This window comes from Panthera tigris, chromosome C2 (assembly GCF_018350195.1).
Source record: "Panthera tigris isolate Pti1 chromosome C2, P.tigris_Pti1_mat1.1, whole genome shotgun sequence".
In the NCBI taxonomy this organism is placed as follows: Eukaryota; Metazoa; Chordata; class Mammalia; order Carnivora; family Felidae; genus Panthera; species Panthera tigris.
The window spans coordinates 71058390-71117906 of NC_056668.1; the positions used below are offsets into that span (position 1 = coordinate 71058390).

General features: G+C 49.8%; 1 protein-coding gene across 12 annotated transcripts; it reads right to left on the reverse strand.

Moving 5' to 3' along the window:
- Nucleotides 1–648: 648 nt before the first annotated feature.
- On the reverse strand, nucleotides 649–46212 carry TNK2 (tyrosine kinase non receptor 2). 12 transcript variants are annotated; one of them, XM_007090936.3, is made up of 16 exons: nucleotides 45858–46212; nucleotides 19946–20126; nucleotides 18847–18917; nucleotides 16691–16912; nucleotides 15557–15709; nucleotides 14771–15048; nucleotides 13203–13329; nucleotides 12644–12790; nucleotides 12465–12559; nucleotides 7328–7522; nucleotides 5854–5945; nucleotides 5234–5278; nucleotides 3151–4505; nucleotides 2953–3048; nucleotides 2653–2780; nucleotides 649–1461 (listed from the first exon to the last, which is right to left on the reverse strand). In XM_007090936.3, the coding sequence occupies exons 2-16, from the start codon at nucleotides 20106–20108 to the stop codon at nucleotides 1455–1457; spliced, it is 3174 nt and encodes a 1057-aa protein (XP_007090998.2). In that variant the 5' UTR covers nucleotides 20109–20126; nucleotides 45858–46212; the 3' UTR covers nucleotides 649–1454. The 12 variants fall into 12 exon arrangements, with proteins under 12 accessions (XP_007090998.2, XP_042854363.1, XP_042854365.1 ...); XM_042998429.1 differs by lacking the exon at nucleotides 5234–5278 and having other exon boundaries at nucleotides 45858–45935; XM_042998431.1 differs by lacking the exon at nucleotides 2953–3048 and having other exon boundaries at nucleotides 45858–45935.
- Nucleotides 46213–59517: the final 13305 nt, after the last annotated feature.

The following is a 59517-nucleotide window of genomic DNA, read 5'->3' on the forward strand; positions in this document are numbered from 1 at the left end:
CTCCTGGGAACTCATCCTTCAGACTGACCTGCAGGTGCAAAATAATCCATATACGCCATTTATTGCATCAACGGTTATAATTGCAAAGGACTGGAAGCAGCCCAAGGGGCCTGGTTAAGCAGACTATGGTACATCCACACACCCAGGCACCCCTGAACAAGAATGGGGACACTCTTTCAGTATGGCCATGGAACCCTTCAGAATGTACTGTGAAAAAAACCAGACAAGAAGGCAGCCTCTGGGGAGGGGAGGTGGCGGCTGGGGCAGTAGACTTCACTGAGGACTCTTCAACACCTTTTGAATTTTGAACCATATGAAATATTCAGAAAAACAAAATACATATTGAAGCTTTCCTCCATTACTAAAGGTTCTGGCTTAGCTCTAACTAGGTGAGTTATCGTACATGCTCTCTCCTGCAGTATATATGGCCTTATAGAACTCTCGAGCAAAACCATGGAGACAGAGTCAGTGACTACATCAGCAGGGGCTCTGCCCCTCTGCCAGGGTCACCCGGGGCCCGCACTTCCTCCCTCTGTCCACAGGTGGCACCAGGAGGACTGCCACCCTGGACAGATGGTGGTGGCCTGGGAAGCCCCGGGGCCTCAGGCTGCTGACCAAGAGTCAAAGAAACAGACAGTCACAAGTAAGTAACATAAAATAGAAACTAACTTTATTTCTCTGGAAGAAGCAGGTATCCATAGCTGGGGCAGCAACTTTGGCGACACAGGCTGGTAGGAAAACACAGAACAGCACAGGGGAGGAGCTGGGTCAAAGAGGAAGCACTGGTATCCCTCCAGGGCAGCTGCCCCCTTGGTCTCCTTCCAACCCTGGGGCCTTGGGCCCTGGTCCCTGCCAGAGAACAATCTGGCACCCTCGCTCTGCTTCCTGAGCCACTCAGGGCTATTTCCAGGCACAAGATCCTAAGACCAGCCTAGTCCCATAACATATCCATGGTGAGGCCACAAGTCACATTCTCTCCGACACCCTAACTGCCCTCCAGGGGATCCCTGGAGAAGGGCCCTACCCTGGGGAGGGCTTGCTGGGTGCTGGTCCACCTTTCTGTGTGGCCAACACATCCTCCCTGCACGAGTCAAGCCCGGCTTCCCCACCGGCAGAGCATGGAAACACACTCCGGCCACAGGCCCAACCAGGGGCTGGAGCCAGAAGCAGGTCAGCTGCAGGGCCTGCTGAGGCGGCCACCAGGCCTGCCTTCATGGGGTTCCTTCCCACCCCTTGGCTAAGGGCACCAAGAGCTGATCCAAAGTTGCAGGGACAGCACTGGGTGAGGGAGGGACAGCAAGGCGGGGCTCCCAGTCTCCTGCTGCCTTGGCTTTGCTCTGCCACGGCAAGTGGCAGCAGGTCCTCCAGGCCTGGGCAGGTCTTCTCCCCACCCTTGTCAGATGGACAGGCTCAAGTGATTCCTTCAGGGCAGACCCTCTGGCTCTTCAGACATCTCAGCGCCTAAAGGACAGGAAACAACGAGAAAGCCCCTCTATCAATACAGGGGCTGATTCAACAGAGTGTCTAGAGTGCGTGGGCACAAGAGGGCCTCTTGATGGTGGGCTAATCGGTTGAAAAGTCAGCAATGATTTTGGAACTTATCATCCTGGGATGCCTTTTTCTCTTTAATTAAAAAAAAAGAGAGAACAGCACTACTGAGTATTAGACTATCAGAGGGCAACAGGCACGGTAAAGCCTAAGTTTCTTTGGATGCAAATTAGTAAGAATCACCACAAGTTAACAGCTGACACTAGGTGATGGTGTCCCATGTGCCAGACGCTTGCTGTGTGATTTGACAGATGCATCCCTCGTTTCTTCTAGTCATTTCTATGAGGTAGATACTGTCATTTGTACAGATTTTTTTTTCCCCCTAAGTTATCTCTACTCCCAATGTGGAGCTAAAACTCACGACCCCGAGATCGTACTCTCTACTGACTGAACCAGCCAGGCCCTCATTAGTACACGTTTTACAGATAAGGCTGAAGAGGTCGGGAAACATGCCCAAGCTGACTCCATCCCTGAGCGGAAGGCTGGGCTCTAATTCCAGCTATCTGCTGCCAGGGCCCACCAGCTCCAAAACCCCCCACCCACCAGCGTCCCTCCGAGGACAATGCTGGGATCTACCCATATCTCCACCTCTGACTTGATACAATTCTCATTTATGATGTATATATTTACATTTATACTACAGATCATTTGTATCATTTGTTACATGTCCACATATACATTTTTAACAGGAAAGTAATGGGATTATTTTTGGTTAAGCGTTCCATTAAAATGGCATTAAAACTTTAAACTGAAATATGAAATGGAGAGGTGAGAAGTATGTTGAAATCACTGAGCCCTAAACTGCTGCTCCCTGACGCAGGCTCAAGGGTGCTGTGTGGGGTTAGGAAGCAAGCCCCCACAAGGGGAGAGGCTCCAGTGCTCTCTCTTTACTTATTAGTTCTTTTGCACCAAGTGACTACAAAGTCTAAATGCACTGAGGAGAAACTGTTTTCACCCAGAAACTGCCTGCATCCCAGGGTGGGGGCTGCCTTCCCTCCTCCCAGCTGGGCAGCCCTGTGTCTCCTGGCCCTGCGAGGCCCTGCGAGGCCCTCGAGGCGTGGGGCTCTCTTCTAGGGGGGTATGCTCCCCGAGGGGCTCACTCACTTGTGGTGGGCGGGGCCGCAGGAGCCCAGGAGGTGGCAGCCTGCCTGCTCCAGGTTCCAGTCACACATCTCCAGCACCTTGTGGCACTCGCTTCGCGGCCGCAGACCCAACCCAAAGAGCTGCTCCACCTGAGGAGCAGAGGGTGGTGCCATGGGACACACTGGGGCTGAAGGGCACCGGCCAGGGTAGGGGCAGAGGAGAGCCAGAGGCAGGATGGTAGGGAGGGGCAAAAGGAGGTGAGAGCAGCAGAACCAGTCTTCAGGGTCCCTGAAAGCCAGAGTGGGCAGCAGGTGGTGGTACCTTCAGATACTGGGCAGCCCTCTGCACGCTCCAGCTGTGACTCTGCAGGGCCGCCTGGCACTCCTCTGTGGTCACCCCATGCACCATGGCCTGCAGCTGGGCACACCCACCCACCTACCCATCAGCACCACTTGGGCCCATTCCTCCCGGGCCCTTGGGCCCCCGCCCCTCCAACCAGCAGCCAGGCCCGGTACTCACCATCTGGATCTTGTCTGTTGGTCGTCCAGCCTCTGGCCCGTCCCCAGGGCAGCCCCTCTGTGGCAGCCGTGCAGTGGCCCTCAGGGCTGGTGGCCGGACCCCTGGGTTACTGTTGTTGGTGGAGAAGTTGGCCTTGGGGTCTGGGGCAGCCTGGGGCATTGGTCGAACAGTGGCAGTGGGGGCGGCAGGGGCTGGGGTGCTGGGTGGGGGCAGCAGCAGGGGCACAGGCAAGGGGGCCGGCTCTTCAGGGCTTTGGGCCTCACGCAGGAAGCGCTGGTAGCGTTCCAGGTAGGGTGGGCGCTCAGGCAGCAGGTAATAGTGGGTGTTGCTGACCTTCTTGCCATCACGGACGATGGGTAGGATGCAGGGACCAGCCCGTGGGCCGGGTGCCTGGATCACTTGTGGTGTAGCATATTTGGGGTCTGAGGCAAAGCTCTGGGTGGTGGGCATGGTCTTCCCAGGTGAGCTTGAGAGCCGGGGTGGCAGCGGGGAGCTTCCAGGTGGTACCAGGGGGCTAGGGGTCCTCGAGCCTTGAGGGGACAGGGGCTCCCGGGGAGGCACCCGGGGAGGGGAGGCAGGTCCAGGCCACCGCCCTATCTCCTCCTCACCTGAGGGGGCTGGTGACAGCTCACCGCGTGGGCGAGTGGGCCTCGGAGGGATGGGCACCCGGGGGGGCACCTGGGGCTTGTCCTCACCCGCTGGGGCTGGGCCAGGTGAAGGGACCAGGGAGCCAGCCGGGACCCGCAGCTGCCGCATGCACTCCTGCTGCAGCGCCTGGAAGATCTGTGCGGTCTGGGCCGAGCTGGGCGGCTTGCTCCCACCCTGGGGTGGGAGGAACAGATTGTCCTCCAGGGGAGGGAGGAGCTGCGCCTGCTCAGGCACAAAGGCATAATTGGTTTCACCCTGGCTGGGCCCAGCACAGACCCCTGCAGCCACCAGGGTGCTGTTGATGGAGCAGACTTCAAAGTCGTCCTCATCCTGGGCCACATCGTCATAGGCAGGAGGCGGGGGCAGCGGGCGGGCATCCCAGTCCACCACAGGTGTGGGATGCAGGGGCCGGGGCAGTGCCCGAGTGGGGCTCTGTGGTGGAGTCTTGTCCAGCAAGGAGCAGGCATCCATGGCCAGCTGTGCCAGTGAGGGTGCACAGGGCCGGGGGGCGGGGATGACGGGCTCCTCGCCGAAGTCAATGAGTGTGACCTCGCTCCCGCCGCCACGCCCTGCCTTGGTGCCTGGCACCCGAGCTGAGGGCTTCGCCAGCCACAGCCCACGGGTCAGGCCTGGTTTCCGGAGGCCCAGCCTCTTGAAGTCGCTGGACAGAGGGTCCTGGTCCTCACTCACTGGGTCGTAGGTTGGCTCTAGGATAGAGAGGGAGATCCTAACGAGAAGGCAGTGTCAGGGGGACGGGAAGAAAGACAGGTGTCTTCCACCAACTCCCCACTCCTAATGCCCCCAGAGGTTAGCCCTCAGCTGCCAAAATTCTCAAGGCACACCAACCCTATTCACACGGGAGGACAGGACCTGCTCTGGACGCCATGAGCTCTCCACACAGGCTAATGAGCCCCTGCCTCCATCTCAGCTAGAGCAAGCAACACCCCACACCTGCCTAATACCCCAACACACGAGACCCCAGGTATCCCGGGCTCCTGGGCCTGGTTGGTAATCCCTTGTCCCCACTCCGTTATGGCACACAGCACACCACTAGTGCAGGCAGCGGGCTATGGGCAATCCTCCACCATTAAGGGCAACAGGAGCTGTCCTTGGAAGAGCACAGAGCTCCTGACTAGCCACCACGAAAGCCCAGACACAGCCTCTGCAGGCCCCAAAGGGAGTGAAGCAGGGCCAGGTGACGGTGGAGAGGGGGGACCAGGACCACACAATTGCTCCAGGAGCCCAGGTGTTTGCAAGGCGGGGGAGAGGCAGGCATGCTGGGCCAGGTCAGCGGCACGAGCTCACAGCACACATCCCACCTCCCCTCCCGCCCGGCCAGCCCACCAGGGCTCTGTACCTTTCAGAAGGAGAGGAGGAATGAGAGGAGAGAGGGGGCAGGGGCAGGGGCCAAGGCATCGAGAGCAGCCCCACTTACTCTGAGCGAAGATGGCAGGCTGAGGTGGGCGAGGTGGAGGCTCCCCTGCAAGAAAGGCCATGCGGAGAGTAGAGGGGACAGAGCGGGAGAGACAGAGGACGGGGGGAAGGGAAGACAGCCAGACAAGAGGGCAGAGTGTGGAGAGAGACAGAGAGAGGGCAGTGAATAGGAGTGAGTGGACATATACACCCAAGAGCAATGGGAAGCAATGGGGTGGCAGGATGGGGAAAAACGGGTTCCGGAACAACAGGCACAGGATCCGGGAGATGGATGAGGCTCCTGGCCAACATGAAGCCTGTGGGGTGGTTTTGGCTTGGGAGAGGACAGCAGGATTAGGGGGGGGTGAGGAAAGCCAGGATCTGAGCACGGCGGGAAGGAGGGAGGAGGGAAGCTGAGGTGGGCAGGCCAACACAGGACGGCCGAGGATGCCCACCTCGGCGGATACAGCTGCTTCTCCTCTTCCACCCCACACCCAGCCGGAGCCGGGTCACAGCTGTCCCCCGGCAGCCCTGGCCCAACTGTCCCAGAGCCAGAACAGCCAGCTCAGAGTGCCTGCACAAGACAGTGCCTTTTCCTGGGCAGCTGATGAACTAGGGGGCACTGGGGAGCCAGGCTCTTACTTTTCACCCTTCCTAGATGTTGGGTGGGTCGGGAGGTGCTCAGTTCCACGCTCAGCAGGTCAGGAGGGTCCATGGGGTTTCCCAGGTACAGTCTGTGGGGAGAGAACCGGGTCAGAGGGTGGGGGCTGGGGGAAGGGTGTGGAGTGGTGACGGTCGTGGGGAACCTCAGGAGGAGATGCCCGGGGTCAGGCAGAGAACAAAACCCTGAGTGCATGTAGGGGACCATCTTGTCCAAGCCCCGCACAGACTTGGGTCTGGAGCACAGGACGTGCAATTCCCCGAAGACGGTACTCAGGGAGGGTGTCATGGAGAGAGGGCAGAGACAGAACTGACTGCAGGGTGAAAGGCTTGGACTGAAGGGGCTCCAACAATACCCTACAAAGGCAGAGCTGGCCCTCCATGACCGCCATGGCACCCCAATGTCTAGCAGCCACCTGCTGGCACACTCTCCTGTCCTGCCGGGCCCGCTCCCCTGTCGGGGTGCGTAGGAGGCACCCTTCTGCCCCGCTGCCAGGTGGGAGAGGGGCTGGGCCACTTGCCCTGCTCCCGATTCACCCTCTCAAACCCTGTGCTGACTGTCAGGCCTTGGGACTTAGTCACTGAGCTGATGAAAGCCTGGAGGAATGGGGCTGGGCTGGCCGCAGCACGCCAGGAGCAGGGCAGAGGGTGCCGGGCCACCTTCTGGAGGGCGTCTACACACCTCGCCCCAATTCCCACAGGCCCGTGCTGGCTCACGCCAGCTGCTCTCCCAGGGCTTCGGGTTCTGGTGTGTGGGGGCAAGAGGGCAGGCCTGCTTCACTGTGCCTCTCAGGGCAGAACCGAATGTCAGGAGAAGTCAGGAGAAAGGGCTGCCTCGAAGCCTCCTGGGGCCAGCAGAGAGGCATGAAGCCTGGGCTGAGGAGCTGCCAGGTGGCTCGCTGGGGTAGGGCACCCAGGAAGTGACTAATTCTTCTCCTCTGTGTCCTCCGCAGAGGACAGGTCCCCAGTGACCTCATCCTTTCACTTAAAGGAGACTGAACCCCCTGCCAGGTAGAGAGTGAGCACGCAGGGGCGGGGGGTGTTGCCTAACCTTCCTCCTGGGCTTTCCCCACAGGGAGCTCTTTCTCTGGGCCCCCAGCTCACCCCCTGGCACCTGTGCACACCCCAGGGCTTGACCCAGCAGGCTCCATCTCCCAGACTCTACACAAACACTAGGGGGCATGACAGAAACCCTCCTGCTGAACTCATTCCAGAGGCTGTTCTCAAGTCCATGTTCCTAAGGTCGGTGTTCTGGGGGGGTTCCACCAAACAGAAGTGTGCCTCCATCCTCTGAAGCTCCTAACCTCAGTTCTGCCTACAGGGAACAGCTTTCGGGCAATAAGAGACCCTCTGCCCTATTGTTGTGACAAGGACCTTGGCAGTGAGAGCCTGCATACCCAGGGAGGAGCTGCTGACTCTGGAGCCACAGGTGACCCCCACCCCCAAATGCACTCACTCATCAATCTTGTCGGGGAAGCCCCAGCAGTGGCGGGGGTCACTGTCGCCATGTCCCGTGTGGATGAAGCTATTCTGCAGGGGTTGGCTGATGTCCTGGGCTGAAAGGCCAGCCACGGAGGTCACCACGTTGCGAGGAAAGGGTCCCACACACAGTGTCCGGGTGTTCTGTCCACGCCACCAGTAATTCTCAGCCCTGCTCAACAGAGATGACATGGTGAACACCAGGGTGTGTGAGGTGGCCCCAGGGAGTGGGACCCTTTTCATTCCAAGCTCTCTCCAGCCAGAATATATCTGACTATCTTGGCAGGAGGGGACCCAAGGGCTATGGCTCTGAGACCAGGCTGGTCTGTCATCAGCCTGCCTGCCCCACGACCTGTCACTCTCCCAGTACAGGGCCTGTCTGTTTATACACTCCTTACCCTAAGACACTTAGGTGGGTCAGACAACCTTTTCCGACAGTTTACAAATAAGCAGATAGGTTACAAATAAGTGACAGGACTTGCCTACACTTCCCAGACAGATCATAGCAGACTCAGGATTCAAATTTGGCTGTTCGTTTGCAGCTACCAACCTTCCTATAAATCTGCCTTGCCTCCCTCCTCCCCGGCAAGGCCTGTACCCCTACCCTCTGGCCACCTGACCTTGCTATTCAGCCCAGTTCCCGGGCATCCTGAGCTGCAGTGGCCAAGGGAACACCATGGCCTTAGCACTGGGCTTGGAGCCAAGCCCCCCAGCCACACTCTGTCTCCTGCATGCAGCCCCTTGTGAATTTGGAAGCACTGCAAGCAACCCACGCCTTCCCATCACCAGTTTTTGTATCTCCAGTGTCTTCCACCACCTCTACGCAGGGCTGTGGGACCTGTGCCCTTAACCCCGGTCATCTCCTGGGGAGTTCTACTCGTCTTAAATAAGGGGTCTATAAGGGGACCCAGCCTCCCAGTGCGGCTGGACTGTGGGACCACCCCCTCCCCACTCTGATCTCAGACACAGAACCTCTACTGACGTAGCCTAAGCCTAACCCTGAGTTGGGGTAGGATGGTGCCCTCCTGGACACTTCAAGTGGCAGGATGCAGCTCCTTTGTCTGCCACTAGGATCGCTCACACCAGACGACATGGGCAGAATCTGAGCTAAGGCAGAGGTAGTGCAGCCTCATGCTGCTGTGGTGGACACATGCACACACCCAGTCAACCCCCACCTGGGCAGCCAGGAGCATCAAGGTCTCCTCCAAACTGGAGCCAGACCACAGGGACCAAGGGCAGATGGAGGCTGAGCTCCTGGACCCTCCTCCATGAGGTGACATGGCCCGTTGGGGCAGCACGACCTCAATCAGCCTGCTCTGGAGATCACAAGTCAAACCCCATGAGCACAGCAGTGCTTGGGAAGCCAAGAGGTGGGGCGGCAGAGGGCTGGGAGCCCAGCCTCCCCATAAACAGGGCCGCTGACCAGCCTACCACCAGACACAGCAGCCCTGTGATTACACCCTGCCCTAGGGTGGGAAGGGCAGGAAAGGAAGCAAGAAGGGAGGACAACACCCAGGAAGGGACAAAGCCCATCGGAAAACAGCAGGGCTGTTCCGAGAAGAGAACGTCCCCTAGCACCCCAGTCCCGGGGACTGGCTGAGGTCGAGAGCCTCCCATGAAGCAGGGTGAAGAGGGATGCCTGACACCAGGGGACCCCCTGCTGCTCTCTGCCCCCCCCACCCCTGCACCCAACGGCTCCCTGGGTTCTGCGTACCCCTTAACAGACCTTCTAAACACCAACCCCAGGCTGGACATTGGACTCTGCTCTCCACACCTCTTCAGAGGTGCTCATTAACCTGGGTGAGAGAGGTAACCGAGGCAGAGAGATAGTTCAAAGTAGAACAGAAGCATGTCCAAGACCAGTTCCACCCTGTGACCCTATCTTCCCTGTGTCGACCCTGAGCAAGGCCAGACTGGCAGGTCACTCCCTCCACCCCCTTCCTTTTGCCAGCACAGCCGAACACACAGGGGCTCCTTTGGACCCACTTCTGAGAGTGAGAGATGCCAACCCACCTCCCTTTATTATAGGTATGGCCGAGGCAAGAGCCTCCAGGACTGCTGGGAGTCCCGACATCACTTCCCAAAAGATCTGTGCTACTAGGGGAGGGGAGCTGGAGGGCAGGGCAAGTGTTAAGACAGACACCCTCAGAAGCAGCATCCTCTCGACAAGGCTCAAATGTAAGTCTTGAGATGGCCAATGCTATATCGTGCTGCCTACCTGTGCCCCTCTGAGAATCAGTAGGGCCGAAGTACCAGCAGCTCAGAGAGGACTGAGGCCACCCTCCCCACCCTCCTGCATTGGCCACACCCGCTCCCCCTCCTTGAACAGGCCAGAGTCTCCATAGCAATGGGAGGGCTAGGCCTACCATGGGCAGACACTGCAGTGAGGACAGAAGTCCTTGGGGGAACAGGAGAAGGGGCCAGCACCTCCAGCACGAACTCTCTATTTCCTGCTACCTGTCAGTATCCTGGGACAAGTACAAAGTGGAGTGGCACCTGGGAAGCCAAGGCCTGAGCTGAGAACATGCCGCAGGCTGCCCCTGCTCTATTTGGGACCAGCTTCTGGAAATCTCAGACCTCTGTCCCACTCCTGGTCTAAAGTAGTTCAGAAATGGCTGATAAATGTTGCTTGAATATTCTGCTCAAAACCCCACCCCACTCACCTCTCTCTGAGAGACCCAGGCAGCCCCTGGTTTTGAGAGACAACTTAGGCCCTTGCATCCCCCTCCCCTACCTACCACTGGGAGCAGAGGCTCCAGGGACCAGGCCAGACCAGGCCAAGGCCCAGAAGACGGACTTCAAAACCTCTGTCTCCCTTCTCTAGATCTATAAAAATGGAACATGAAACAGCTGCCAGCCATCCTAATTTCCAAGTAAGAACCCATGGAAAAGACCCAAGTCATCATTTGTCCTTCCATCTAGACAGCACCTCACAGGCTCAGCAAAACATCTAGGTGTCCTGTCTCTGCCCACCGCCCGCTACCCCGAGAAACACTGAGCCTACGGAACCAATCAGAGCCAGGGACAAGGGGCCTCTCAGACTCCACTTGGAAACAAACACTGGCACAGCTTCCGCAAGAGGAGTCCAAGGCTGACAGATGAGCAGAAACAGAGCAGAGAGCCAGGCTAAGAGGAGACACAGAAACAGAGACCCACACGTACAAGCCCAGACCCAAAAAGACACACACGAACAGAGAGCCCCTCCACTAGGAGACATGGAGACAGAGTCAGCCAAACAAACATAGAGACATCTGGGCACTGAAAAGACAAGGGGGCAGAGTTAAAGCTCTGGTACCATCCGCATACAGGCCTACTCCCAAAGCCTCACCAGCTGTTGTGGCCTCCTGCCCCTCACCTCCCACCTCCTGAGCAGCTCCAGGAACCAAGAGCAGGCGCTGTGGTCCAAGTCGGCCATGGCCCTGGAGGAGGAGCCCAGCAAGCCCACACTGGCAGGCAGCTGCGGAGCCAGCAGCCCAGGCCAACCGGAGGCTGTGACGCAAGGGCAGGGCAGGGCACGACCACAGTGCCTCCCAAGAGGAGCGGCTCCCCTGGGGCCCCACCTGTTGCCCGCCTAGCTCTGGTGGTAACCCAGGGTGCCAGCTCCAGAGACACACACCCCAGGAACACAAGAAGCAACTGAGTCACCCGCTGGGGACCACTGGGTCCCCACTGAGAGCAAGGGATGGGGGAGGTAAAAACCTGAGGGCTACGGTGCACAAGATGGGTCAGGTTCAAGGTCCTCCTGCTCTTGGAGGTAGGAATGGATATAGGTCCAGACTTCTGAATTAACACCCTGCCATGCCCCTCTAGACAGGCCCTCACCCTAATCTTCCTATTTCCGGAATGCTCCCCAGTCCCTTGTCTGGCTCCTCAGCCCCAAACCCACAGACTGTCTTCCTTCCTGTCCCCTGAGCCTCTCTCCGTCTAAAAGCTTTCTGCTTTCGTTTACCACCACTAACTCCCCAAACTTCACCCCCACAACTTGTTGGTTTGTCATTCATATTCTCAGACTGGGCCCAAAGGCTAGGCAAGCCCTGGCCTGGGGAAGAGGTGCTGGGGCCACAGTGAGGGTAGGTCATGTTCCTCCACAACCAGCTTGGGCTCCAGGGCCTACTCTATCACTCTGACCAAACGCAGAAGCTCTCCCCTCTCACCAACACCCCATGAGGCACAGACTGAATGAACTAAAGGCCCCAGACCCCCGGACCTGAAGCCCAGGTAGAAATGGCTCTGTAGGAAGCGAACCCTGTCCTCATCCCTGCCTGGCTCTGAGTCAGAGGAGCTGGGAGCACAGGGGATTTCCTCTGCCTTGCTCCTCTTCCTGGTCCTCCATGCTCACCCCCTACCCCAAAGGCACCTCGACCCCGCCCTGCCCCAACCAGTTCCTCGGCAGCCCTGGGGATCAGATAACAGAGGGTGGGGTGAGTGGTGGGTAGGGCCTCCTTAGCAGAAGGGCTTGAATGGGGGCTACAGGTAGGAGACATGACTCAGGAGATGCTGCCTGGAGGCAGAGACGTGTGTCCCAGGTGTCTGGGCAGGGGCAGGTAAGGAATGGGGACTGGGGACAAAGGAGCCCAGGTGGGCAGCCCAGCAGAAAATGGAGGGGAGCCCCAGGAGGTGACAGTGGGGCTCAGTGGGAGGGCAGAGGCTGCCAGAAGAGGGTGGGGCTGCTTTGGGGTTCTGACAGGTACCCAGCCGGGTAGTCTAGAGTCCCTGTCCTGGGAGGAGGTGGGAAAGGAAGAAAGAGAGGATGAGAGGAATGTTCAGGAGTTCCAGAGTCCCTAGTTGTGGCCCCAGGGCCAAGGCTGAGCCACTTCCTTTGCCTCACCATATTGGCAGTTTGGCTCTGACCCACACAGCCAGGGCTGGAGCCGAGTGGGAAAAGGGTGAAAGGGTGGTGCTAGGCAGGGAAAATCCCTCTTAGCAGCAGCATCTGGTACTTAACCCCAGGCACTCAAGACTGGACCCGGGCCTGTCCTCCCCTTACTGCACAGCTCAGGCTCCCCACAGCCTGTATTGCCATGGGAACCTTGGAGGCAGAAGAGCTCTCACCCAGCAGGCCCCTCCACCCTGCACCCTTCAAGGCAGCGTAGGCGCAGCCTCACGCTCCCTACCTTCCCTCGATGACGGTGATGACGTCGTTCATCTGGATGTGCAGCTTGTCTGGCTCCTCAAAGTCCTGAAGCGCCCTCATGTCAGTGGGCTGGGCCTGGGGGCGGAGACCTGTCACTGCCCACCCTGGGACTGACCCCTGCTGGGATACCTCAGCCCCCATGGGCAGACCAGCCCTCACCTCCAGCAGGAAGTCCCGCAGGGCCACAAAGGTGGGTCTGTCCTCTGGCTTGTGAGCCCAACACTGAACCATGACATTGTAGATATCCTGTGGGCAGTCCTCAGGCCGCGGCAGGCGTTCCCCTTCCTTGTCAATCTTATGCAGAATCTGGCGGTGGGGTGGTGCAGTTTGAGCACAAGCAGAGCACCCAGCTCTTCACTTCCCACCTTCCCTCCAGCCCATGGAACAACTGGAGCTGTGGGCTGCCATGCCTGCACCCCAAAGAAAAGGTCTGTCTCCAGGAGCCTATCCCTGGGCCTCTGACCCTTATCCCCTGGCTGGGGCCTCTGGATAGGTGGCTATTACAAGGGAAAAGAATGTGAACAAGCCCCAGTCTGCCCCTCTCCTGACCATTGGAGGCTCTTCTCTTTGCTCAACTATTTGAGAGGTCATGCAGACACCGGGCAAAGGGGACAGGAACTCCAGCAAATAAGAGCTAGTTCCAACAGGGCCAGGTTGGGAACCAGGAATCAAATCAGCCCCCACCCATCCTGTAGGGAGCACATCTCCAGCCACTCACCTGACTGCCATTGAGGCCAATCCAGGGCTCCTGGCCATAGGTGAACATCTCCCACAATGTTACCCCAAACATCCAGGTGTCACTGGCATGGGAGAAGGTACGTGTCTTCAGGCTCTCGGGAGCACACCTGGCAGAGGCAGGGGTCAAAAAGAAGGCCCCTCAGAGCACACCCACCCACATCAGCCCAATGGACAGAACATATTCATTCAACAAACGTGTTGTTACCCTGTGTGCCAGGCTCAACAGCAAGTATTGGGACACGTGCAAAGTGAACAGGGACAGGACATGTTGACTATGGGGTGCACAGATGGAGAAAATCATCTATGTTCGTGTCTTTATTCACATGAAGCCTGGGGTAGGAAGAGGGTGAAATTCCCAGGTCAGGGAAGCCAGGAGGTCAGAGGCTACAGGAGTTGGTGAGGGGATAAGATCTCAGGCTGTTTTCTAATTGTGGTGGGAGGATGACAATTTCCGGATTTGGGGCAGGATCCTGGGATTTGGGTCATTTCAGCAGGAAGGTGTGGGTGGGAAATTTGGATAGGGTCTGGGGAAGAACCAAAACGGGTGGAAATAGTTACACTCACTTCACCCAAACATCCCACACTCCCTCTGGGACTCCCTTTTAGGTGAGGAAGAGAAATGTCACTGCAGTGAGGCCAGCAAAGGGGTATTCCGGGGTGGGGTGAGGTACAGAGCAACGGGGAAGCTGACCGAATGGAGAATCAAAGACTCTCTCCTGGGACTGGAGAGCTGGCCCTGCCACTCAAAGGGGGTGGGACCCAGGGACAGTCACTCAAGATCTCTAAAGCCTCACGGTCCTCATCTGTGAAATGCGAGTAACAATAATCTGCTTATTTCACAGTGCTATGATAAGGGGACCTTATAATTTACCATCCAAACCAGGATGCTTGGGTGTGAAGGGGGTGCTATTAATTACTCCAGAACAACAGGCATAACGTAATCTGAAATGTATGGTCACTCTACATATAAAATCAGTTATTAATTAGGGTGACCGTACATCCTGGGTGAGAAGGGTGCTCTGGCAAGAACTAGATCTACTCCTCCCACCCCAAAACAAGGAGACTACACTCCTCTGGGTGCCTCCAAAGCCAGTGGACCACGATGGTGTCAGCACAGGATGAGTTCACACAGGAGCTAGGGTAGGGCCAGGTAGCACTTCAGTGTGCAGGTAAACATCCCTGGTCAATCTACAAGGCCCAGTATGGTCTGGCCCTGCCTGCAGCTAGCTCTACCTGAAACATACTTGCCAACCAGTCTGCCTGGTGAACTTCTGGTATTTCAGAAGCTTAATACGGAGTCCTATAGGATGCCTTTTTGAACTCCCGCAGCACTTACCCCCATGCACCATAGTACCTGGTACATGGGCCCAGAGAATTCCTGGATGAATGAGTGAATGGACTGCGCACAAGAAGGGCATCCCAGACCCAGAGAAGACAAAGGCTGTTGTGGTTACAGAAGGCCTGGAAACTCTGAGGCCCAGGTACACAGGGACCAGGAGGGGTAGGACGGGGTCCAGGCCCTGTGAGCCGGCAGCACCTGTCCCTCACCAGGCAAAGGGCACCTTGCGATGCTCTTGCATGACATAGTGGTCGTCATTCTGGGGTAGTGCACGCATCAACCCGAAGTCCCCAATCTTGACCAGGTCACGGGTGGCCAACAGCAGATTTCGGGCAGCCAGGTCACGGTGAATAAAGCGCTTGGACTCTAGGTAGCCCATGCCCTCAGCCACCTGCACGGCGTAGCGGCTCAGAGTTCCCAGGAGGAAGTGGCCCTGGTGCTTGCGCAGCCGGTCCAACAACGATCCCAGCGGCGCCAGCTCTGTCACCTGAGGCCATGGAGGAGGCAGGAGGAATAAGCGTGGCTGAGCCCTGCCCCTCCCTCAGTGCCCCAAGCTGGATGCTCCTTCCTGGCCTGCCCTCGGGGGACCTCTGAGAGTTCTACAGCTTCCCAAGCCTCTCCCTCCAGGTAACGTGGGAACCTGAGGCCCGAGAGAAGCAACCCACAGAGGCTCAGATTAGAATTTCTAAAAACTAAACTCTAAAAAAAATAATAATAATAAAAATAAAAAATAAAAAATAAACCCTAGGGCCAGTCCCTCCTGTGAGTGCAACTCTCTGCCAATGAGCACAAACAAAATCCAAAGACAGACATGGCCTCCAGCAGACACAGTACCAGGCTGGGCCCCCTAGGAGCCAGTCTGCCACATCAGGTGGGGGACCAAAGCATCTTCGTCAGGATGGAGGGAGTAACCACCACACAGGCAGGAGGAGGGGCAGATCTGGGGGGCCCAGAGACCCTCCTTGAGCACCTTGCCTTCTGCCCACAGCACTCACCATCTTCATGGGCGGCGTGAGCACCACACCATAGAGACGAATGAGGTTTCGATGGTCCAGGGAATGCATGGCATTAACCTCCCGGATAAAGTCATCCATGGCCTCTGGCTGGCTTAGCACATCAGGCTTCAGGCACTTCACAGCCACACTCACCTGCCCAGAGTGGGGAGCAGAAGTCAGGACAGGTCCCAGGCCCCAACACTCTGAGCCAACCTGTCCCTCCCCCCAACTCAACCCAAATATCCCTGCCTCAGATCTGCTCATCTGGATGGATGAGCATGTATGTCACAGGTGTCTGTGGGTTGGCTGGGAGAGGGCAGCCCTCCCTTGGGCCTCTCCTTCCTGGGGGAACGTCCAGATTAAACAGCAACCATAAAATAAGAGATGATCAGTATGATGACAGAATATTAAAATCTTGTAATAAGATGGAATATTAAAATGTTTTTGGTGTAGAAGGAAAATGCTGTAAATATAATGACAAGAAACTAATCTATAGTGACAGAAATCAGAATAGTGCTTCCCTTGGATAAAGAGGATACTCAGTAGAAGAGGCAGGAGGGAGCCTTCTGGGTGCTGGAACTGCTCTTAATCATGATCTGGGCAGTGGTCACATAGGTCCGTGCATATGCAAAAATTCACTAAGCTGTCCACTCAAGAACTATGCGCTTTATTGTATACATGCTACCTATCTTTCTGGGGAAAATGTTTAGAATACCAAGATGAAAAGGCAAGGTTTTAAAAGTTGCATTCAAAATTTGTATCTTCACCAAATTCAACAAAATACCTGGGGTGAAAAAAAGCAGAAATGCTAACTCTGCTTCCCCTGAGTGAGGGGATTACAAACAATTGTTTTTTCTTATTTTTTTAAAAGTTTTCAAACTTTTACAGTAAGTAAATTATTTTCATAATTGGAAAAAGAAACAGAGATGTCTAATTAAACCTGAGCATGTAGTCCAGAGGAAGCCCCTTTCTGATCTGTGCCCAACCACACCACCATCCCAGCAGAGGGGAAAGATCTGCCTCAGAGGGTAGAGTCGGGGAAGGCCAGGGTGGAGGGAGAGTGGGGATGGACTCTGCCAGAGTCTCTTAGGGGCCTGTCCCTCCGGCTCACCCCACATGACCCAGAAAGCTTACCGTCTTCCCTGAGGGGGCGTCCCACTCGCCCCTGCGCACCACGCCAAAGGAGCCATCTCCTAGCTTCTCGAAGAGATGCAGGTCCTTCTCCCCAATGAGGCACGTGAGGCTCTGCAAGGGCCCCTCCCCTGCTGGGCCCCCTGGAGTGGGCGAGGTCTTCCGGAAGGTGCTCTGAGAGTGATGAGGAGGGAACTCAGCCTCCAGTCGCTTTCCACTGAACACCTGTTTGAAGGCAGCCAGGGGCCAGATGGAACTCTGAGGTCCCAGAGCCAGTCACTCAGTCCGGCCCACAGGATCCTCGGCTAGGCCTCCAGAGAGGTCCTGGCTTTGCCAAACTGCCAGGGGGCAGCCTGGCTGGAGGCCCACCCACCCCCCACCTCCAGATCACACCCTCAAACAGGAACCCACAGTCTCAGTGTGGCCTCAGAGTATGTGCCAGAAATGGACTGACAGGCATGTAGCTCATGACTGCCATAGCCCCACACCCAGCTGTAGGGTCAGGGACAGCCTAAAGCCACTCCAGACCCATCTTGTGCACCACCTGTCCCTCCCTATCCCCCTACCCAGCACAGACTTGGGCCCCTAACCAGAGCAGATGGGCAGGAGCCTGAGGGGCCCTCCACAAACACCTCCCTGTCCATTTTTAGCCCTGGCCCCTTCTCTGGGTTGCCCATTTGGCGCTGTCTGTCTCCACCCTCCCTGGGGAGCTGACTGCCCTTCATCCTGCCAGGGGAGAGGATAATTTGAGCCTGAGGTTGGACCGTGAATGTGTGCGGGGTGGGGGTGGGGGGGTATGTGCAGATGAAGCAAGGTCTTGCTGGGGAAAGGCCTGGGAAGACAGCTGGGCTTCTGGAGGAGCTAGAGCTGAGAGCTGGGAAACGAAGACTGGAGGTGACTCTGTGACCTGGGATGTGGAGAGAAGGGGCCAAAGGTCAAGGGACAGGAGGAAGGAGACCCTGAGTAGCACAGTTGGCCCCATTAGTCTGACTGGGGCTTCCAAAGCCTTGGCCTGAGGCTGCAGACTCTGTCCAGTTGGGCCCCTGCCCCTCAAAGGCTGGCAGAACCTTGTCCGTATGGGGTAGGCGCGTTTCCAATCTGAGAGCCTCTTCTAGCCACTGCTCCGTCCTTCATCCTAGTAACTGAAATCCCTTATGTTTGTAAGCAGTGTTCAGCTAACAAGGCCCTTCACAGCCTTTATCTCCAGGGACCTTTTCCGCCGCCCCGTGAGGGGAGCTGGGCACAAGTGCCACCACCACGGTTTTACTGAAGACATGCCTCAAGTCTGGAGAGGTTCGCTGACTGACCTGAAGACCTCCTGCATGGTGGTCCAAGATCCCCGAACCCTGGCACACCGCACAGCTCCTCCCTCCTACCTTCACCCGCCCGACAAACTCATCCTTCCCTAAAACCTGGGCAAGGGACCAGGACAGTGTCCCCAGAAAAGGCCACAGGCTCCCAAGAGACAGCCCCTTTGCCAGATCGTAGCCAGGAAATCTCTGCTGCCCAATCCTAGTCCAGCTGTTCTGCCCTGCCCACCCCCCATCCCAGCCCTGAGGCCAGAAGTGGGGAGGGAAGGCCCCTGGCTGGTTCACTTCCTCTCACATTGTCTTCCAGACAATGGGCAAAGCTCCACTGAGTCAGACCAGGGACTCACCACTCCACAGACCCAAATTAGGGCAAAGGGAAAGGGGGGCAGATTGTGGGGAAGGAAGTGGTCAGCAGGGCCAGATGACCAGAGAAACCCTCTGCAGACTAGGGAGGGCGGGGGGCGGGGGAGGGAAGCAAGGCAAAGATGTGCTAGGTCCAGACAGTCCCCACCACTCTGTCCTGGACACTGGCCCCAACACTCAGACTGAGCAAGGGCTCAAGTTACGGCGCACTTGTCAACGGGTGCCTGCTCCACACCCAGCGCCACTGCACAGCGGGAGGGGAGGTAAAGCCATCGCCGCACACAGGCTACTCACGTGCCATCTCTGGTGGAGACAGACACTTAGCTGGGTGGTCCTACAAGTACCCTGCCCGGTAAGACCTTGGAGGAGGGAGGTCTGTACAAAATACAAGATCATACCTGCCTGGGAATGGGGGAGTTTCCTAGGACTAACATCAGAGCTGGGCCTGCAAGGCTGCCCACCCCATCTTGTTCCTCATTCACGCACCTTGCTCATCCAAGACTTGCGTTTGCACATGGCCTTTCTCCTCTTCACAGCCTCCCACAATCGCCGCTGTCCTGCAGAGAAAAAAGGGGAATCAAATGCTGTTAAGGTAGTTCACAGCCCCCAGGGCCCCCACCTGCATGCTTCCTTGGTCCCCCTGGGGCGGGCCCACCACTAGATACTGCCTAGCACAATGACACCAAGGAAACAGACCATTCTAACCAACCAGGGAACATAGTTAGCCAGATGGTCACAGCATTCCACTTCTAGGCAGTGGTTCTCGAACTAGATGGAGGTGTTTAACCACCAAAATTGAACAGCAGTGGTCTTTTTCCAACCCTCAAGGGGGGAAAAAAAGGCAATGTGTAGGATTTACCCAATTTTGTGTTTTTCTCCCATAAAATTTTATTGTTACTTGCATCAGATACCAACTATCCAATCCCAAAGTAGTCTATGTCAGTGTCTAATTTAGCACGTTATTACTTATTCAGCTATTTTAAGTTGAATATACTAATAAGTTTCTAATGCTCTACAAGGAATACCATGGCTTCTAGATGCTATGATCACTACTTTTAGGATAAAAACTTATAGAGCATATTTTTGTGCATGGGAAAGAGACAGAATGAGTTCAATTTAAAGCAGATCTTTGTGAGGGAGAGAGAAAAAGAGACAGATTAAGAGAAAATTTGCAAATCATCTGAGGGTTTTTAATCTTCTCTTCTCCATACAGATCTCTGGACATTGACCCCTCTGATGTTCAGAATGGTGAACAGAGCAGACTCAATGCCATGTTTATAAAGGAGGAGGAGATAGAGGAAATACATCCTACAAACGTCTGAACAAACCAAAAGCAGTATTTTTTCAATCCTGAGAATCCAGAGCTTTAAGTATGACTTCATTCTCCTCAAACTCCAGTTCACCTTTACAACTGCTAACTGTTCTCATGCACTCACTGCGTGCAGCATCTACTGATGCAGCGAGAGTTCTCAGCTATGCCACCCCAAGGAATAAGGAGGAGGGCTCTTCCAACTGGCAATCCTGAGGATAGAGGAGGTAAATGGTCAGTGGGGAAGCAACAAGCAAGGCCAATATCCCCACCTACCAGGCCGGCCCATGCCAATCTTCTCCAGGTCCTCATTCTTGACATACTCAAAGTGGGACAGGCGGGTAACATTGAGGTCATCGCGGAGCCGCAGGAAGTACTGTTGTAGCTGCACCTCGGACAGCAGCTCAAGCAGCCAGCCCGTGCCCTCCTCGGGCTGCATGCTGCTGCTCCCCAGCCTCTGTGGGGAGGGAAGAATGGCTCAGGGACCAAGGGGTACAGGGAGGTGGCAGGGGACCCTGTCCTGAGTGTCCTAGGCTCACCCACATTCTACTAAACTGCTTCAAGGGAAGGACTCAAACCATGTTCTTGCTCCCTAAAACAGCTGTACAGAATGGCCTATACTCCTGTGCCCCTCTTCCTGCCAGCAACAAGGGTAGAATTAGGACAACTGGAATACAGCCCAGGCCCTGGAGTCAGGGTCTTAAGCCCAAACTTTGTGATCTGTGGCTGAGTGATATGAGATCAACCTCTCTGCTTTCAGAGAGTCACAAACCCTTTGAGAACAATGAAAACTATCGATTATGTTTCCAAGAAAACATACACATTCTTACTCATGAAGTTTCCATTAAAAAATTGGGGGGTGGGGCGCCTGACTAGCTCAATCAGTCGAACATGCAACTCTTGATCTCAGGGTTTTGTATTGTAGAGATTACTTAAAAAATATTTTTAAAATATTTTAAAAAACAATTGGTCGGGGAGGGGTGCCTCCCCTCAGTCAATTAAGCATCCGACTTCAGCTAGGTCATGATCTCGCGGTTCATGAGTTCAAGCCCTATGTCTGGCTCTGTGCAGACAGCTCAGAGCCTGGAGCCTGCTTCGGATTTTGTGTCTCCCTCTCTCTGCCCCTCCCCCACTCACACATTGTCTCTCTCTCAAAAATAAATAAACATTAAAAAAATAGAAAAAAAAAACAATTGGGGGGGGGTGCAGGGTCCCTTGAGACCTATCCATAGGCTCCTTGGACCTGATGGACCCCAGGGAAAGAAAGCACTGTGGACTAGATGAGCTCTAGCTAAGTTTCACCCAATGCCTGACACCACCAGAGGCTGTCCCCTCACCATCCCACAGACCACTCAAGTGCCCTTAGAACCACAGTGAGTGGAAGACAAGAGGCAGGCAAAGGCTGGGGTCAGCTTTCAGATGCCAGCTCAAAGAGGCAGCCCTGCTTAGCTCCATCAACAGTTATCATCATAGACTACTGCCCAATGTCATCAAAGCTTTTAATTTTTTCAAGAAATACTGGAAATCTGAATCTATATGTGAAATGTGACCACTAAAATTCTTTTTGAAAAGGTAATATATGCACATGGTAAGATATTCAAAAAGCACACAGGAGCCATAAAGTCTCATTCCCTGCCATACTGCACAGCCACCTAGCCCCCTGTCCCCAAAACCAGCTGCCATAAATGACTTTACACATCCTTCCAGACTTTGTTTCGCCCACACACACACACATTTACCCATTACCCACACCATTCTGTTCCTTTTCACTTAACATTACATCTTTCTCTTGACTTTTTAATTATATCGACTAATTCAAGTTTGAAATACACACACACACACACACACACACACACACACACACACACGCTGTACAAGCCAAGCAAAACACATGTGCAGGCTATAATCAGCCAATAGGCCACCAGTGAGTGACCTCTGACCTACACTCTGTGCGGTCCAGAGAAAGAGGACAGGGCACCCATAACACAAAGCAGCCTGGCCCACTGGACACCAAGCCCATCCTTGTCCAAGTAAGACCCGACAGAGCTGAGAGCTTGTCCAGGCCGGCCCGTGACCTGTGTTCAATCCCCACGGAGGAAAACCCACAAGAAGGAAAAGGCCAGCTGCCCCTCGACACCCCACAAGTCAGAGGTGGCCCTGGCCTCCAGCTCTCAACACAGGCTCACCAAGAGAAGCCGGCGCTTGCAGCCCAGGCGGAGCATGAGCCTCCTGCCCCCACAGTTCCCAGCGGTGTTGCCAGCCTAGCAGCAGGACATCAGAGCTTCCCAGGCAGCTCAGGGCAACGCAAAGAGTGACAAACGGGAATGAGAAGCCCTCAGTTCAAACCCTGGCTCTTCCACCAAGGCAGCTGGGCCAGAGGGGGGTTTTCAAACTTCAAGCTGTGACCCTTTACCTAGATGGTTCCCATGAGGTCTGTGCAGCCTCCTAGGGGACATTCTTGGATGTTGGGGGGCCACTAGTGGCATTTAGTGGGTGACTGGGGGACAAGAATGTAAGTTATCCTGTAATGTGCAGGGGAGTCTCACACATTGTCCCAAATCCCACACAACTTAATTTGTGCGGGTGAAAAACTGGTTTATAAACATCTGAACCTAGAATCGAATTCCATCTTAACATGAGCAAAAATGTACTTTTTGTTTTTTTTTTTTTAATTTTTTTTTTAATGTTTATTTTATTATTTTTGAGACAGAGAGAGACAGAGCATGAACGGGGGAGGGGCAGAGAGAGAGGGAGACACAGAATCGGAAGCAGGCTCCAGGCTCTGAGCCATCAGCCCAGAGCCCGATGTGGGGCTCGAACTCACGGACTGCGAGATCGTGACCTGAGCAGAAGTCGCACGCTTAACCGACTGAGCCACCCAGGCGCCCCTGTACTTTTTGGTTTTTAATACACACTGAATCTTCCTAGAACAGAACTATGGTGTAAAATGAGGGAACACTGACCTTTGCTTTGTTCAGAACTTAGCAAAAGTTGTTCACTAATCAGAAAAATGTCACTGAAGGCAACCTGCCCTTATTATTTCCAAACCCCACTCTCGGTCAGCACTTGTAGATGCTGCCTCCACGGTGGTCCTCCTAGAGGTGTTAGCACTGACTACCTCATCACGTCAGAGTGTACAGACATACCAGAATACATGAAATGCTATCATCACTTTCCTTTTATTTCTCCTTTATACTATAGGTGACATCGTGTTGACTATACACACACACACAGTAAAAAAGTTATATTTTTATTATTTTTATTTAAGAAGAACTATAAAAATAACTCTAACATTTCAACTACACTTATTATATGCCAGGCACGGTTCTAAGCGTTTAGCTGTATTAACTCACTTATCCTCAACAAAACCATTTGTTACACACAAGGGAGTGCATGGACGTTAAGAGGGCAGGGCACTGCTGCTTTCCAGAAGAAGGCCCCAAAGGTGCACTGTGAAAATCACTGACCTAGGCCGTGTCTCTCCGCAGCCTGGCCAGGCAGGGCCAGCCAGCACTTCCACCATCACTACCCTGTCCCTGGAGCAAAGCAATTGCACCCACTACATGCCCCACGATGTGGCCTGCCAGCAGGGCAAGCAGTTTAAAGTCTCCCTCCTCTTCTTGCCCAGTCTCCAAGTCTCAGGGTTCTAGACTCCCCACTCCCACCCTCCTCTGGGGGCAACTGCTCAAAGCCATGCCCTGGGTGGTCAGGACTTGGGGAGACACACAGCCCTTCCCCTGAAGCTGTGCAGAAAGCACACAGTCTGGCATGTTCCTTTTCCCTGAGACACCAGCTAACAGATCTCCCTGCTCAGCTGGACACTCCCCTCCCTGCTCACCAGCCCCAGGGACAGGGTTGCTCTGCGTAGGGGTGTGTGGGGGACAGGGAAGAACACTGGGATCCCAGTGAGAAGAAAGCAATCAGGGTCCTAGTTCTGTCTCTACCACCAGGCCCAGAGTGACCCTGGATAAGCCCCTTCCCCTTGGCTAAGTGCCCCTTCCCCGCCAAGTTTCTTTGTCTCTGAAGCTTTCCCCCCCACCCTGCTCACAGTCTCCAGCTGTGCGTGTGCCTGGCCCCCAGCACACCCACAGTCCCACACCTGTGTCTGACGTGTGGCGTGGCACTCTCCAGACACGCACAATTCCCGCATACACTTTGCTAACATGCTCACCAACCAGAATGCAGCAGCTGAGGGGAGAGGCCCTGGTCTCAGAACCCCTATCAAGCCCTCAGCCATTCCCGGTCCTGTCCTCTGCTCCTCAGTGAAGTGCTGGCTCTGAGGGGCTGACCCAGTCCCCAGTCAGTCCTACCCACATCCCCAGCCCCCACTCACTGTGTACAGGCGTCGCCGTAGTCTGGCCAGGAGAGGGAAAGAAAGCTCCAGGCCAGGGAACCGACGGGCTGCTGGCATCTCCACGGAGCTGGACCCCCTGACTGGGACCCTGGGACTTTGGCCCAAGATATGAGGGAGCAGAGCCTTTAGCTCCTGAATTTAAGGTTCTGCCCAGAAGGGAAGTTGGTCAAAGACCTGCTCCAGGAGTCCCCCAAATCCCACAACAGGAGTGGGAAATGGGGCAGAAAAAGAGGGTGGGCTCCTTTTCTTTGCTGCACAGCTGTTTCCACAGCTGGCTAGTCTGGCAGGAGGTGAGCTCTTCTCTGGGCTGGCTCAGCCTGGGTCCTCTGTCCTGTTTCTCTGACTTCTCTTCAGTGCAGTGGTCACAGCTCAGCCCTACTCCCTGGCTCCCCCGCCTGACTGCCCTCCCTCCCTTGTCCCTCCCTCCCCGGCTGAGCAGCTCTGACACTGGCTGAAAAAGGACCTTTCTGAATCACTGCCAAAAGGGTGGCGGGAATGAGGGGACTCTTCCTCCCAGCCACCCGCGCTGGCCCCCCTGCCTCCCCATACACAAGGCCCCCTGTCTTTGGCTTCCACCCCAGCCCCCATAGCTGCAGACAACTCTTGGGATTTTAGGGTGGGGGCTATGTGAATCAAGCAGCAACGTACAAAGAGGGGCTACAGGCTCCTACATGGGCTTGTCTGGGGCTGTGGGGGCTAGAACACAGCCTGAGTTGAGGGCCTGGACCCCAGACAGACATTCCTGGGCCCTGCAGGCAGACCCTTCAGAGACCCTCCCCCATCTCCCAGTCCCAGTCTTGGCTGGGTGTCTCCTGGCTCAGGCCCTAATGTGGCCCTGTTACCCTGGTGCCCGACGGAAATAGGAGGCCGGCAGCCTGCCAGAGTGGGGCAGTCCAGCCAAGAGCGAGGGGGGTTGTGGGGGTGAGGAATCTCCACCCCCTCCCCTGGGGTTGCCTTGCACTGCCCACAACATCCAGGGTGCCTCCTCCCCCAGACCAGCTAGCTAAGATCCAAAGCCCCTCTAAACAAACAAATATGCCCCTAGACCCTGCTGGGATGTCCTCATTCCAAAGCAATAGGATTCTAGGCTATAGGATGTTTCTTGTATAGCACCCCCAAACACAGGCAACAGCCTGAGCTAAAAAGAACTGGAGAAACTCCACCAAGCCCCCATTGGCCCCCCATGTTCCTACAGCTGACAAATGATCCCTCTGCCCCTCCTCAAGAGTACCAGCTGCTCCTACACCCCCCTCACTACAGCCCCCAGACACACCTGACAGCTGCAGGAAGTCCTCGCAGGCTCCCTCAGCAACCCCTCCCCCCATCAGCAGCCATGTCCAGAGAGCCCGTTTCTTGTACACTGTTCTCTTGTCCCTATCCAGCTGGCTACCAGCTGGGAACCCCAGCTGGATGGTGGGGCAGACAGCTGGGTGAGAGTTTTGGGGAGTTAGCATCTTAGGCTCTCTTTCCAGGGCCTCTCTTAGTGCCCAGCCTTCTTAGCAGGGAGGTTACCTGAAAGGTCAGCCATTTCCTGGTCCAGCCCTGTGGAGGGGTAGGGGGTGTGGGTGTTGGGGGACATGCCAGCTCTCAAGTTCTCAGTCCCTCCTCCTCATCCCTGTGTCATCTACCACACAAAGCTCGTGGATCCAGCCAGGTATAGCCTCCCCTTGGTCCAGTGAATCACCAGTCTGAGGCTGGGGTCAGAGCTAATAGACAAGATAAGGCCGGGCTGAGATCACACTGGAAATGACTTTTCCCAAAACCCTGGCAGACAATGCCCTTGGCTCAGAGAAGCCTACTGCCTACTTCCCACCAGGCACCACCCTGAAGGAGCCCCAGGGACCTGACTTTAGGGGACAATTTAAGCAAAATTACTCCCTCTACTGCAAAAGGGAGGCTGCTGGAACAGAATGGCCAGATTAAAGAGTCTAGCCACCCCCAAAAGATGTGTCCCAAATCATTCAGAACCCCATGCCTGACTCTTCCCTTAGACCTTGGGTAAGAACAAGCCTCAGCAACTTGGTCAGCAATCCAGCTGCAAAAGGCTGTGAGGAAAAGCAAAGCCTGGTCAGAGCTCAGGCCACTTCTTGGACCCCTTCTCTCAGACCCGGAAAACAACCTCCACCTTTTCTGTCCCCATTAGTCCTGTCAGCTATCGCCCTCTGCCGACCAAGAGAGAAAGTGCTTTATCTCCAAGCAGAAGGGAAGCAGCCCCACGAATAACGATCATATTTCCTAAAGCAAATAAGGGCATTTAGCTTGATATGCATATTCAAAAGTAAGCAGGAATGTCCAGGGAACAAGGACTCAGTGCCCATAAAAGACTACACCCAAAGCCTGGCACTGCTTCTGGTGCTCCCACCGGGTGTTGAAGAAAGCCCAAAAGGCAATTTAACTGGGTCCCAGAGAAACCAGAGACACTGAGGCAGGTGGCAGCATCAGTAATTTCCCACCACTGACTTGCCCCTCACCCACCACATACACACACAAACACCTCATTACCCAGCCTCTCAATCCCCAGGATCTGTCCCGGGGCCCAGAAGCACAGACGCCCCTCACTCCTGAGAGGCTGCTGCGGAGCAGGGCTGGGCCCTCAGCTCATTGGCAGATGATGGGGTCTAGGACCCAGCTACCTGGCTATCCCCCAGGCCTCTCCCATTACCTGCTGTCCCTCCTCACCCCCAGCCAGGCGCTGATATGCAGATCTCTCCCCCATGGCACCCAAACTCCCCGGCGTTAGAGCCAGGGAGGAGAGCAGAGCCCTCCCGCAGCCCCCGCCCCTCCAGCGGCACCGGCAGCGGCAGCGTCACTGCCCTGCGTCCCGAGGGGCCGGGCCTCCAGCATCCTCCAGAAGGAGGGCAGGGGCTGCTTGAGCGCCTCAACCGAGAAGGCCGGTCCGTACCCCACAGCATACCCACCCACAGCCTCATATCCACCGCTGGTTGGCCAGTGCCCGAGCCGAGCCCGGATGGTTGGATGGTCGCCGTCACCTATGCCGGGCCTGCGACCGGCCCCTCCCCCAATCGCGTCCCCAGCCTCCATTCCAAGGAGCCGCCGCCTCTCGCCTCTCCGCAGCACTACCTGCTGACCCCCGGAGACATCCAGGTGCCTCGACCCCACCTCCACTGACCGCAGGGCCACAGCTCCCCTCAGCCCCTTGGCTACCTCCATGATCCCTGAGCTCCACTGCCACCAATTAGGTCCTGGGGAATCAAGACCTCCCACATAAGGAGGTCCATCCAAGAGGCTCACAGAAAAGGAGCCCCATCCTGACTCGGCCTGAGAACCCCCCCCCACTTCGTTCACTGGGGCCTGAAGCCTATCTCCCCAATCCGCCTGGCTTCCACCAAGCTCCAAGCATGCGCCCACCTGCCGGACTCCCTGCCGCTCCACTCCGCACTCCACTGCACTCCACTCGCTCAGCGCCCCGAGAACCTGCCCAGTCGTAGAAGCCACGCCTCCGGCACCAGGAGGGAGACCACAGCCCGCCCCTGCCCCACGCCTCTTCCCAGCCCGGCCTTGACATCTCCCTAGCCTCCCCGTCCCCCTCCCCCAAGACTGCACTGGCTGTGCGCACGGGAGCTCGGGGCAGGGCACAGTGCTGGGGCTGACCTCTGGCCTCAGAAGAGTGCCTCGAGTGCCCACACTCCCCGCCGTAGGAGCTGCTCCAACACGTGCCCACGCCGGGCTCTGCCACCCAGCACTGGGGCGAGGCCATTGCCTAGTGATCAGGAAGTCCTACTGCAGAGGCTCCTCCTCTCCCTCCCGCCCGCCCTGAGGGCCTCAAGGCGCCCCACGCACACCCTTTCATTGTGCTGGCATCTGAAGCATCCACTGACTCCTTAGTACCAGGTATTTAGGGCTGAGCTCAGGGCACCCTCCACTTCCGGGAGGGTTGGGGCAGAGGAGGAGGGAGATGCTGAGACACCTGCCCTCCCATCAACCAACTCAACCTTGAGGCTAAGGAAAGGGACCCCAGGAGGATACTGGGTGAGTTCCTATAAGGCTCAATCTCCTCACAAGTTCCTTCACCTTGAAGTATGCTGAGGTAGGGGATGACCCGCCAGGCAGGAGATCTAATCCAGGCAGAAGTCCCTGGGTATCTTACAGCAGCTATAGCAGTTTTGTGGGAAGCTGCAAGAACCCAGCCAAAGTCAGGAAGCTGTCCTGACCCAAAGTCAGAGAAAAAGAGCATGAAAATGCCAGGCCCATCCATTCTTCCCTTCACTGGATGAATGGTATGATCCAAATTATTCCTCCTTCCTGCTTTCTCCCTATCTCCTCCCCACCCCCCCATTACCCTCCCTTCCTAATGCCATCCTGCCAAGATTCCCACAGGATCCAAACTACCTTTAGGACTTGGGGGATCTACCCTACATGTATACCCCTGTAGTCTACAACTTGCCCCCATATCTCTAAAGAGAGATGGGAGTGGCCAGGAACCAGCTTGCCTCTGCTGTCCACTCCCCTCCCCCAGCATCTCCAGCAGCATCAGTGAAGTGACAAATCCACACTGAGGAGCAGACATGACATGTAATTTCCGGCCAAGAGATTTTTCCAAAACAATCTACCGTATTCTTGGGAATATATGCCAACCTCACCTCCAAGCCAGCCCTCTCCACCCCTGCCCTCCCTCTTCTCTAAGCTCTAGAGGGAAAACAACATATTGGGAGGAAGGGGGGGGGGGTGCTTATAGTTCCTCTCCCAGCCAGAGGATTATCTTGCCTCCACATGCCAGCCCCACAAAGCCCAGTCAACTTCAACTCACCCCTCCATACACAGGCCCCAAACTTCTGGACCAAGGCCAGGCTGGCTCCCCTTGGGACCTCATCCCAGAGGGAACTGCACCAAGCAACCCCACACCTTCAGGTCAGCCCAGTTCTGACATCACACAGATCTGGGGAGGAGGCTGGCCTGGGGCCAATGGAGAGAGGGGGTGATTCAGACACACACCATGGCTGTCCACACCCTCTCCATCTCCAGGACACAGGGGCCCACTCCCTCCCAGGAGAGCTTGGCAGCTGTGGTTCTGAGGAGAGGCAAAGCTGAGGCATATTTGCTAGTGGTGCTGGGCCCATAGGCCCCAAGTCTAGCCCTGGAGCCTCTTTCCCGTCCTCCTTAACTGTCGATATTTCCCCAAGACTTCTGAACTCACCCTTCCTTCTCTTCTCAGTGAATGCTCTGCTCCCTGGGGGGTCACTTCCTCTCCCTCCCCTGCCCCAGGGCTCCAATTACCGTGTGCTGTCTGTCTTTATTTCTGACCACCTGAAGCTCTAGGCCCACATTTACAGACATTTACAGGACAGCTCCACCAGGAGGATGCACAAGTACCACAAATTCTGTATAACCATACTGAGCTCATCATCACCCCCTTCAACTTAGCTAAGGCATGCTCCTATATCCCAACTGAAAATATCACAAGCCAATGCCAGCCACCCAGGCTAGAAACCTCACCCCTGGCCCCCCTGCAACTATAACTTCCTACCTTCCTCACTGGGCAGGACACAAAATCTTGTTTCTGCCTCCTCATTAGTCCTCCCAATGAATACCATTAGGATCAAGAGTCAGACAGACCAGATCTGAAATCTTGGCTCTGTCACTTTGTACTTGAGCAACTTTTGGGCAAATACCTTAACCTCTAAGACTCAATTTCCTCTCCTGTAAAATGGGAAGAAATAGCAGCACCTCCTTCACAGAGTGCAGATTCAATGAGATAATGAACAGCACACTTAGCACAGCACCTGGCACACAGCTGCCTATTGCTATTATTGTCATCTGAAGTCCCTCCCCTGCTTCTATCCTTCTGTAACTCCTCATTGAGCCAAATACAAGGCCCTTCAAGATCCTCCCCTTGCCTATTTGTCCACCTCCATACCTCATCATTTTCTTCAAATGTCCATATTCCAGCCAAATTAAATACTTGCCCTTCCCTACACACACTCCCTTCTTTAATTTTTTTTAATGTTTTTGAGAGAGACAGAGACACAGAGACAGCGGGGGAGGGGGCAGAGAGAAAGGGAGACACAGAATCCCAAACAGGCTCCAGGCTCTGAGCTGTCAGCACAGAGCCCAACGCGGGGCTTGAACCCACAGACCCTGAGATCATGACCCTGAACTGAAGCTGGACGCTTAACCGATGAGCCATCTAGGCGCCCCACTCCCTTCTTGAATCTTAATGTTTCAGGGTGCCTGGGTGGCTCAGTCAATTAAGTATCTGACTCTTGATTTCAGCTCAAGTCATGATCTCAGTTCGTGAGTTAGAGCCTCATATTGGGCTCTGTGCTGACAGTGTGGAGCCTGCTTGGGATTCTCTCTTTCTCCCTCTCTCTGCCCCTTTCCCACTTGCTCTTTCTTTCTCTCTCTCTCTCTCTCAAAAATAAAGAAAGAAAACTTTAGAAAAAAAAGAACATTTCTCATTTAAAAATTTTTAATGCCTCTGAGCTATTCTCTTTGTGACGGTCCTTCTCTTTGTCTACATGATGAATTCCAACACATCCCCCAAGACCCATGTCATCTCCTCTGTAAATTGCCATTTCCTACCTCTAAATGGTTATTTTTGCTATGCTTCCCATGTTATTCCGTTAAAATAATATTTGAAAACAGGAATGGTATAAACACACAATACAGTTAACTCTTGAACAACATGGGTTTGAATTGTGCGGGTCCACTAATGTGTGAATTTTTTCAATACGGTACAGTACAATGTATTTTCTCTTATGATTTTCTTAATAACAACCTTTTCTTTTCTCCAGTTTACTTTGTTCTAAGAATATAGTACATAATACATATAAAATGTAAAATATGTGCTGTTTATGTTATTGGTTAAGTTTTCCACTCAACCGTGGGCTATCAGTTCAGTTTTGGGGGAGTCAAAAGTTATATGCAGATTTTAGACTGTGTGAGAGGTCAGCACTCCTAGCCCCCACGTGTTCAACAGTCAACTATAGTGGAGTACATGTGGAAAATAGCCAAATCAATGTATAATTTTCAAATTATTCATCACATTCTGATCCTTAAAGGCTCACTGTTCTTATAGCATTCTGTATCAATATATAATTCTACTGAGAGATTCTATGTACACACCTCTACTGTAGTTTGTACCCTGTAAAGTAACCAGCTGTTTTTATCTATCAACTTGAAGGCAGAAGCTGGCAAGGTATCTGGTCAAGAAGAGTTTGCTGAAAGAGACTTAAAACCCATAAGATGGCACTGGAGAAAGGGGGCCGGCCTGCTTTACTTCCAGAGGGTATCAGAAATAAGCCTCATTCCCCCACCCCACCCCCGCCCAGGCTTTGCTCCCTCCCAGTATTTCTAATCCAGGAAAGCAAGCACCTTCATAGAAAGAGGGGCTGCCAATCTCATTACAGCCACTCCAGTCCCAGTAAGCTACTTTGCTCCCACAAAGCCGTTTCAGCACCAGGGATGACAAGGCCAGTCAGTTGCTTATGCAGAGGGAGGGCCAGGAATCGGCCTTCTGCAGAAGGCTGCATTCTCACTAGACTGCAGGGACAGCTGGGGTAGGCGATACAACAATGTTGATGGGAAGGAAGCTCAGTTTGTCAGGCATCCCAGCCTCACCATGGGGGTCAAGGGAGTAACAGGGTGGGAAGGCAGGGCACAGAAGCAGGGACCCAGATCAGATACAGGGACCCACTATGCCTCATCTTCGACTCCAACAGAAAAGGAGGTGTGACTTTCAGAGAAGAAAGGAAAAAATCTACCTTTACACAGAACCTATCCACTATACAGACCCACATTGAACTCAACACCTCCCCACATGTACCAACTTGATCTTGAAAGTATTTAGTTGCTGTTTCATGCTCCAGCGGCTCAAGACTGGCATGCCAACCCTGACACTCAGAGACAGGACACTGAGAGCCCTAACACATTCCTGGAGCACTCCTCCCACCAACAAAACCCTACTCATGTGTGACAGAGGATAAATTCCGGCAGCTGTCCGGGTCTGGTGCACATGCACACCATGCACGCCCTGGTGCCAGGGCTCGGATGCAGGGCACTGCAGAGAGCTGCCTCTTGCCAATCCTCTGGCCCAGGCATCATCACAACACCAAGCAATGCAGTGACTCCCGGGAACGGAGGAAGGATGCAGCACAGCTCCCAGCAGCCAGCCACTCCCAGAGCTCTTCTAGGGCTGGGGCTGCGCAGAGGCTGCCTGGCTGGTCCTCTGCCTGCTGGCTCAGGCCTCACCCCACCCCCACCCCTTCAGCAAGAGCCTAGAGCTGAAGGGGCCTATTGTTGAGCCCTGGAGGTGGGGTGGGGAAAGAAGCCAGAGCTGTGAATGGTACAGCATTTATTCTGCAAGAGGGACTGCTCATCCCCTCTGGACCATGTCCATACCAGAACCCCAGGAGCTAGCAACACCCAGTGAAGGACAGGCTGCAGGGCCCAGGAGACAAAGGGACTGAACCCAGGAGTAAAAGAAATGTTGGACTACCTTCCCACTATAACCTGCCTATCCATTTTAGCAATAAAGAAACTGAGATCCTAAAAGGGGAAGGGACTTGTGAAACAAGGCACTTACGGAGCTATCTTTGGAAACAGATCCCTAGGAACTAGGGGAGATCAATAGTTCAGAGCGGTGGTGATTGTAGACACAGAGGAGCAGCCATACCAAGGTCAGGGATTAGTAAACGTAAGGACCCAGGAAGAGGAGGCCTTGACTTATTAGAAGACACAGCATACAGGAGACAGGCAGAGACAGGAAGAGCCCACTGTTCTTACACCCAGCTAAGGCCCTTGGCTCGGGGCTCCTAGGAGATACAGCTGCTGAAGGAAGAGACTAAGCCAAAACTCTCACTCCAAACCCTGCCTCAGTCACTCACCATGCACCTTCTGTGTGCTCACTCTGTGTTAGGGTTTTGGGGAAATAGGAAAGGGAAGTTATGTTCTGGGTCCTCAAGAAGACACTATGTGCAGGTTCTTTTATTTTTTTTAATAGAAAGCAATGTTTTTTTATCTATTTACTTACTTTTATTTTTTTTAGTGAGTTCTAAGCCCAATGTGGGACCTGAACTCACAACACCAAGATCAAAGAGTTGCACACTCTACCAACTGAGCCAGCCAGGGATCCCTACATGCAGTTCTTTAAAAGCTTTATCTTCACTAACTGATTAAAAACTTCCCCTTATTACTCTACATTATCCCCGTTTTACAGATGAAGAAATTGACGTTCTGAGGAAGTGACCAAGGTCATGCAGAGAGTAAGAGCTGAAGCCAGGATTCAGTCCATATACAAATGCACACTAAATTTCTTGGCTCAATGACACGAGCCCACGGAGGGCAGAGTTACAGTCCTATTCATTAAATATATACTGGATATTGAATGAATTCATGGATTCTGTGAGGAAGTTTAAAGAGGGGACAGAGGTTCCAGGAAAAAAACCAGTAAATTGCACACATGCACATAATTCCATTCCTTCTCAAAACCCCTCCAAAACTACATTTTTAAAGAGAATTTATTTTTCTAAAGAGAATTTAAAAATATATATATTTATTTATTTTTGAGAGAGACAGCACACAAATGAGCAGGGGAGGGGCAGAGAGGATCTGAGCAGAGGAGAGAGGATCTGAAGCAGTCTCTGAATTATCAGCACAGAGCCTGACATGGGGCTCAAACCCACAAACTACAAGATCATGACCCGAGCCGAAGTTGGATGTTTAACCAACTGAGCCACCCAGGCGCCCCTCAAGAGAAATTTTTTGAATGGCAGAGGAAACAACCACAACAAGCTAGAAAGCAGATGATGGGCCAGCGACAACTGGGAGCAGAACCTAAAAAAAAAAAGCCACAACTCCCAAGGTGAGAAGCACCTGAATGATCCCACAGAATCTTCAAATGGCCTGGGAATTTGAAGCCCCAGAAACCCCTACAAGAAGAAGAGGTGAGAGAGGGAAGTGCTAAAAATATAGAGGATTATTTAAAAGCTATTTAATAAGCAGTAAGACCCCACCACCAGCACCACCATACTCCTTCCCCAATACAGAGCCACTGGGTGACTGTCCCTTTACCACCCTGCAAAAAACAGGGATTTCCCTACAGTAGATAAATGGAACATCTTGAGACTGGCACAGTGGGCTTCATGGAAGATGGCAAGGGGGTGGGAGGGAGCAGCAGGCAGGTGCTACATCCCAAACAAGGAAAGCATGCATGGATGTTGAGATCCCAAACCCCTTCTCAACTTGCTCCTGGAACATGGAGCCAGGCTTCCACATCTTGGCAGGAGACACAAGTGTCTTTTCTGGCGACTCTGACCTGGCCAAGAAAGATATAAAGATACCAACACTAGGAGTTCCCAACAAATGGCCCATCTAGGTCACCACACAAAGAAGCTCCATCAACAAGACCATTCAGTGCTGTAGTTCCCCATCCTCCATTGAGAGCAGACAACACAAAATTACCAGACACCCAAGACAAGCCTCTAACATGGAAGAGAGAGAGCAAAACACACAGAAAAAAGCAACCAAGAGGGAACAGACTATGCAGAAGAAAATTTCAGACCAAAAAATGCTCATTAATATACCCTCAGAGACAAGATAGTGTATCTTCAAAATAAGAACAGGATATTATTGGGAAACAAAAAATTACAAACACAATAGGTGACATACAAAATTCAACAGATCCATCCCCAACCCACCCAGCAGAGTCTGGCCCATGGCAGGTGCTCGCTCATAAATACCTGTTGAATGGATAAATGAGGTAGTGATTCTCAAACTTTAATGCACATACAGATCACCTGGGGATATTGTTAAACTGCAGATACAGATTCCATGGATATGGGGTAGGGCCTAAGATTCTCCATTTCTAACAAGCTGCCAAGTGACACGTGTTTTGGTCCAGTAGACCGCACTCTGAGAAGCAAGGGTCTTCAATAAACTCTGGAGGTGCTCTTTGCCCTGGCTATGCATTAAAATCACCTTGGAGTTAGGAAAGTGTCAATGTGTAGACCCCACCCACTGAGATTCTAATCAACTTGACCTAGGTGAGACTGAGGTGTCATTTTTTTTTTTTTTTTGAGAGAGAGAGAGAGAGAGAGAGAGAGAAAGAGAGAGAGGGGCAGCGCACAAGTAAGCCGGGGAGGGGCAGAAGGAGAGGGAGGGAGAGAATCTTAAGCAGGCTCCACACTCAGCATGTGGAGCCTAATCCGGAGCTCAATTTCACAACAGTCAGATCATGACCTGAGCTGAAATCAAGAGTCAGATACTTAAATGACTGATTGTGCCACCCAGGCATCCCTGAGGCATATCTTTTTTTTTTTTTAATTTATTTTAAGTTTATTTATTTTGAGAGACAGAGAGAACAGAGGAGGGGCAGAGAGAGAGGGAGAGAGAGAATCCCAGGCAGGCTCTGTGCTGTCAACGTGGAGCCTGATGTGGGGCTTGAACTCATGAACAGTGAGATCATGACCTGAGCTGAAACCAAGAAGTGGATGCTTAACCAAATGAGCCCCCTGAGACATCGTAGTTTGAAGCCTCTTCAGATGAATCCAGACTGGGGTTGAATACCATTGCTCTGTAGAAAGCTTGTAATTGTGCCAATTCGTTTGGCCTGGCCAGAACAGTCCTGTTCTCAGATGTTCTCTCCCATTATTGACACTGACCACTCTCTCAAAGGCCCTTCTCATCATAACCATGAGCATCAGTTTATGGGACTACTTATTATACTGATAGTGATTCTCAATTCTGAGTCCCATTAATATGGATGAAAAAAATCATTCTACTGAATTCTCAATAAATTCATTCTGAGAGTGCTTTCCTTATTAAATTCTCACACTTATCTTAATCTAATTTTTTGTTACCCTTGACCTTGAAACTTTATCAGGTTAATAAGCCCTTTGGGGAAGGAGGTTTTGTTTTTGTTTTTGTTTTTTAGTGAAATGTGGATAATTCCCTAATCAAAAATCCTAACCCATTCTCCCAAGGTTTCTATTACTAAAGTTGAATTTAGTAGTTTTGTGTCTACCTCATCCATGTCACACATGGGAGAAAATAGTATCAACAGACATTTACTGCTATCATAGTTGCTAAAACTACAATAGAAGGGATGGAAGATAAAGTTCAGATCTTCTGCAACAGAGAACAAAAGACACAAAGATGGCAAACAGGAGAGAAAAAAAAAAAAAAAAAGAAAACCAGATGATCAGTATAAGAAGGTCCAATATCTAAACAAAAGGAGCTCAGAGAGACAGAGAGAGAGAGAGAGAGAGAGAGAGAGAGAGAGAGATAACCAAAATAATACAAGAAAACTTCCCAGACTTGAAGTACAAGTTTCCAAACTAAAAGGGTTCACTGAGCATACAGCACAAGTTGAAAACAGACCCATACTAAGCTACTTAATTAGGAAATCATTACAAAACACAATACTGGAGATAAAGAGAAGATCCTACACACTTTGGGGCAAGGGAGAGGGTCCCACACAGGATTTGGAGTGACCTTAGACTTCAGTGTTAATTCTAGAATCTAAAAGCAATATCCTCAAGATGTGAAGGAAAGCAATTTCCAACCTAGATCTTTATATTCAGCTGAGTGAATAGCAAGGCTGGCAAGGTCTCCAAATAATCTCCCACCCATACACCCTCCTCCTTCAGGAAGCTACTAAAGGACAGACTCTACCAAAACTAGAGAGTAAACCAACAAAGGAGAAGACATGGGATGCAGGAGATCCAACACAGAAGAGCAGTGAAGGAGATGCCCAGATGCTGAAAGGAGGTTCCAAGAGGATGGCTAAGCACCTGTGATAGACACCAACCAGACCATGTTGCTTCAGGGCACAAGGCTCTGAAAGAGACTTCTTCAGAAAGATAAATTTGATAGAATATCTGATGGAACTGACATCTTGAGAAACTTAGACAGCTACTGGAATTTGGCTAATTGAAAGGTGCACAGAAAACTAAGCAAACAAAAGCAACTCCAGGAAGAACAAAAAGTTGTGCAGGAAAGGAAAAGTCATCACAATTTACTATACCGTAACAATAAACACAGACAGTAGAGTGAAGAGACTGAAGGATGGGAAGTGTAGAAGGGTAGCAATGGGGGAATTAAATTCAAATTCTCATCTTTGGCCAAGATGGAATAATAAGGATCAGATTTGCTCTCCTGACTGCAACAACAAAAAATTGGACAAAATATACAAAATGGTTTTGAAAATACCAGATATCAGGGAACTAAAGACAGTGATACCTGTGAGTCAGGAAATAAAAGATGTCAGCCCTATGGTTGAGTTTCCAGGCTACAGCACAGAGAAGGGAAACTGTCAGACCCCAAAAGACTCCAGGAGTTGAGGAGATGGAGCTTAGAGTTTGGGGAGTCTTAGGGGGCCGGAGTTCACAGAACAGAGCAGCAAAGAAGAGAGAGTACCACAGAAGTCTATAAAGGGTTCCCCTCAAGTATTTAGCTGAGCACTAATCATCTATGTGAATGTGTAGAAACTACCCAAGGGTAGGGAAAATAACCACCCAAAAGGATTAGAAGTAACAATGCCTGGTGCTCCCAAGGCTGGGAAAAGTGCCTGTTCCCACCAGCCAAACTGGAAAAGGTAGGCACTGGGTACAATTCACAGATGGGTCTTGCCTCAGCAGGAAAATTAGTAGCCTTAGATTGAACATGGCTCTGGTCCTAACAACTCTTAAAAACAAGACCCAAGATAATCAAACTGTTTCCAAGTCACTGCATCCTAGAATAAAGCTCAAGAATAGTTATAAGAATACAAAAGTATCCAGCAACCAACCAGGTAAAATTAACATTGTCTGGCATCCAATAAAAAATTATCAGGCATGCCACAAGCCAGGAACTAGGACCTATAATAAGGAGATAAAGCAATTAATCAAAACCAACTCAGAACTAACACAAATGGCAGAATTAGCAAGGACATTAAAATAATTAAACATTAAAACAGTTTTAAAACTATTATTACTATAAAACTATATAGCTATTAAAAATATTTTTTTAAGGGGCACCTGGATGGCTCAGTCAGTTGGGCATCCAACTTCAGCTCAAGTCATGATCTCAAAGCTTGTGAGTTTGAGCCCTGCATCAGGCTCTGTGCTGACAGCTCAGAGCCTGGAGGCTGCTTCAGATTCTGTGCCTCTCTCTCTCTCTGCCCCTCCCCACTTGCACTCTCTCTCTCTCTCTCTCTCAAAAATAAATAAAGATTTTTAAAATTTTAAACATATATTTTTAAAAAGAATAGAACTGAACTTTTAGGATAAAAACTACATTGCATGAGATGAAAAAAATAAACTGAATGCAATTAAAGGTGATTAGATACTGCAGAAGAAAAACCTAGTGAACCTGAAGACACAGTAATAGAAATGATCTGAAATTAACTCCAGAGAAGAAAAAAAAATATTTTTTAAATAAACAAAGCATCTGCTCCTGAAACAATATTGCACTGTATGTTAACTAAATAGAATTTAAATAAAAATTTAAAAAGAGAAAAAAAAATTTTTTTTAAATAGGGGGGACACCTGGGTGGCTCAATCAGTTAAACATCTGACTTCAGCTCAGGTCATGAATTTATGGATCATAGGTTCGAGCCCCATGTCAGGCTCTGTGCTGACAGCTCAGAGCCTAGAGCCAACTTCGGATTCTGTGTCTACCTCTCTCTCTGCCCCTCCCCTGCTCATTCTCTCTCTCTCAAAATAAATATTAAATTTTAAAAAATTTAAAAGAGAAAAAATAAATGAACAAAGCGGCTGTGAGCAGTGGGACAATTTCAAGTGGCCTAACATTTGTATTGTTGGAGTTCCCTGAGGAAAGGAGAGCTGGAAACAGAAAAAAATATTTGAAGAAATAATGGCCTAAATATTTCCACATTTGATTAAGATTATAAGCCCACAGATTCAAAAAGTTCAATGAACTCCAAGCACAAGACACATGAAGAAAACTATACCAACATACCTCATAATCAAATTGCTCAAAATCAGTGATAAAGAGAAAATCTTAAAATGTAGCTGGGGAGGGTGAGGAAGACATGTTATAGACAGGGAGCAAAGATACAGATGACAGCAGAGGGGGCGCCTGGCTGGCTCAGCTGGGAAAGCATGCAACTTTTGATCTCGGGTGGTGAGTTTGAGCCCCATGAAGGGCACACAGAGCTTACTTAAAAAAAAAAAAAAAATGACAACAGATTTCCTGCAGAAATGAAAATGAGAAGACAGTGGCACAACATCATTAAAGTACTGAAAGAATAAACTAATGAAATGGAATTCTAGTCCAATGAAAATATCTTTTTAAAATAAAAGCTAAATAAACTTAAGCATACAAAAGCTGAAAGAATTCATCACCAACCTGCACTACCATAAATGTCAAAAGAAGTCCTTCAGACAGAAGGAAAATAATACCATATAGAAATATGGATCTATGCAAAGAATGAAGCACTGGAAATAGCAACTACAGGGGTAGACACTTAAGACATTTTTATTATGTACATTACTTTAAAAAATAAATTGTTTAAACACAAATAATACCAAATAGTGTGGTTTACAACGTGTGTAAGAATAATTTCTGAATAATAGCGTAAGAGGAGAGAAATAAAAATATAAGTTTTTATACTATTATCACTTGAAGGCAGACTGTGATTAAAGATGTGTATTATGAATCCTGGGGCACCTGGGTGGCTCAGTCAGTTAGGCTTCTGACTTCAGGTTATGTCATGATCTCACGGTTTGTGACTTCAAGCCCCACATCGGGCTGTCTGCTGTCAGCACAGAGCCTGCTTTGGATCCTCTGTACCCCCCTTTCTCTGCCCCTCCCCTGCTCACTCTGTCAAAAATAAACATTTAAAAAATTATTTAAAATAAAGATGTATATATTATGAATCCCATAGCCAGTACAAGGAAAGAAAACTATCCTCATAAACACAGATGCAAAATTCTTAACAAATTCTCTAGCAAACAGAATTCAACAATACATATAAAGAATAACACACCATGACCAAGTGGAGTTCGTCTAAGGAACGCAAGGTTGGTTTAACATTTGAAAATCAGGGGTGCCTGGTGGCTCAGTTGGTTAAGTGACTGACTTCAGCTCAGGTCATGATCTCAGGGTGCATGAATTCGAACCCTACATCAAGCTCACTGCTGCCAGTGCAGAGCCTGCTTTAAATCCTCTGCCCTGCCCCCTCTCTGCCCCTCCCCTGCTCATTCTCTCTTTCTCTCTCTCAAATATAAGCATTTAAAAAACAAACAAAAATTTGAAAATCAATGTAATTCAACATATTAACAAACAAAAACAAAAAAATCCCATAGTCACAGAAAAAACATTTTTTGTTTGTTTGTTTATTTATTTTTTTATTTTAACGTTTATTTATTTTTGAGACAGAGAGAGACAGAGCATGAACGGGGGAGGGTCAGAGAGAGGGAGACACAGAATCTGAAACAGGCTCCAGGCTCTGAGCTGTCAGCACAGAGCCTGACGCGGGGCTCGAACTCACGGACCGCGAGATCATGACCTGAGCCAAAGTCGGCCGCTTAACCGACTGAGCCACCCAGGCGCCCCCAGAAAAAACATTTGACAAAGTCCGACATCCATTCCTATTAAAAATCTCAGGACCTTCTGGGTGGCTCAGTGGGTTAAGCATCCAACTTCGGCTCAGGTCATGATCTCGCGGTCTGTGAGTTCGAGCCCCTTGTCAGGCCTATGCTGACAGCTCAAAGCCTGTAGCCTTCTTCTGATTTTGTGTCTCCCTCTCTCTGCCCCTCCCCTGCTCGTGCTCTCAACCCTCTCTCTCAAATAAACGTTAAAAAAAATTTTTTTAATAAAAAATTTAAAAATCTCAGTAAAATAGGAACAGAGGGAGTTTCTTCAACTTAATAAAGATCATATATGAAAAACCTACAGCTAATATCATGCATAATGGTGAAAAGACTGAAGGAGCAAGTAATCCCTCTTCTACTGAACTTTATACCAGAAGATATAGCCAGTGCAATTAGACAAGAAAAACAAGTAATTATCAGGCATAAAGATCAGAAAGAAAGAAGTAAAACTGTCTTTATTAACAAATGACATGACAGTCTATGTATAAAATCCAATGGAAGCTACAAAAAGCTACTAGAATACATTTATCAAGGTGGTACGATTCAAGATTAATATACAAAAATCAATTAGGTTTACATATATATATATATATATATACACACACACACTAACAACAATAGGAAATAGAAATTTAAAAACAATACCATTTTATAGCAGCATTATTGACGACAGCCAAAAGGTGGGAAACAACCACCAGATGAATAAACAAAATGTAGCACATTCATACAATGGGTTATTACTTAGCCTTAAAAAAGAAGTAAATTCTAACACATGCCGCAACATGGACGAACTCCAAATACATTATGTATGGTAAGTGAAAAAAGCCATTCACCAAGGGACAAATACTGCATGATTCTACTCCTATGAGGTATTTAGAATAGCCAAATTCATATAAAGTAGAATGTGGTTCCAAGGACTCGGGTGGAGAGGGTATGGAGAGCTATTGTTTAATAGGTACAGAGTTTTAATTTTGCAAGATTAAAAAGTTCTGGAGATGGATGGTGGTGATAGTTGCAATGTAAATGTACCTAACACTACTGAACCATACCCTGAAAGATGGTTAAGATGGTAAATTTTATGTTATATATATTTTACCAAAATTAAGATAAAAAAGTAAGAAAGCCAAATACCATTTACATAGCATCAAAAAAAAAATGCATAATACTTAAGTATATATCTGACAAAACACATGAAAAATCTGTATACTTAAACTAGAGAACACTGGTGAAATTCTTAAAAGTCCATATACAGACATATATATTGTTTATGGGTCAGAAGGTTTATTATTGCTAAGATAATGGACATTTCCCCCAAAATGATCTACAGACTCAATGCAATCCCAATCAAAATCCCAGGAGCCTTCCTTATAGAAATTATCCCCAAATTGATTCTAAAATGCATGTGGAAGTGCAAAGAAGCTGGAATAACTAAAGCAATTTTGAAAAGAACAAGGTTCAAGGTTTTACCCTGATTTCAAGACTTACTATAAATCTACAATAATCAAGATAGTGTGGTATTAGGATAAAGATAGACAAAATGACCAATGAAGCAAGAGAGCCCAGATTGTATCTACACATATACAGACAATTGATTTTTTTACAAAGGTGCAAAGGCAATTCCATGGAAGGACACGTTTTTTCAACAAATGGTGCTGGAATAGTTGGATCTCCACAAGCAAAAAAGATGAACTTCAATTCATTCCTTGCACCATACACAAGAATTAACCCAAAATGGATCATTAAACCTAAATGTAAAACCTAAATGTAAAACCTAAAAATCATTTCTAGAAGGGGGAAGGCGGTAGAGCATGAGACTCTTGATCTCAGGGTTGTGAGTGCGCACCCCACATTGCACACAGAGATTACTTAAAAATAAAATTGTTTTAAGAATAAATAAATAAAATGTCTAGAAGAAAAATAGGAGAAAACCATTGTGCTTTGGGTTAGGCAAAGATTTCTTAGACGTGACACCAAAAGCATAAACCACAAAAAAAAGAGGTTGTTAAACTGGAGTTCATTAAAATTTTAAATTTCTGCTCATCAAAAAAGGCACCGTAAGGAAAATTAAAATGTAAGCCAAAGATGGAAGGAAATATTTGCAAATCAAACATATCCAATCCCAACATATTCAATAAAGGATCTGTATGCAGAATATATAAAGAACTCATAAAACTCAATACAAAAAAAAAACAACTCACAATTAAAAAATGGGTAAACAATTTGAACAGACATATCACCAGATATACAAATGGCAAATAAGTACATGAAAAGATGCTCAGTAACATTAGTCATTAGGGAAATGCAAATTAAAATCAAGGAGATAACCACTGCAGACCTATTCGAAGGTCTAAAATTAAAGAAACTGGGGCACATGGGTGGCTCAGTCGGTTGAGCATCTGATTTCAGCTCAGGTCACAGTCTCAAGGTTCATGAGTTTGAGCCCAGCATCAGGCTTGCTACATTCAGGGCAGAGCCCACTTTGAATCCTCTGTCCGCCTCTCTTTCTCTGCTCCTCCCCGGCTCGCTCTCTGTGTCTGTCTCTCTCTCTCTCAAAAATGAATAAACATTAAAAAAAAATAAAAGCTAAATTAAATTAAAGAGACTGACCATACCAAGTGCTGACAAAGAGGTGGAAGAATTTGAACTTTCATATACAACTAGTAGGTATGTAAAAAAGTTTTTTTAATGTTTATTTTTGAAAGAGAGAGAGAGAGAGTGAGAGAGAGAGAGAGAGAGAGAGAGAGTGTGAGCGGGGTTGGGGCAGAGAGAGAGGGAGACACGTAATCTGAAGCAGGCTCCAAGGTCTGAGCTGTCAGCACAGAGCCCAATGTGGGGCTCCAACTCACTAACTGCGAGATCATGACCTGAGCCGAAGTCAGAAGCTTAACTGACTGAGCCACCCAGGCGCCCTACAACTAGTAGGTATGTAATATAAGACAACCAGTTTGGAAAAAAGTCTGGCAATTTCCTTAAAAGTTAAATGTATACCTACCATATGATTCACAATTCCAGTCCTAAGGATTTACCCAAGAGAAATAAAATAGTGTGTCCATAGAAAAACTTACACAAATGTTCACAGTAGTTTTATTTGTAATAACCAAAAACTAAAAACAACCCATCATCAGGTGAATGGATAAACTGTGGCATATATGTGTAATGGAATGCTACTCAGCAATAAAAAATGAGCTACTGAAGTTTACACAACATGCATGAATCTCAAAATAATTATGCTGAAAAAAAAAAAAAAAGCCAGGCAAAAAAGGATACATGTTGTCTGATTTCATTTCCATAAAATTCCAGGTAACGTGAACTAATGTATGGTGACAGAAAGCAGACCAGTCTGTTGCCTGGGGAAAAGGCATGGCAAAGGAGGGGCGGGAAGAAGGAATTAGGAAGGGGCATAAAGAACTATGGTGGGGGGGTGGTGGTTGGGAATAATAGGTATGTTCATTATCTTGACTGTGGTGGTGGTTTTACAAATATATTCATACGTTAAAACCTACTGTTTTAAATATGTTCCATTCATTGTATATCATTACACCTCAATAAAGCCACTATTAAAAACAAAAAGAATAACCACTTCCTTCTCCAGAATAAAGCACAGGACAGGGGATAATTGTGAATTTAGGGACCAGAGGAAAAGGTCTGGGAGCACAGACACCTCCTCCCCAACATCTGCCAGCAGGGGTCCCGGGAAAGAGGGCACCAAACTGCCAAAGAGGGAACTGAGCCCTCTGGTCTCAGGACAGTGTAAGGAAAACCATGGCCCACTGCACAGAAACTGAAGCCCAGAGACATTATCTTTCCCCAGGAGGTTACACAGGTAGTAGATGGTCTAAACCCAGAACTGTCAAAGTGCTTCTCTTCATCTACCACAAATTCAAAAAAGTTGACCTGAAACAGGATAAAGGTATATGCTTATGTCTATGTGTTTAGAACAGACAAATCTCTCCATTGGCTCCAGAGAGCCAGAACCAGTTTGGACATCCCAGAAGAGCCAGGCACCGTGGACACAGCAGCTGAACTTCCGGTGCATGAGTGTTTGGGGTAGCAGTGTGACAGGCAGGCGTGGGACGAAGCTGACAGTCGGTTTGGGGTTTGCATGAGGAGCAGACTAACCGGCTCCTCCAGCATAGTCCCAGGAGCTGCCTGCCTATGGCTCTGCTGCCCCAGCCACCACCACCACCACTCCCCCTGTCCAGACTAGAGAGGACTATCTCCACCCACTCTGGTTTAGACAAGCGGCTGGGGCCACCTGACTCAGACATAGGACCCAGCTAAGGCAAGCAGCAACTCTGTACCCACCCCAACGTGAGGGCCATAGGAGCAGGAACTTACAAGTGCCAAGTAAGAGGTGAACAACCCTAGGAGGATGAGGCCCATAAACTGGCCAACCAACCCCCTATGGGCCAGGAATGAGTAGGCCTGGCACTTGGGCCACCGGGGAGTCAACAGGAAGCCAAATCTAGTCCCCACCCTGTAAGCCCCACCTCTAGGCTGCGACAGGAGCTGGCCTTGGCTGGTACAGAACCTATGATGCCACAGCTGTCCACCTCCAGGGGGTGGGGCTGAGCTCTGGGCCACAGAGAATGCCCAGAGTCCAGTAGTACAAACACCCTCTCCTCAAAGTGTCCCTTTCAAATTAGAGGCCTAGAGCCCACACCCAGACAGAAGGCCTCACCAATAGTCCTCTGCCCTGCTACCCCTATTCATCCTTGGCTCTGAGCCCTCGATTATTAATCAGCTGTGACAAGAAGGTGTGGCGGGAGCAGGTCAGGCTCGTGCTCAAGTCACTGGCAGCCACACTCACATCACATGGCTAACAGGGTTACTAGATAACGTCCGGTTAATGCAATGCTATCCCTTCCCTTTTTTGGAATCTGTTTTGAGGACCTGAGAAAACCTGTGCTGATTGCACCATCCCAGCCCTGGCACGGAGGCACTCCTATCTCCAGGGGCAGACTGATGGAGGGGTGACTACCTCCTCCGCAACCTCGGCCTAGGGCTACCCCTCTCTGCCTTCTGCCCAGGCCTGGTAGCCTCGCAGTCTCACCTCCAGTCTAGACTCTAAGGAAATGCCCCATCACTCTAGTTGGCATTTTTAGTACTGGGGGGAGGGGTCCTGCCTCGCTGTTGAAATTGCACTGCTTCCTTCCTCCCCAGGTTTAAACACAGCAAAGTGAACAAGAGCAGTTTGGAGACCACCCTCTCCTGAAATAACTGCAGCCCCCTGCTTCAAAACACACCAACTCCCGCTGGGAAGGGAATTGGGTTTCCTTACCTGCTGCCTTCGGCTGCCTCCCTGCAGACACAGTTTCGATGATGTCCAGACTGAGGTGGCAGAAGAGGATCCAGCAGGACACACCGCCCGCCCTGGGGCAGTGGCTTCCAATGCTCCAATCCCCAAACCCCTACATCTTGCGCTCACCACGGCCCTTGAGCGATCCGGGCGCTGGGCAGCCGGCCTGTAGGTTACCACCTCCTCCTCCGCCGGCGCCTCCGGATCCTGTGCCCCTCGGGGGGCCCCTCTCCCTCCTGGGACCCCTTCCCGTCCAGGTATGTCTCCTGGACAGCCCGCACCACCTGTCCTTCTTGCACCCCGGGCAACCAATTTGCTTCTTGCACCCCCAGGCGCCCCTCCCCCTCAGGCCCCTGGGGCCCCACAGGCCTGGCCCTCCCCACCAGCTCGAGTCTCTCGCGGCGTGTCGGTGCCGCTCCCAGGACCACTGCCTCCCGCCTGAGGTGCCCGCAGCTCTCCCAGTGCTGAGCCCCCGGCTCCCCGGAACTTTCGAGCCCCTCCCCGCGCTCCCAGGTACGGTCCCCGAACTCGGAGAGCGGCTCGGGCTGCTGCAGCAGCCTACGTGGGCTCCCCTCCCCCTGTTCCTGCACCCCGGCGCGGGCCTCCCCACGCTCCTGCACTGCGGGGCTGCCTCCCCCCTTCTCCTGGTACTGCTTGCGGGGCCCCAACCCCTCCTCCTGCACCACAGGCCAGCCCGCCGAGCCCGTCCACGGCGGCGGGCGCCTCCAGTCCGCGCCGTCCGGCGGACCCCACACCACCCCCAGGCTGGGCTCGTGGCCACGGCCGCCCCGCTCCTGCACCCCCGGGCCCACCCCGCCCTCCTCCTGCACGGCCGGACCCACGCCCCCCTGCTCCTCCACGCCGAGCTTCAGCCCGCGGAGCAGCTGCGGGCCCCAGCTGAGAACTCCGACCCGCTGCGGCTGCTGCTCCGGCAGCGCCGGACTGAGTCCGCCGCGCTCCTCCTGCGCTCCCCGCTCGGGGCCCCTCGCCGGCACTGCCCAGCGCACTCGCCTGCCCCCAAGAGGCCGCGCGGTCCCACCCCTCCAGATGGTGCTGCCCTCGGCGCCCGCTTACACCGCCCCCTGCCCGGCTCCTTCCGCCCCGTCCCCCTGGGGAGGGGGCTGCAGGCTGGCCTTCCCGCGGGTTCCGCGGCCACCCCCACGTCCCAGGCCCGCCTCCCCGCCCTAGCCTCCCGGCGTCGACGTCCGCCCGCCGGGCGCCGCGCCCAGCGCCGGCCCCCGCAGGTGCTGCGGCCCCGCGCGCCGGCTCGGGAGCCAGGAGCGCCCGCCCTCCCGCCTGAGTTCCTGGAGCCCGCCTGCGCCTGCGCCGCCCCAGGGGGGCGGAGTCCAGCAGGGTTGGCCCGCCCTCTTAAGGAGCCAGGTCCCGCTAGCTCCTCCCCTCTCTCCTCTCTTCAGTCCCACTACCCATCCTCCTGCTTTACTCTCCAGAATCTCCTCACCCCAGGCACAGCTTGCGCCTTCCTGTGTGTCTACCGGAGGAGAGACAAGTCGAAGGTAGGGAGTTACACTGAGACTGTGCAGTTAACTGGGCCCAGTGGAGGAGCACTGAAACAGGAGTCTCGAATTCTCAGTAGCAGCAGTTCAGCAGCTGCTCACTTACCACGTGACAGTGTAAAAAGTCACTTCCATCTGGTCTCAGTTGCTTTGTTTCTAAAATGAGGAGGTTGGATTGGAAAGTTTCCAAGGCCACAATCCAGTGAGTGTTTGCAGAAGTGGACTTGAGTCATAATCTCTCAGCAGCAGCAGCCCAGAGGCCTGGGAACCCGGGCCACCCCCATCCTTTCTGTGGGGCCAAAGGAGGACATTTCAACAAGGGAGAGGTGGTTTCAGACCTGTGACACTTTCTGCTGGGAACACAGGCATAAACAGTCCCAGGTAAAGGGGGCCTTCCTCCCTCCTGCACCGCTCTCGTTCTTGGGTGCTTTCCTCCCTGTACCCACAAAGAAGGAGAAAATTCAGAGCTCCTCCTCCCATTGATAGAGCAACTATCGCACCCAGATCCTAGCTAGTTGGAGGCAGCCTTGAGGCATGGTGCTTAGAACCCAAAGGTTTAAGGCCAGTTGGCACTGTTACTGACTACCTCATCTATGAAATGGGTACGATAATAAAACAAGTCCAGAGAGAATTGTCCCAAGGATCAGACATCAAAGAACTGTGTAAGGATGACTCTTTCTGCACCCCTGTTGTCCAGCATTGAGCCCAAGGGCCCTGGCGGGAGGTGGGGGAAGCAGTAGGGCAGATCGGGATGGGTTAGAGACACCTAAGGGGGGGCTGGACTGGGTGGATTTGGGTCTTGGTGTCTTGCCTTGTGAGATAGGCTGGGCATCTTTCCACTACCTCATTTGGTAACAGTGTGTGTAGCAGCTTACCTTCATCAGGAAGCCAGAGCATGGGGTGAATGCACCCTACCTGGTCCAAGGGAGGGTCTAGGGCAGGCAGGACTCCTGACGCCACCTCTGGGTTCAGCCAAGTTCCCCCTTGCTGCCTGATCTCAGAGGAAAAAGTCAGGGAGAAGGAATCTGAGGGGAGTCCTCTCCCAAGCTCCTTTACACTACATCAGTAATGACAATTGCTAAGGTTTATGGAGACTTCCTATGGGTAAGGCCCTGCATTTGGCATGTATTCTCATCTACCGGCCACCACAATCAAATGATGTTACATATTACCATCCTCATTTTAAAGATGGACTTTACATTGTTAAATAACTTGCTCCATGTCATACAGCTGGTGGCATTAAAACCAGGATTCAGATCCAGTTTTTGACTCCAAAGTCTGCCCTATACCACTGATGCACAACAAAGCAATGCCAAACCCAGGAGCCTCACTTTGGGATGTATACAGTCTGACTAAATTTGGGAGTCAGTAGATACAAACAACTGATTTGGAGCAAGCTTTCTGCCTGTAAATCAAGCTCCACATCAAAGCAAAGAATCAAAGCACTTGTATCCTGGTCAGTCCTGCTAGGTGATTTTCTTAAGGGAGCCCAAGTCCCCATTCTTCCACCTCCCCTCCACCTGCCCACAAGAGCCAGATCCATCCTTCTTACATGCTTAGTGCAAGGTTATCTGGAGCTTTAGTTTCACAGAAAAGCTTCCTCCATCCTTTTTAGTCCCAACTCTTGGACTGTCTCCACCACCACGCTGAGCACCAGGGGCTATGCTGAGAGAGGTCCCTCAGGCTGTCTGTCTCCCCTGCATTGTTCTGTGAGTCCAGTACTATCGCCTAGAGACACCTAGGAAGACGACTCTGCCCTCAGGGAGCTGACAGCATATTAGAGGAAATGAGACACAGTCTAGAAGCATAAGGCTCAGGAGCTTAAAGGTGGCTGTGGGGATAAACCCCAACCCTTTAACGTGCCTGTACCAGTCTCTTCCCAGATCTGGAACTTGAGGAAGGTTGCCCACAGCAGAGTGACTGCAGGGAGAAGGGCTTGTCAGTTCTAGTTCTAAATGGAGGCGAACCAAGCTGCTTGAGGGAGGTTTGTGGGGTGCCCTTAAGAATCCCCACCTCGAGATGACTGCACTGCAGGGTATACAGGAGGACAAGGAAGGTGGTGATGGGGCAGCCTGGCTCATACCAGCAAGCAAGTGCTCAGCGAAGAGTGGTGAATGTTGCTGAGTGATTGGGCTGAAGGGTTTTTGTTCTGTTTTTTTTTTTTTTTTTATAGAGCAATGTTTTTTTAAACTACTGTTGCAACCTATGCATAGGAGGTGAACTGAATTCAGTAGGTTTTAACTGGCTTTTTTTTAAGTGGAAGAGGACAATAATGCAATAGAAAATATGAGAATGTAATTTTTTTGAACTTTTAATTAAAGTATGACATACATCAAGAGAAGTGCAAACACATGCACATTTACAAAGTGAAGGTACCTAGCACCCAGATCAGAAAACAGGACGTAACCAGCATCTAGAAGCACTTCCAAATTTAATTTTTATTTTATTTATTTTTTAAAAAAACAAAGCAGACGATATTCTTTTACTAAAATACAGTAAAATTAGAAAATAGGAAAAAAAGTCAGAAACCAAAGTTTCTTCTACCTAGAAATGTAAAGTTTATTAAACAATTTTTGTGTCAAAGAGAAAATACAGCAGAATTTTTTCAATATTTTATTAAAATTATTTTATTTTATTTTATTTTATATTATTTTATTTTATTTTATTTTTCATCATGAGTGTACTCTTTAATCCCCATCCCCTATTTCTCCCATCTCCCTACATCCCCTCTGGTAACCATCTGTTTATTCTCTATAGTTAAGAGTCTGTTTCTTGGTTTGTCTCTCTTTTTTTTTTTTTTCCTTTGCTTGTTTGTTTTGTTTCTTAAATTCCACATATGAGTGAGGTCATTTAGTGTTCATCTTTCTCTGAATGACTTATTTTGCTTAGCATTATACTCTCTAGCCCTATCCATATTGGTTTTGATTTTATTTTATTTTATATTTTTTTTAATTTACATTCAAATTAGTTAGCATATAGTGAAACAATGATTTCAGGAGTAGATTCCTTAATGCCCCTTACCCATTTAGCCCATCCCCCCTCCCACAACCCCTCCAGTAACCCTCAGTTTGTTCTCCATATTTAAGAGTCTCTTATGGTTTGTCCCCGTCCCTGTTTTTATATTGTTTTTGTTTCCCTTCCCTTATGTTCATCTGTTTTGTCTCTTAAAGTCCTCATATGAGTGAAGTCATATGATTTTTGTCTCTGACTAATTTGACTTAGCATAATACCCTCCAGTTCCATCCACATAGTTGCAAATGGCAAGATTTCATTCTTTTTGATTGCCGAATAATACTCCATTGTATATATATACCACATCTTCTTTATCCATTCATCCATCGATGGACATTTGGGCTCTTTCCATACTTTGGCTATTGTTAATGGTGCTGCTATAAACATGGGGGTGCATGTGTCCCTTCAAAACAGCACACCTGTATCCCGTGGATAAATGCCTAGTAGTGCAATTGCTGGGTCGTAGGGTATTTCCATTTTTAGTTTTTTGAGGAACCTCCATACTGTTTTCCAGAGTGGCTGCACCAGCTTGCATTTCCACAAATTTAATTTTTAAATAACTGTTATATTAATCTAGCATACCCTTCATATTCATGACTTCTTAACTTTCTGACAACCCTCCTCCCCGCTCCCAACACACAGAATGTGAACTCCACAAGGACAGAGGTTTTTGTCTGCGAGCAGATTGGCACAGACACCTACGACACTGCCTAGTAGGTGCCAGAAATGTATATTGAATGAATGAGAGTGCATCACAGCTAATAAAGGTATTGTGTTTGTGACATTTTTGTTTCATTATACGTGCATATGTGCTCTGCTTCTTGATATACAACCTGTTTCTTTCTGTAGGTCACACTCAAAACTTTCTGCTCCCAAAGCCCACTGCTCCAGCTTGAGAAAGTTGTGGAGGCTCCGATTCAGGCCAGGTAATGAGCATGGGTGAAGCAGAACAATATACTGATTATATCAGTGCTTCTCAAACTCCAGTGTGCAATTGAATGAGCTGGGGATCTTCTTGAAATGTAGATTCTGATTCAGCAGGTTTGGAAGGGGATGCTAAGACCCTACATTCCTATCAAGCGTCTACACTTTGAGCAGCAAGGCCTTGGACCCAGAGAGTCTCAATTACGCTGCACATAAGAATCACATGAGAAGCTTTTAAAAACAATGATGCCCAGGCCCCACCCCAGAATAATTAAATTGGAAACAAACCAATTTGCAAACAAACCAATTTGAAAAAGGGCAGAAGATTTCTTAGTCGGAAAGAGACTAAGAGACCATTTGTCTCTTACTGGAGGAGGTTGAGGGGAGGGATTTCTGAAGGAATTCTTAGGCATGGGGCTATCTGCTAGCCCAGGCCATGTCCTCCCAGGACTGAGAACACACTGTGCCTTTACCCTATCAAGCAAGCCAGAGCTCCCTGGAACTGCTCAGATGGGCCGGCTCATATGCCCCTAAGCAATTCAGACAGTTGCAAAACCTTACTAGGGCATTGGGAGGAGGTGCTGCCAGCTGCTCCCACGCACCTGCCCCTCTGCCCAGCTAGAGAAAGGGCTAAATGAGCCAAGAGATTACAAACCCTGGATCAACACGGGCTATTCAGAAAGGAACACCACAGACCTGGGTTCCGACGCCCCCTGGTGGACACCTAGAATTGAAGTTTAGTAACGCACAAGGACCGAGTGGCACAGGTTCTCAAGATTTTATTATGTGTCCAGCCAGTGTCTGGCATGGTCATGTAAGACATGGCCCAATGTACATAATCCAGAAACTGCTAGTGACTAAACATATTGAAGCCTGGCTCCTTTTATGCTCTACCTACTCCTTTACGTCCCTGAAATCTAGCTTCCCCTGGAATTCACTGTACTAAGTTTGGAAATGAGCTGTCAGGGCTTATCCTTAAATGGAGAGGAGGTATTTTTTCACCTTTCCTCTCTCCTTTTGTTAAATCTCCCCGTTGGTAGTGTAGACACAACACAGTCCTTTGTGGTCTGTTCCTTTCTCCTGCTGCTCCAACAATGACCATCCCAGAGAAGCCCCTACCAGCTGCTTTTTGAGACACCCTCTCAGCTTGGTGAGCTCATGTCTACTAACCTCTCCCCCCACCACACACACACACACACACACACACACGCACACATCCGAATTAGTGAGGCCTGCGTGGATAGAGCCTCCCACATCGGTGGCTGCCTCCAGAGTGATGATGTTGACTCCCAGACACTTGCATTTGGTCACAGCAATCTGAGGAAGGGGCAACCGAATCCAAACTCTCAAATCCAGCTCTGTCTCCCCTACTCCCCTAGCTCTCTCATTTGCCCAGAAACCAGCCTCAGGTCCTTTACAGCATCTTTACCCAGCTCCTCTTATAGACTTTGTGCAGACCCCAAACACCGCAGGGCTCCACCCTCCTGCCTTGTCTCCAGACTGGCTTCCTCTGAGCCACCACCTCAGCGCAGTTAGGGAGAATCCAGGCCCAGGGCCCACCTTCACCACACCATTTATTCATTTAAATGGTTAGGGGCGCCTGGGTGGCGCAGTCGGTTAAGCGTCCGACTTCAGCCAGGTCACGATCTCGCAGTCCGTGAGTTCGAGCCCCGCGTCAGGCTCTGGGCTGATGGCTCGGAGCCTGGAGCCTGTTTCCGATTCTGTGTCTCCCTCTCTCTCTGCCCCTCCCCCGTTCATGCTCTGTCTCTCTCTGTCCCAAAAATAAAAAAAAAAATTAAAAAAAAAAAAAACGTTGAAAAAAAAAATGGTAATCAAGGCAGTGCCTGGGTGGCTCAGTCGGTTAAGCATCTGACTCTTGATTTCGGCTCACTCAGGTCATGATCTCACGGTTCGTGAAACTGGGCCCTGCATCGGGCTCCAGGCTGACAGCGCAGAGCCTACTCGGGATTCTCTCTCTCCCTCTCTCTCCGCCTCTCCCCCGCTTGCTCTCTCTCTCTCTCTCTCAAAATAAGTAAGCATTTAAATAAATAAATAGTAATCAAGCACCTTTGAAATGCTCCGTATCTAATTATGCATTTACTTCCCTGTGAAGTGGAACAAAGCCTTTCATCAGAAGGCCTCTGTTTCTCCCTTCACTGGAAACTTTAAGGCTGTGACACGATGATACTGTGATATTTATACTCTTGAATGGTGTTTTACTGGAAATGTTCTTTCCTGACCTTACTGACTTCAGCCTCTCTGTCTCCATGTTAATTCTCCATTAATCTTTCTAAAACACTGCTTAACCTACTCCCTTACTCAAGAACTTAAAATTGCTCTCCACTTCCCCCTAGGTAGTCTGCAAATCACGGCAAGTGATTGGTTATGGTAATAGAGTGGGAAATTGGGTCCAGATGGAGCACCAAGCTGAAACGAGGTCAAGATAGATAGGTCTGTGGGTTAGAACTTAAGAAAATTCTGTTTCCAGAAGATAAGGCAGTCAGTATGTCAGAAACCAGGAAAGCATCCAGAACAGCAAATACAAGTCACCATCAGCAAGGATACTAACCTACAACTCCTGCAATAGTGGGCTTGTCCATAGTAAAAAGGCAAGTTCTGGAATATCAGTTTTAGTCATCTAAGACACCTTAATATCAACAGCCCCAAAAGAGGTGATCAGATCATTAGACCAAGGGGAACACCCAGGACACCTGAACAAGTGCCTGAAGAATGTCTACAAGATAAATTCAGATTAACACAGTCTCATCAATAGTACATCTGTGCTCTTAGGAAAGAGAAGAAAGGATTATAATGGCACCCTTAAAGGAGAGAACTGAATCTGGGTTTGAAAGAGGAAACACACATTCTTAGTGAGAGAGGGATTTTGTGTTAGAGCTACAAGGAATATCAGAGAACATCAGGCCTAACCCCCTCAGGTAGAAGTGAGGACACTGAGGTTCTGAGAGGTATAGCAGGTTACCCAAGGATACCCAACAATTTAAGAGTGGTGACTGAATTTGGATTAGCATTTCCATGACCCAGATACAAACTCTGATTCTCTTTTAACCCAACTCCCTAACCGCTCTAGCACATACATGTATATGCCATTCCAAAGCTGTGTTGCAAAAACAAGTGGAAGAGAGTGAACATTATTTTAGTGGAGCTGAGGACTTACATATAAGGATTATATGTGGCCCAGTCTCTATGCACTTGGTTGGGGGTGATGAGATAGCACCTTAAGGGATTCATTGAGAGGACCAGCTGGATATCAACGAAGGCCGGGACTGGGTTCTAGCACAGGGATAATGCCTACACTGGTACATTTGATGATGTTCCATGGGTCCCTTAGGCTCTGTTCATTTTTCTTTATCCTTTTCCTTTCTGCTTCTTATACTGGATAATTTCAATGGCCTTATCTTTAAGTTCACAGATCTTTTCTTCTGACTGCTCAAATTTGCTATCAAATATCTCTAGTGAGTTTTTCATTTATTTTACTTTCCAGCTCCAGAATGTGTTTGGTTTCTTTTTATAATTTCTATCTCTTTACTGATACTCTCATTTGTTCTACATAGTTTTCCTAATTTCCTTTAGTTCTTTGTCCATGGTTTCCTTTAGCTCATTTAACATATTTAAAGCAGTTGATTTAACATCTTTAGTGAGTAATTCCAGTATCTGGGCTTCCTCCGGAGTGATTTCTGTCAACTTTTTCCCCCACCGTGGGCTGTACTTTCTGTTTCCTGTTTTGTTTTGTTTTGTTCTTTTTACTGAGAATTGGACATACTGAGCATTATGTTGTGGTAATTCTGGAAATCTAATTCTCACTCCTCAGAGATTGTTAAATCTTGCTTGTTAAGGATTAAAGCCATGTGTTTGTGACACTTCCAAACTATTTTTGCAAAGTGTGTATTGCTTGTGTGTGGTCATTCAAGTTTCTGTTATCACTGCAGTCAGCCCAGTGACCTGACAAAGATTTCCTTAAATGTCTGTTTCCCAAAGAGAAATCATGTCTCTTTAAAACCCTTGTAAGTCACTTCAGCCAACAGGGGCTCAAAAGCAGTGATCAAAAGCACTGTCAATCAAAACACACAACTCTTGATATTTAGAGGACAAGATCCTTATTGCCTACCCTGGCTCCAGGAAGCTGCACCAGGATCATGGGCCACCATCCCTCCTCTCAGCTTTCTGCTCTGAGGCTGGGAAGTGGGGGATAGTAGCCACTACATGAAAGGCTAAAACTGACTAGAATTTACTGAAATTTACTATCCTCTTCATCAAGCTCTACCCTGGACTTTGCAAGCATCCAACTAGACTCCCGAGCTCCAAAATAATTACTTCAGACACTTCTTGCCAGCTCAATAGCTATTTACGTGAAGGAATGGCTTCCTACTCTGCCATCTTCCATGACATTACTTCACTTCATTCCTTTTATTGTCAAGTAATATTCCATTGTATGTGTATACCACATTTGGGTTTTTAGTTTTTGACTATTAGAAATAATGCTACTATGATCTCTCACGTGTAAGCTTTTATATGGACATGTTTTCATCTCACTGAGGTATATACATAGGTGGGATATTGCTGGGTACATTGATTTTTGAGCATTAAGCCTACATTCTTGGAAGAAATCTTACTTGATCATGATATATAATCCTCTTACACGTTGTTGGTTTTCAATTTGCTAGTATTGTTTAGGATTTTTGAATCTATATTCATTATAATATTGGTCTGTAGTTTTTGTAACATCTTTGTTAGGCTTTGGTATGTTGTATTAGCCTCAACAGTTTCCTCTTCCTCTGTTTTCTGAACGAGTTTGTGTAAGATGGGTGGTATTCCTTCCCTGAATGTTTGGTAGAATTCACCAATGAAATTGAGTCGAGTTTCCTTTTTGGAAAGTTTTGATAAATTTTATTTCTTTGATACAGAGCCATTCAGATTTCCTGATTTTTCTTATGTTAATTTTGGTTAAGTTGAATTATAAATAAATAAATGTATCTACTTCATGTAAGTGGTCTAATTTTGCTGGCATAAAGTTGCTCATGGTATACTGTTATTCTCCTTTAATGTCCAAAGGACTTGTGGTGATAATCTTTTTCATTCCTGACATTGGTGATTGTTTTATATGTTATTTATTTATTTATTTGAGAGAGAGAGAGAGAGAGAGAGAGGGAAAACACACAAACAGGGGAGAGGGGCAGAGGGAGAGAACCTTAAACAGCCTCCACGCTCAGCACAGAGCCCAACGTGGATCTGTCTCACGACCCTGGAATCATGACCTGAGCTGAAATCAAGAGTCAGACGCTCATCCGAGCCACTCAGGCACCCCTAGGTTTTTCTTCATCAGTCCAGCTAGGGGTTTTTCAATTGTGCTTTTCATTCCAAAGAATTAGATTTCGGCTTTGTTATCTATTGTCTGATTTCCACTTTATTGATTTTTGCTCTGTATAGTATTTCCCTTTGTCCTATTTCATTTGGGCTTACCTTGCTTTTCTGTCTCTAATTTGTTAAGGTGGAAACAGGTCATTGATTTTAAAGGTTTCTTCTTTTCTGATATATTTAAAACCATAAGTTTCCCTCTAAGCCATGACTAATAGAACTTTCTGCAGTGATGGAAATATTTGATTTTCTGCTGTCCGATACAGTAGCCACTAGCCATGTGTAGCTACTGGGCACTTGAAATGTGGTCAGTGTATCTGAGGAATTTGAACTTTTTTTTAGATTTTTAAAAAATGTTTTTATTTTTTGAGAGTGCACATAGGGGAGGGGCAGAGGGGTACAGAGGATCTGAAGTAGGCTCTGCACTGACAGGCCGACAGCAGCAAGCCTGATGTGGGGCTCAAACTCACAAACTGCAAGACCATGACCTGAGCCAAAGTCAGACATTCAATGGACTGAGCCACCCAGGTGCCCCAGGATTTGGAACCTTTAATTCTAATTAATTTAAATTTAATCATGTGTGGCTGGCGGCTACTGTAGTGAGCAGCACATCTCTACTGCTTTACCACATCCGCATACTTTATATCGTAATTATCATTAAGTTCAAATTTGTCTAACTTCTCTTGTGATTTCATCTTTGGCCCATCAATTACTTTAAAAAACGTGGCTTAATTTCCTGATGTTTTGGGCTTTTTCTGGATATCTTGTCATTGCTTTCTTGCTCCGCTGTGGTCAGAGAATACACTATGTATAATTTCAATACTTCCATTGACACTTGTTTTACAGCCCAGAATACATTGGATCTTGACGCATATGCCACGCGTACCTAAAAAAATGTGTTTTGCAGTTGTTGGACGTAGCATTCTATAAACGTCAAGTAGATTGAGGTGGCTGATAAAGTGGTTCAAATCTTTTGTCCTGATTTGTCTATTGACTACTAAGTGGGTGTTTAAAATTTACTACAGTGGGGTGCCTGGCTGGCTCAGTCAGCAGAGCATGTGACTCTTGATCTCAGAGTCATGAGTTCAGGCCCCACATACGGCATGGAACCTATTTAAAAAAAAATTCTTTTTTAATTTTTAAAAAATCTACTATGGCAAAATTGGCAGTTACTTCCTTCAATTCTTTAAACGTTTTATTCATGTATTTTAAGGCTATTAAGCACATACACATTTATACTTGTACTATATTTTTAATGAATTGTTCCTTTTATCATTATGAAATGTTCCTAATTTTTATCCATGGTAATAATCTCTGTATTGAAGTCTGTTTTACCTGGTATTTATATAGCCACTCTAGTCTTACGCTAATTTGCCTATTCTATTTTTTTCCATCTTTTAACCTTAAACTCATTCCGGCTTTGGCTCGGGTCATGATCTCACAGTTCGTGAGTTTGAGCCCCACATCAGGTTCACTGCCATCAAGCCTGTCAGCATGAAGCCGGTTTCAGACACTCTGTCCCCCTCTCTCTATCCCTCCCCCACTTGTGCTCTCCCAAAAACAAATATCTTAAAAAATAAAAATAAAGTGTTTCTTATAGGCAGCATATGAATGAGCTTTTTTCCCCCCTAACCCACTAACAGACTTTTAATTAGAATGTTAATAGATCAATAATGTAATTTTATTGATTTGGTTGGACTCTGGCATACCATTATTCTATTAGTTTTTTGTCTCTTCTTTTTGTTCTTGCCAAACACTTCAGGTTTTACTACCCTCCAGTCTGTTTGCTTTTATTTACTTTTTCAAGTCCCTGGGTGGTTTTCTTGTTTTTTTTCTATTTTAAAAAAAGGTTTATTAAAAAAATTTTTACAAAAATAAATAAAAAACGTTTAAAAAAAAAAATTTTAAAAAAGGGGCGCCTGGGTGGCGCAGTCGGTTAAGCGTCCGACTTCAGCCAGGTCACGATCTCGCGGTCCGTGAGTTCGAGCCCCGCGTCAGGCTCTGGGCTGATGGCTCGGAGCCTGGAGCCTGTTTCCGATTCTGTGTCTCCCTCTCTCTCTGCCCCTCCCCCGTTCATGCTCTGTCTCTCTCTGTCCCAAAAATAAATAAAAAAACGTTTAAAAAAATTTTTAATGTTTATTTTTGAGAGAGAGACAGTATGAGGGGGGTAGGGGTAGAGAGAGAGGGAGACACAGAATCCTAAGCAGGTTCCAGGCTCTGAGCTGTCAGCACAGAGCCTGACGCGGGGCTCAAACTCACGAACTCTGAGACCATAACCTAAGTTGAAGTTGGATGCCCCACCGACTGAGCCACCCAGGTGCCCCAGTTTTATTTTTGAGAGAGAGAGCCCAAGTGCAGGAGCAAGGGAGGGGCAGAGAAAGAGGGAGAGAGAGAATCCCCATCAGGCTCTGCATTATCAGTGTGGAGTCCATGGAGCTCAATCTCACAGTGAGATCATGACCTGAGCTAAAATCAAGAGTCTGATACTTAGGCACCCAGGCACCTCCCCTTCTCTTTTTTTAAGTTTTATTTATTTTTGAGAGTGGGGGAGGGCAGGGAGAGAGAATTTTTTCTATTTTAACCAGTTTATCACTGTAAGCAGTCAGAGGGTTGGGTTGCAGGGATTTCCATTGTGATAGTGGAACCAACAACCACCCTCCCGTGTGTGCTTTTATCAAGGTTTCATGGACATTCTCACTTATGCAGAGACTACTTTGAAAGTATATGCACGAAACTGGTGATTGTGGAAAGAGGGAGAAATTGTGAAAAACAAGAAGAAAAAGTTTTCAATCAGACCGTTCTGTACATTGACCATTAAT

What these genes read in the sequence shown, in the direction of transcription:
- TNK2 (XM_015541478.2), bottom strand. Translation starts at nt 24,080, where the DNA reads ATGCCAGCAGCCCGTCGGTTCCCTGGCCTGGAGCTTTCTTTCCCTCTC. An exon ending in TACGGCGACGCCTGTACACA is followed by an intron (nt 20,127 to 24,002) that starts GTGAGTGGGGGC and finishes CCCTCCCCACAG; the next exon opens with AGGCTGGGGAGCAGCAGCAT. An exon ending in CGCAAGGTGCCCTTTGCCTG is followed by an intron (nt 13,330 to 14,770) that starts GTGAGGGACAGG and finishes TGCCTCTGCCAG; the next exon opens with GTGTGCTCCCGAGAGCCTGA.